General features: G+C 34.3%; 2 pseudogenes; one reads left to right on the forward strand and one right to left on the reverse strand.

The window, feature by feature from the left end:
- Nucleotides 1-38,050: 38,050 nt before the first annotated feature.
- LOC105749317 lies at nt 38,051-38,789 on the reverse strand (annotated as a pseudogene).
- A 52-nt stretch (nt 38,790-38,841) lies between these two features.
- Nucleotides 38,842-39,581, forward strand: LOC100915133 (annotated as a pseudogene).
- The last annotated feature ends 32,508 nt before the right edge of the window (nt 39,582-72,089 follow it).

Consider the following 72,089-nt stretch of genomic DNA (forward strand, 5'->3'; position numbering starts at 1 on the left):
TTGAACTTTACATTATTCCAGGGTAAGGATGAGTGTCACTATCCCAAGCTTCAATCTTTTTCTCATTACTCTTTTTAGAACAGTTCCTGGAGTTTGGAAGTTTTTTAGTGTGTACAAAGTAGTGTGATTTAGGGAGAGGTGTGGTCATTATCCTCCTGGTCTGCACTCTGGTCCTTACTCAGGAAGATCTCTTGATTACTCACAACCACAAGAGATATTGCATTTTTCTCCACCCTGGAAACATAACCTGGAAGTGGGAACAGTTATCAAACAGCGCCAGGTTCTATATCCAGTGTTACCAGGGCATCCCTGTAACCCTACACAGGATTTACACAATCCTACACAAATTTAACCAATTACCTGATCTCCTTACTGCCTCTGGCTTGAGAGTTCCCAAAGCTGCTACTGCTGCTGTTGCCATTTCCATGTGAACTCTGGTCTAGTTCCTACCTTAGCGTTACAAACTTCCCCTCCGAAGTTGCCTTGGACTGGGAAATTGTCTCCAACATTTTGTTGGCTCTGTCACACTGAAATTTGGTTTGAGATGCTACTTTAAAGTTGTTTGGAAGGAAATGTTGGGAAAGCAGAGATATAGTGCTTCTTCTACCTTGCCATCTCGGCTCCACCCATCATGTTGTGTTCTTAGGGAGAAAAGAAAAATTCTTTAAGGTCATGAATTCTGTTTTATTTTCCTTTGAAATTGCACAAATAAAAATATGAGCCACCAGACATCCTATGACAAAAGCCAGGCAAAATCAGGCATCCAAAGTTGCCAAAACAAACACATACTCCAAGGTGAAGTGTTCTTGACCCTCACCACAAAATCACAGAATCCTAGAAGTGGAAGAGATCTCAAGGGCTATTTAGACCAAACTACACATAAACTATTGCCTCTCTCTGCCAAGTGGTCAACCAGCTTTTGCCGAAAGACCCCTCATGAGGAAAACACCATTAATTCCTAAGGCCAGCCATTCCATTTTGAGTTACTAATAATAGTTATTAGGAAGTTGTTTGTTTCATGAAGTTTCTCTATCACTTCCATCTATTTCTCCTAAAAAATAATTTTCCTTCCAATACTTGAAAGCAGCTATGGGGCAGCCAGACAGAGCAGTAGATAGAGCACTAGTACTAAAGTCAGGAGAATCTGAGTTCAAATCAAGCCTCAGACACAACACTCAGTGTGAACTAGCTGTGTGACCCTGGGCAAGTCACTTAACCCTCTTTGTGGAGGAGAGAGAGTACATGCAAGAGAGTATACATGTCCTCAGAAGTAGAACTTTCTGTCTGTAACAAAAAGGTATGAAATAAATTGAGTCTAACTCCAGCTTTGCTGCTTACGTAACACAAAATAATAAGGGCAAAATAAAGAAGACTTGAGTTTGTTTGTTTTTTTAATCTTTTATCTTCACTTTTGCAATATATGGCCATTTAGTGGCTTTATATCTCTTCTCTCTTACAAAGAGCATTCACTGTTCTATTCTTCCAGAGAGATGTAGCATACTTATATCATTTATAGGCAATGGGTCAGAGAAGGATGTTTTTGGACAAAAATGATAAGGGTCTCTATCTTCAGGCTGATCCTAACCTGGGAGTTAAGACATTCATGCAGAAGGAAAAATTGGTCCCTATTCCCAGCCATCTTCAAATTGTCAAATTAAGCCTATCTCCCAAACAATAATATATATTAATGACAAATTTGGTTGGTTGGTTGTTGTTCTCTATTCTCGAAAAGGACCAAAATGACATCTTATGTTAAAGTCGAATTACAGTGTGTCTGACTGACTAATCAGACCAATATGAGCTCATAATGCTCTGCCATAGGTCAGATACCAATAGTCCATATGAACAATTGCAGGGGGTTTCTCTAATTTTACACATCTCACATTTTCTTTTGGGCTGTTTCAATTCTGCTCTGCTCTTATAACACAGCACCTTCTCTGATGAGAGCACGCCATGCTAGGTATTATGCTGTATGAAGAAAGAGTTAAAGACAGCTACAACCCAGATCTTGCCTTTATGGAAAATGTTTTACTCTGGATCTTCTCTTCAGTCATTCATAAAGCCATAAGTTTAGGGGGATCTCTGAGGAGGGGACCTCAGAGATCATCTAGTTCAATTCTTTAAAAAATGAAAGAATATCAGGAGGCCCTGAGTTCAAATCTGGTCTCAAACACTTAATACTTCCTAGCTGTGTGACCCTGGGCAAGCCACTTAACCCAAATTGCCAAATAATAATAATAATAATAATGAAGGGATGGAGGTAGAATGACTTGTCCATAGCCACTGGTAGTAAGAGGAAGCCCATTTTTACCCCCAGGTTCTGTGACAGAAAAATAGTTCTTTCCGTTATGCCAGGCTGTCTCTCAAAACCACTTTTACCAGGAGAATGATTTAGGAACTCCTCTGTTAACTTAGTGTTCCCTAGCTGCATATACTAGCAGTTCTGCTCTGCTTTGCCCAACACCCAAAGAGCAAAAATTCAACAGATGTTTAAGGAGCTTTGTGCAAAGCACCATGCTGATTGCTAGTGACTAAAATATATAAAAGGCATAAACACTGCTCTCAGGGAGTTTATATTACTTAAATATAAGTATAGATTGATTTTTTTAAGTTTTATTGTCTTAATTTTGTCTTCCTCGGAGGACAACTTCCATTTATAGCATTCTTGTTATGGGGGGGAAAAAATTTCCCTCTGCAATTATTTCACCTGAAGTCCAGCTTTTCTGGAATCAATTAATGGTATTAATATATTGGATATGTCCATATATTGTTTTTTATCTTTTATTTATTTTAAACATAAATACAGCCTAGGAAAAGAAGAAAGAACATTTCCATGTGCACAACAGAACATATAAGAGAAGATTCAAAATATAAAGCAATAAATTTCCATTTCAAGAAAGCCTATATAATAAATACCATATTTTGTATTCAAAACTGTCAATTTTTTTCCTTGTAGGTTTTCTTTTATTCTCTGCTGTGCACTTTTTATTTTTTTATTTTTTCCCCTTCTTTGTCCCTTTGCCCCCTCCTACAACTAAGAACAGACATATGTGTGTATATGTATTTATAAATACACATATGCATATATATACACATATATACATATACATAGATGTCTATCATCACACACATATGTACACATATACATTTATATATATCTTTGAAAGACTGTACTATGCTTATTTGTCCTCTGTTTCTCTGAAGGTGGATAACATCATCCTTCATATATCCAAGTCTTTCCATATTTTTCTAATTCCACCAATTCTTCATTTCCTACACCAGAGCAATCTTCCAACCTTATACTGTCTAGTTATTTTAAATCATTGAAAACAATATTGATTATGCCCATATATTGTTGCCAGAAAGAGTGCATTGAATTAAGTGAATAAATTTATGTATCCCATTAGTTGAGGACCTACAGAGATCTGGCCTGGCCCCCATTAGAAAAAGTATTGAAATAAAAACAGAAAATGTAACCTTTCTCCTTCAATTGTACTTAAGCATAAATAGCTCTGTAGAGTGAGATGCTTCTCAGGCAGAGCTCCAACATTTCCTAGTAGCCCCCCAAACCAGATTGTAATTGGGAAATACTGAACAAAATAAATACAAATACAATAGTAATGCTTTTCTAAGTCAATATGCAGCCCTCAGGTATCCTTATGCATGATTTAGTGATCCTTGTTTCTAGGTGAGTTTGACATCATTGTTCTAGGGGATGCTTAATTGTTCATTATTCTACAAATAAATGTGATGAAATTTGTGATACTCTTTCTCCTTTCTGGAGAAAAGATTCATAGAAAAGCTAATGATCAGTTGTATCTTAAAGAAAAAAAATGTTCTCCAGTATAGGGACAAACTGACCAGATTAAGCCTCTTCAGAGACTTCTTCTATAGAAAGAAAACAAAACTTCAAAGTCATGAAAGCTACAGGAAGATTAGTTATCTCATTTTCTGCCATGCTTTGATTATCAGCGCTTTTCAGGAAACTATCAGATCCATATCCTGCTCCCAAGAATTCTGCTTCCAGTGGACATCTCTCTTTGGCTATCCTCCCAATTCCTCAAACTCATGTGTCCAAAATTAAACTCATCATCTCTTACCTTAAACCTGTCCTTTCTCCAAATATCATTAGAAAGCACCACCATTCTGTTCACCTGGGTCCATACTCTCAAAGAGAGTCCTCTTTCTTCAATTCTCATATCTAATCAGTCACAAGTCTTATGATTCTACTTCCAAAACATATCTTTTTATCTGTCCCTTTCTTTCAAAACTTGATCTTCATTACCAGGACTATTATAGTCAACTCCTTGATTGGTCTACGTGCAACCTACCTTCTCCCTTCTGTCCACAGAATTAGCAAAATTAGGTCTTCCTACAACATGTTTGATGATATTATTCCCCTTCTAAATACCTTTGAAAGCTTTCTATTGAGTCTAGCACAAATTCCTCAGCCTGGTTATTAAAATCCTTCTCAATCAAAGTAAAATTTACCTTTCAAAACTATCTTTTCACATTAACTCACTTTATGCATTCTAATTCCAATTAAATTGAATGACTTACTATTTTTTAAATTCAATGTGTCATATACCATGTCTACACAGTCACACAAGTTGTCTTCCAAGTTTGGAAGTATTTCCTTCTCATCTCTACCTCTCAGAATCCTTATTTCTCTCATATGCCATCTCCTCTATGAAGACTTGACTTTTCTCCCCATAAATTAGCATTCTCTTTCTCTAAGTCAATTTTTATTATACTTATCTATGTAAAAATAATAATTTTAGGTAGTACTTTTGTACTTGAATCATAGTTTATATGGCATCTAATTTAAATCTCACAACTACCTCATATAGGTAAATAGTACAGGTATTGTTATTCTCATTTTACAGATTAGGAAAATGAAATTCAGAAACATTAAGTGATGTTCCCATTGTCATACGGCTACCAAGTGTCAGTGGAAAGTATTCAAATCCAAGTCTGTAACATGATACTAGCACTGTGTTTTTTATTGTATCAATGTAGTAGAATGTACCCTCTTGAGGTGGAGACCACTTTGTGTTTGTCTTTGTATTCTAAGTCTAGCATTGTGCCTTGTATCTAACAGATTATTTTAAAATGTTTGTTGAAATTTAATTGACATAAATCTAGGAAAATATATTATGAAAAAATAAATAAAAGTCTACAATTTAATAATAAAGTTGTTTTGTTTTGTTTTGTTTTGATCAATGATGTTTGAAGATGGTATATTTGTTAATTGACCCAAGTATGAGAGAATGGGGAAAATATATTTGACATGTTAGAATTAGAATCTAAAAATATTTCAATGGGATAGAATAAGACATATTTGTTAATATGATATTGAATAAAAAATAATGTAGTATGCTAAACTTCTCTTTAACAAATCAATAATATATAAGTATGAGATAAAGGAAAACTACCTAGGCAATAATTCATGTGAAAAAGATCTAAGAATCTAAGTAGAATGAAACTTCCATGAGTCAACAGGGCTAAGTAAGAAACAAAAAATATTAATACCATCTATTAAGAGAGATATAGGATTCAGAATAACAAATTTTAGACCACATTTGGAATTTTTCATTCTATTCTGTGTCACATTTTAGAAAGGACACTGGAGTATATCCAGAGGAAAGTGACCAAAATGATGACATAGCTTAAATAATCAAAATTGGCTGAAGGAAATAAGAATCTTTGGCCTGAGGAAGAGAAGCTTAGAGGGAGGGAGGACATTAGAGTTATCTGAATATCTGAAGGTCTATCACATGGATGACAATTAGATTTACTCTGCAATGATCAGAAGACAAACCAGGGCAATAAATGAAAACTACACAGAAACAATGTTGGACTTTATATAAAGAAGAATTTTCTATCAGATAAGGTTATAAAAAAGTGGAAATGTGGAGCTTTGGCAAGGAGCTCTTCAAGAAGAGCTCTTTTATTATTTATTCAGGATGTCAAAAGTGGGACTCTGCTCTGGCTAAGGACAAACTAAAAGCATTATCAGCCAACACAACTCCTAAGTGTGACCTGAATTAGATTAAGTTATAATTAAGCAATATTTAACAAAATTAAGAAAAATACAGTTCAAAATGGATGATGTTTATTTTTTATTTTCTAAGTCAATTTGCAGGGATGTATTTCTATTTGAGTTTGATACCATTGGGCTGAGCATATAGAAGGCACAGTAGATAGAACATTGGGTCTGGAGTCAGGAAGACTTATTTTCATGAGTTCAAATTGGGCCTTAGATACTTACTAAGTATATGACCCTGGGCAAGTCACAATTTTCTCATCTGTAAAATGAGCTGAAGAAGGAAATAGCAAAACATTCCAGTATTCCTGCCAAGAAAATCTCAAATGGAGTCATGAAGAATAAAACACAGCTCAGCAAAAGCATTTGATTAGTTGAATTTTGAGTTCCCTTGCGACTGAAATTCTTTAACACTATGTTTCCAAGTATAAAATTTTCAAAAGATAGCATGCAATGAAAAGATCCAATTTTGCATCCCCAATTTGACATATGACCTAAATTTTCTCATTTAGTAAATGGGACTATGTTAAATGAATCTAATACTTAACACTGCCTGTAACATTAGCTTATTGAGAGGTACAAATGAGATGCTATATGTCAAAAAAGCTTTGTATCTACAAAGCACTTGATATAATATTGATTTTGTGGCAAAGAAAGGGATTTCTTTGACCAGAAAATAAAAAATATAGGTAACTTTAACCTCCAGGAGATTGCATGAGCTAACAAATATAACCAGAAAAGTTTAAATACACTGATTAATGATAGTTTTAAGATTGTTAAAGGGAAGTTAGTTGTGTAAAAAAAAAAAATAAAGGAGGGTAACTAAGGCAACTCAGAAACTGTATATTAAGCTGGAAGAACCATTGGTTTGGCTTAATATAACATTTCTTCTGTTCTGAAAAAAATAAAAAGTAAAAAGCCAATGTCCCATACAGTCATCTTTCTTGAGTGATTAATTATCTCTCCATTCTGGCTCACCATAAGAATGTTACTGGTTCCAGTGACCTACTTTACATCAATAGACTCAATTATTCCAGCATTATATAAAGAAATATGAGGCATAGAATATGCATAGTTCAAATGTGAAGCTATTTTTCTGTTTACTTAGAGGGAAAGCACTATCTCACTTGACAATCCGTTATCTCTATATGATGATATCAAAGAAAAGTTACTATTGAGGCTGACAGATGGATGAGAAAGCAATCCAGAACAACCATAATTTTCCTTTTAGGACTAGAGCTAGGATGAGGAATGAATGAGGAAACATTCATTCCATGCTACCATAATGCCAAATCTATCTGCATCTTTCTATGAATAGCTGGCTATAAAAACAAGAAATAAACCACATAGAAATACATACCCTGTATATTTAAAAGAAATGTTGAGTTACAAAAGGATAAGCACACCAATGTCCCCCTCTACTGTACAAACACACACACACACAAACACACACACACACTTTATATTGCAGTCCTACTCTTATTTTCTACTCAGCTTATATCACATATCAATTTCTATCCTTTCCCTATACTTTTCTTTCTGGTAATTTTTGCCAAAATGTAATGTCTTATAATCCTTATAGCATTTTAACATCTGAAGTTATTTAGTGGGAATATATATATATTTTGAGTTGGAAAGAATTGTTTCCCTTCTTTATATTTTAATTTGCTCTATGTCATATAATAATGCCATGTACTAAGTTAGTAAAGTCAGGGTACAAGTTAATTCTGTCAGATTAAATATGACAGCCCTTGAGGGGAGACTGATCCCACATAGACTGAAGAGTCTGTCTCTGAAATAAAAACCAAAAGATTTCATGATCTTGAGAATTTTGGTTGTTTAGTCATTTCAGGCATGTTTAACTCTTCATACCTCTTTTGGGGTTTTCTTAGCAATGATACTAGAATGTTTTGTCATTTCCTTCTTCAGCTTATTTATAGATAAGGAAACTGAGGCAAACAGGATGAAGTGATGCCCTATGTAATACAGTTTATAATTGTCTGAGGCTGGATTTGAACTCAGGTCTTCTTGATTTCAGGCCTGGTACTCTAATCACTATGACCCCAAATACCCTTTGATAATTTTGTTCAACATAAAATAGTGATCAGATTCTTGAAAGCATAAAACTTAATCACATCGAAAAATTTGAGCCTGAGACGGAGGAAAATGGAAGGTTTCTATGTTCCTATTTCTTTTTAGTGTGCACAGAGATTTGTACAGAAGGGATATGTTGCACCAAACTCATTTGATCATCCCTGATTCCTGCCATAATAAGCTTTGTATACCATTGCTTGCCTGAGTCTGTCATGGTAAAAATCTTGCCTACTAAAAAGCAAAATGGGGAAAGAACAGAGGGTCAAACATTTGTCTATCACTGAGAGATGAAGCAATAGCCAGATTATCAAGTGCCCACTATGGAAAGAGTATTGTGCAAGGTGCTAGAAATGAAACAAAGTTTTGATAAGTATAGTCTCTAGAATTTACATTCATAATCATAATACGTGATAGCATATAATCACCTTAGTACCTTTGGGAGCTGAAAACCAAAGTGTTATGTAAGTCCGGGGAAAGTAAGATTTCTACTATTAATGAGAATAGGTGAGAGAGGCAGTTAAGGGCTTCCTAGAAAAGTTTTAGAATTTAGAATTTAAAGGCTGACTAGAAATTCCAAGAGTAAAGACAATAAGGGGAAGATTAATCAGATATAGGGAACAGTGGGAACAAGGAAGTACAGATGGGTTCATAGAGGGTTGGTTTATTAAAGGAGTGGAGCAAATTATTTTGCATGGATTATTGAGTTTATGTCAGGGAGTTGGATAGGTCAGGTGGTGCCAGATTACAGAGGACCATGAATGCCACAAAAGGACTTTTATTTTTCCTCAATAGACATGAAGCCACTGAAGATTTTTGAGTTGTAATATCATGACATGACAAAATCTCTACATTAGCTAAATTTGTCAACAATAGGAAGAATGTACTAGAAAGAATAGAAAATAGACATAAGGAAATATTAGAGGTTATTGCAGTGGTTCTGGTAAGTATTAATGATGCCCCATACTAAGGTTATAACAGTAAAAAAGGAGAAAGAGAATGAATGTAGTAGATATCTTATTGACAGACAGATAGGTAGATAGGCAACAAATGGATAGGAAGAAAGAAAGAGAGAGAGAGAGAGAGAGAGAGAGAGAGAGAGAGAGAGAGAGAGAAAACAAGAAAGAAAAAAGGGAGGAAGGGAGGGAAGAAGGAAGGAAAGAAGTTAAAAATACATGACCATTCAAAAATCTGAGGATACATTCATCCCTCTACTTCAGTTCCAAGGAAGAGTGAGTTCAAAGTTAATATTATGCTACGAACAGCCTTCCCACCATTAAATTCCCTTTGGGGTATAGCATGATAAAGATGACTTCATTTGATTTCAGTATAAGGTTTGTTTGCTGTCAGTTCAATCCACTGTTGAGTTGGGAAAAACAGGTCATTTCTCAGGGATTGCCCCTTCTTGGTTCATCCGCCAGTCCTTTAATGCTTATAGAAACTTTTGTAGCTCACAAGGTCACAACCTAATTTTTCTATCTACAATTTCCTTTCACCTAAGATGAGGAGAAAAATAAATACAATAGAAACTGAAGAAACAGCAAGGTCATAAAATTAAAGTAGGGAGTAAGAGCTGTGGTCTCTTTCTCTCCTTGAAGATTTACAGCTTTTCCTCAAAAAAAAGAAAGCAATCTACCCCACTCAAGCTTTCTATAGGGCACTCAATTCTAGTTCAGTGAAATATTTTTTTCCACCATGCAGTAATTGGTCAAGAGACAGTCAAAGAACATTTTCATCCTTCCAATCAAGCAAATATAGGAAGCAAGAACTGAGATTCCTTTTGGAGCCTATTGCAGTGACTTGCTTATAAGAGTGTTCAATGGCAGGACAGAGTCAAGATGGAGGAGTAAAGGCAGGAACTCACTTAATCTCTCCCCCAGACTGCTTCAAGTTCCTTTAAATAATGACTCTAAACAAATTTTAGAGCATCAAAACATCCAAAAAGATGGAGTAGAACATTTTCCAGCTGAATGAAACTAAGAAGATCAGCAAAAAAGGTCTGTGACATCAGGATAAGAATCCCTGGGGCAGGACACACCAGTGTAGCCCACCCCACCTCCCCTGGCCCCAGCCTGACCTCTGAATCGGCAGCAGTTTGGTGGCTTCCAGACTTCTCAGCCCAGAGACACTAGGGAGGACCTGGAAGGTCAGAAGAAAAGGTCTGTTGAATCAGAGTGGGATCCCAGCAGGCAATCTCAGCACAGGCTCAGTTCCAGCCTCAGCTCCTGCCGGATCACAGTGTGAGTTAGACAGGACCTCTGAATCAGCAGAACTGCTGGAGGCTTATGGACTTCTCAATCTGGGGACACTACAGAGGACTCAGAAGTCAGTAGAGAGGATCTGTGGCAACAGTATGGGAGTCTGGTGTGCAGTCCCAGCACAGCCACAGCCCAGTCCAGCACATTAGATCTTACATCCACAGTAGTGTGGGGACACACCTAAAAGCTCCAGGGCAGAAAAGAATGCTTGTGGTCAGATTCCTAGAAGGATTTCTGGAAACAACTGCACAAAATCCCTGTAGTTTGGGACAGTGCACCCTTTACCCTGAAAACAGAGTCCTACTTTAACAGTTAAAAGCCAAGTAATAGGCTAGAAAAATGAGCAGAAAACAAAAAAAAAGTTTCTGATCATTGAAAGTTATTATGGTGACAGGGAAGAACAGAACACACACTTAGAAGATAGCAAAGTCAAAGCTCCTGAATCCAAAGCCTCCAAGAAATATAAAAATTGGGTTTAGACCATAGAAGAGCCCAAAAGGGACTCTGAAAATTCAAGTGAGAGAGATAGAGGAAAAATTAGGGAAAGAATTGAGAAAGGTGCAAAAGGAAATAAAAAAAATAATAAAACTAATCAGAAGAATACCTTAAAAGGCAAAATTGGCCAATTGAGAAAGAAGGTACAAAAGCTCACTAAGGAAAATAATTTCTTAAAAAATAGAATTGAACAAATGGAAGCTAATAACCTTATGAGAAATCAAAATACAATAAAGTAAAACTCCCAAAAATGAAAAAATAGGAAAAAAATGTGTAATATCTCATTGGAAAAACAACTGACCTGGAAAATAGATTAAAAATTATTGGTCTACCAGAAAGTCATGATCAAAAAAAGAATCTGTACATCATCTTTCAAGAAATTATCAAGGAAAACTGTCCTGGTTTAGAACCAGAGGATAAAATAGAAATGGAAAAAAAAAATCTGTTGATTACTTCCTGAAAGAGATCCCAAAATAAAAACTCCCAGGAACATTCTAGAACTTCCAGATCAAGGAGAAACTATTTCAAGCATCCAGAAAGAATTCAAGTACAGTGGAGCCACAATTAGAATAACACAAGATTTAGCAGCTTCTACATTAAAGGACTAGAGGGCTTGGAATATGATATTCTGGAGGACAATAGAGCTAGGATTGCAATCAGGAATCACCTACTCAGCAAAATTGAATATAATCTTTCAGAGGAAAAGTATTTGTGAAACTAAGACCAGAGCTGAATGAAAAATTTGATTTTCAAATACAGGCCTCTGAAGAAGCATTAGGAAGTAATTAGGAAAGTGATATCATAAAGGACTTAATAAGGTTTATCTATTTATATTCCTAAGGAGGGTGATACTTGTAACTCATTAGAATATTCTCATCATTATGGCAGTTGGAGTATATATATATATAGACAGAGGGCCCAGGTGTGACTTGAATATGAAGGGATAATATCTTATTTTTTTTTAAATATGATGAAATTAAGAGGTGAGCGAGAAATGATCTGAGAGAAAGGAAAAGGGAGAAGTGAAATGATGCAAATTATCTGCCATGAAAAAAAAGAGGAAAGAGAAAGCTTTTACAGTGGAGGAGAAGAGGGGGAGAAGAAGGTGAGTGAGTGAATCTTACTCTTATCAGAATTGGCTCAAATAAGAAATAACATATGGGTATAACATATGGAAATAACAATAAAGGTATAGAAATCTATCTTAGTTGCAGGAAAATAGGAGGGGAAGGGATATGGGAAAGGGGGAGGGCAATAAAAGAGAGGGAATGGTTAGCAGCAAAAGAGGGAAGAACAGGATGAAAGAAGAGAGAGAATAAATGGGTGAAAATACTAATAGCAATGCCAATTGTAAAAAAAATTTTTTTTTTCTTGAAGTAAGTTTCTCTAATGGAATATTATTGTTCTCTGGGAAATGATGAGGAGGATGTTATCAGGGAAAAAAAAAGAAAAACATTGTAAGTCTTCCATAAACAAAGTGAAATGTAATATATACAAAGGGAGGACCAGCTGTAAATGACTTTGATATTCTCAGTAGTATAGTCATCCACAACTACTCTGAAGGACTTATGATGAAAAATCCTATCCATAACCAGAGAAGGAATTGATCAAGTCTGAATATAAATCAAAGCATTCTCTATTTTTCTTTCTATCTCACTCTTTTTTTTTTAACTTAATTTTTCATGAGGATTTTTATTTTCATTAGAGTGGGAGATCTATGTGTTCTTTTACAACTTGATTTTTATGGAAATTTTTTGCATAACTTCACATGTAGTTTCTTAATTGTGGGTGGGAATAAGGGAGAGAAACTAGAATTCAAAAATCTAAAAAAACAAATGTAAAAAAAATTTTTTTGAATGTAACTGGGAGAAAAATATTAAATTTTTTTAACAAAATAAGTATCCCCCCCAAAAAAATAAGAAAAAAAAAGTGTTGAACAGGAATAAATTCACATAATCAATCACTTTCTATTCTTATCTTTAAAGTAGTTTGTGTTTTCTGGGCTGGGCAGACAAATAAGGAAATCTTCCTTAATGACATTGACAAAGCACTGGGGTGATACTAGTTACTTCAGAAAAAAAAATCGTGTAAAAGCCACAATCTGGTCAAATTGCCTCTTCATTATATTCATTACACATTTCCAAAAACAGATTCACCAAGCCTTCCAAATGAGCAGAAGGCCCTGCATTTTCTCTAAGGTCTGGATCACCATTGGTCATCATCTATCCATAAAATAGATGATTTAGAAGGCATTAAGAGGTTATGGCACCAAATTGTGACATATATAATAAGATAACTAAAAATTTAATTTTATTTATGACACACTTAACAATCAAACATAAGTTAATTTGTCTGAGAGGTTGCACTATGTATGCTAGATACTGGGGATAGGAAGAGAACAATGAAAATAATCTCTTCTATCAAAAAGTTTATATTTTATCAGGGAAGACAATTATTTTCTTTTTTGTAGGAATTGTCTCTGTTTTCATCTAGTGAAATGTCTGATGCATGATAGGTGCTTTAAAGGGTTATCAATGCATTGATTGGCTAAAATCCAATGATGCAAGAAAAGATAAAAAGAATATCAACAAAGAATATTAAAAGGTCAAATCAGCATATGCAAAGTTTTGTAAACATTAGTTATAAAGCTAGCTTAATATTAAATATTGACTAAATTTATTGCCTTAATTATATCAGTGATAATATATTTGCATTTCACAGACAAATTAGCACCTGTCCCTTCTTACATTCCACAAGGAGAACTAATTCTTAGCCAAATATTTCCATATTAATTTTAAGGTTATTTTTTCATGAGATTAAATTCAATGGCATACTTATATAATTATTTCTTTATTTTGACCTAGAATTAGTATGGCTTAGTAGAGTCTAAGGTTTAAACTTGAAAGATGCATATTCAGATCCTGCCTCTGATTTATAGTGATTGACCCTGGTCAAATAATTTACCTTATATATGTTGAAGGCAACTCTATAAGACTTTATCTACTAAATTATCAGCAATTTGGAAAGCACAGACACTCTGCTTGTTCTCAGAAGGGATATTAGATATTAGTTAAATGTTCTCATATTATAGATAACTAGAGCTCAGAGATGTCAAATGGCTTGTAGAAAAGACACACAGCAAGATAGTAATATGGGAAGGACATGTGTTTAATATATAGCAAGGTATAGCACCAACACCTTACATGAGCTTTGCATGGAGTTACTTTCCTGTGTATATAAGGCAGGCAAATGAAACAGAAAATATAAGTAATTTTCTAAAGGTTATCTGACAAACTAATGAGGTAAGTGATTTACTCACAGTCTCACAGACAAATGGCCTCAAATCTGCAGGGTATAATTTCAGTAGCTTGGATTACACATGTGTAACCTTCCCTACAAAGCCCCGACATGTCATCTCATTTGTCTTTTTAATATCCTGGTGAAGTATTTAGGAGCAGGAATTAAACTCCCCCATTAGACACATTAAAAAAAAAAAAAAAAACTAAGACCACAGGGGTCAAGCAACAAGCCCAAGGTGACACAGTACAATGGGGCCAGATTACAAACTAGGTTATCTGGCTCCAGGGCCACACCTCTTTTCCCTGAACTGAATAAACACATATTTAAAGATTCTCCTTTGGGCAAGAGACTGTCTTCTTTTCTGGTCAAGGGATATATCTAGTAATTTTGTTTTATATTTCTCATCAGACTAGTTTCTACTCTGAAACACACCTAGATAAATAGGTAGGGAGCAGGAGACAAGACAATTGGAATGAAGATCTGAGTTCATTTGCTGATTCCTATATTTACTGGCTATGGAACCATGGACAAGACATTTAGCCTCTTAGGATCTTGGGCAATTTTTTTAAGATAATGTGTTGCATACTGCAGATCTGCAAAAAAGGACAGACTTTCCACACTGGAAGCATTCCAAATAATGGCATTGCAGACCAGTTTAAAAATATATATATCCTTGGGAAGGGAGTCTACTCTGAATATCTTCCAACTGATTTGTTATATTAAAATGCATAGTAATTAACCAGTTAAAGAATTTAGAAGGCCATTTGTACTATATATGTCCTTCCCAGATACAATGAAGCAAGGTGCCACCTTTTTTTTTCTTGTCTATGTAAATATATGATCATTTTAATGAGTAGTGATTAAAAAAAGAAAGAAATTCAAGTGACTAGAAAGCAGGATTTTGAGAGAAGGAAATTAATGAAAAGAGATGAAGATGGAATTCACCTTCTGGAAGAATTAATGAGGAAAAGAGAAGGGCCAGCAGAAAAGAACAGCTATATGGAAGGAGTTCTAGAGAAGTTACCGCTCAAAGTTTCTTGGGGAGTTGGAGATTTAGCTGCCTTATGAGCAATTTGACCAGAGCTAAAGAGACAATCTACAGAATCAAGAAAACAAGCTTTTACTCAGTAGAGAGAAGAGTTTCAGGAGAGATCTAGTTTTTCTTAACAAAATTAGAATTAGGTAGAATTAAAAGAGAAAGTAGATTATTTACCTTGGACCAAGGAGTTCATGGTCTAAGTTACCTTAGACCAGGGACAGAGAAATATAGATTTCAGGGGGTCTGTAAAAGATTTAATAAGGGAAGGTTCTCTTTTGCATAAGGATAACAGAGAAAACCAGTAATACCTAAACTAAGTCTTGAAGGAAGAAAAAAATTTCATTAGGCAGAAGTAGAGAGGAACTATTATTGATGACAGGGATGCTCAGTAAATGTTAGGAGACATGAAGGTAGGACAGGACAGAATGAAATTGTGGCACATTTTGATTAGAATGTGGTGCATAAAGTAGAAAAACTGATCAATAAGCATTGATTAATCTTTTACAATATCTAGTACTAGAAATACAAATACAAAGAATGAAACAATTTCTTTTTTGCAAGAAGCTCATGGCTGGAGGTAGAGTACAAAGGATATAGAATGATAAGCTAAGGAGTTCATATTTTTTCAAGTATGTAACAGGAACCATTTGGCAATTCTTTATCAGGAGAAAGAAGCTGTACAATCGACTCTGGAAAGATAATTTTGACAGGGAGAGAAGAGGGATCAGAAGATCAATTAAGAGTATATTATAATAGGAACAGCTAGATGGCACAATAAATAGAGCACTAGCACTGAAGTCAGGAGAATCTGAGTTCAAATCAAGTCTCACAAACTTAACATTTACTAGCTGGATGACCCTGAGTAAGTCACTTAACCCGAATTGACTTGCCAAAAAAAAAGTAGATTATGATAATCCAGGCCAGAGATAAGGACATGTTACAGGATCATGGCTAAGTACTTGCTCTAGAGATTAGATCTGAAGTACTAAAGAAATTTAAGACCGTTTTCTTTGGGAAGCTTTCCTTGACTACCTCAGCCTATGATAACCTCTGTTTTCTCTGAAATCCTTGTTTGTAGCAGTATAAATGTACAGAAAGCATGTACAAGATATGCCAGTACATTCTAAAATACATTAACTTCAAGGCACGAGCCAGCACATATGATCCACACCCTATCCACTCCAATGTGTACCAGTCATTTAAAAATGCCTTGTCTGTACCAGTCATAACAGCTTAATCTCTCTAGAATTGTCGTATTAATTATGTTTAATTATCTTATCTTTTAATTTCTCAGGGACAGAGAATGTGCCAGATCTCTTTATAATTTCCAGAGAATTTTAGTTAATATTCAAAGTTCTTAAGAATTCCCAAAGGATTGAGGAGTCCCCCCACCAATCATGAGAACAAAGAAAGATTTTCATTGTTAAACAATAGATGTATAGACAAATTTTTGTTTTTGTTTTTGGCAAGGCAATTAGGGTTAAGTCACTTACTCAGGGTCACACAGCTAGTAAGTATTAAGTGTCTGAGGCTGTATTTGAACACAGGTCCTCTTGACTCCAGGATTAGTGCTCTATCTATTGCATGATCTAGCTGCCCCCAAAGTTCAATTTATTTTTTCAAACAGGCAAAGTGTAATATTGAGGAAAACAATTCTGAATGATTTCAACTCTTAAAATTTATCCTTAAAATCTATCTTCCTAGAGTTATTCTATTTAATGTAAAACATAAATATATATGCTATATATTTATATAATATACATATATATGTGTTAGAACTGTCATCTGTATTATATGATATATATATTTTATAAATTGTAAAGTACCATATAAATGTTATTTCTACCTTAACATGAAATGAAGTCACTCACTCAGTAAACATACATTTATTTACACTTGCAAAATACCAGTGATGAGAGAGATCACTCTTATTTGCTATCACTGGCTAATATTCCAGGTCATAGGAATCCTATGTGTTAGCAAGGAATGAAATTATCCTCAAAGTACAGGGCTCTTAAAAAAAATAATAACAATTGATCTGTTAATATAAAAAAATAATAATAATTAGAAAGCTTAGTTTTAAAATTATAATTTAGAACTCCAGGTAGAACATTTTGGAAATCAGCAGAATTAAAGTGAAAAGGACTACACAGAAATATTCTCTGTGAATTGTGCTCCCAGCTTGAGTCTGAAGGATAATACCAATTAGACATATATACTCACCCCATCTAAAAATCTGGGCACAGAGCCAGTAGCAGCCATATGTTACACTTTGTATTATAGAGGGAAACATATATACTCCCAGTATCTTCCACTATTTACTTTTCTGAAAATTATTTGAACTAGTGAGCAGCTAAACCTGCAATTTTCTATCCTTCTTTGTCCTCTCATGAGGATTCTGATGGGTAACTAAATCCAAGGCAATTAAGTGGCATCCCGGTGATGTAGGGAAGAGACAGATGAAATCCTATTGTTTCTGTTGTGATTAATTTCCCCTGACACCAGTGGAAGACTTAGAGTGCCTTCTTGGGAGATATGATCTTGGGAGCAAAATTCTGCCCCTTTATTTTCTAAGGCAATGAAGACAAGGCTGCAGAATGCAACTACTAATTTATAAATAAAATGATTGCTCAGAATTCAAACCTCATGGGCAGCTAGGTGGCACAGTGGATAGAGTGAGCAGTTCTGAAATCAGGAAGACCTGAGTTCAAATTTAGGCTTGGAGATTTATTAGCTATGTTTAACCCTGTTTGCCTCAGTTTTCCTATCTGTAAAATGAGCTAGAGAAAGAAATGGCAACTGATTGGATAAGGGGAATGAGATTGAGTAGTCAAGGAAGACACCTAGATTTTAAACATGGGGGGCCTGAAAAAATACCCCTAATATCATTAACATCATCATAATATTGGAACATCATTATAATTGTTGTTGGTACTCTCAGGCCTCAGCACAAGTTCTGCTTTCATTGAAATTTCTTTCCATATTTCCCTAGTTCTTTGTATCCTCCAGCTAGCTAGCTAGCATCTATATCCTAGGCTCTTAAACTGTTCTTTACTACCCCTATGGAACTTCATAACTGAATGTGGGGGTTGTGAAATTATGATTTTTATCAGTAAATGTTTGATTTGTAGACATATTTTTATATACCTATATGCCTAGGGTCTCAGGCAACAAGGGGTTGTGAGTGGGAAAAGTTTAAAAACTCTGGATCTATATGTTAGATATTAAATAACTTGTATATTTATATATTTGTTTATTTGTATATACATGTATGATAAAAATAGAAGAGACATAGGTAAAAGTAGAAAACATAGATAAATGACAGATACATGAGTAGTATTAGAAGCAAGCTGACACCAAAAGTCAGATAACAAAAAAATTTTATTGAGAAAGTCCAGAGGAATTGGACATTTGTGACCAGAAGTGGACTCCACCCTTCTAATGGGAAGAGGGAGCACTAAATAAAGAGGCAGACAAGCTTTTGCTACTGGTTTGTCACAGTTTCCTCTCCTACAAAAATAAATAAATAAATAAATAAAGATTGGTTAGTTCCTCTTAGTGTTACATTATTTCTTATATGTTACTCCTAAACTTGTTCCCCCTCCCTCACCATACATCCCATGTTCTGTTAATGAGGTTCCAATTCTATGCAGGGGTGCATCAGTTTATATGTATGAAGCCTATTAAGCAAAAGCAATAAAGAAAAGCCTTTTCCAGGTCCTTGAACCTGGTCAGTTTAAACAGTTTCTAGCTTAGATATCTTTATCAAAAGTTTGGACCCAAGTGTGTCTTTCTGAAAGTTCATTGGTCAGAGATATTTATAATCTTATATTACCTTGAGGTTTACAACATTCTGTGTAAACTTACCTTTTTAATATTTCTCATTGTCTGCTCAAGGTTTCTGAAAAACTGAATTTTAATTTTTCTGTGGAAACTTAACTTTGTTTGTCTTTCACAGTAGGTAGGTAGATAGGTGATAGATAGATAGATGATAGGTAGATAATTTCTTCTAATTATTTATCTATAAATATGTTGTAGCTTCTTAGTAGAATGTAAGTATCTGGAAGGTAAGCAAGTCTGCCTCATCTTTGTATTTGTATCCATTCCCTTTCTTTTGCTCATTGGCTGGCAAATAGTAAGTACTGAATAAAGGCATATTGATTAGTTGACCTGGTTTGATCTAATCAACTCATTTTAACTATGATTAAATTGAGTACTAGAACGGTTGTGACTTATAGAGTTATATATTTAATTTGTACCAGAAATAGAACTAGAACTTAGGACTCCTAATTCCCAATTCAGTGACCTAACCATTAGAGAATACCTCTTCCTATGGAGTAAAACTTATATTTAAAAAGTAAATGAATAAAACTTTAGATGTGGAGGAAAAAAATATAGTTTTGATTTGTCAGGTATACTGTAGGTATTAAATAAATGGGGATTGAATTTAATTAAACTAACGACATTTCAGAAGAAAGTACAATACAATTTGCCCTTTAGTGAAATCTCATCACAAAACTGATCTTTTTATCCTTGGAGAATTCATTGACAACTTAATAGAAACAATTTTTCTAAGTTCACAACCAGTGGGGTTGTGAAAATATACTTCTTGTTGTCTATTGATTTTAGTTTTTCAAAATGTTTTCTTTGCTTTTTTTGAGAGTCATGTTGTGGTAAGTAACTTGCCCAGGTTTACACAGCTAGTAGTAAATAGTAAGACTAAGCAGTAAGAGATTACATTTGAACTCAGGTCTTCCTGATTCCAGAGCTGGTACCCTATCCACTGTGCCATCTAGCTACCCTACTTTTCAATCTTTTGATTGATTTTTTTTCCAGTTCCTATTCATGGATTACTTTTGACATGTAACAGATCTCTTTTAGTTTTCCTTTTCGCCATCAGTAAAGTTTCTCTATTTATAAAAACCTTTATCATGCAAACACATTCAGCATGTATATAAAATATTAGTTGCCTAATGGCAGGCAAGTACTTAGATTTTATATGAAAATTATGAAAAAAAAAAACATAAAGTGTTACACTCTGCCTGGTTTCAATTCCATAGAACAAGATGCTCCTGACAGGTTGGGTACATCACTTCTAAACTCGCTGTTATGCTGCTCTTTCAAGTCATGACTGACACCATCTCCCTCAGATTTTCCCTCCGAATTGAGGACTGGAGGGTGGAGTACCAAACTCCTTCCAGTGTACACCAGAAACTGCACTTTTTAGCTCACTCCATTCTGCATCTGCTACTCTGCCTGGTTTCAACTCCAGAGAACTGGATGCCTGGATAAGCACCTTTGGTATCTCCTAGACCCATCTCTTTCCTGATTCCACCTGTTTTCCTGTTTTCTCCACCTCCCAGATCTCACCAAAAGATTGTAAATTCCTTAAGAGTGCTCTCATTTTAATACAATGCCTGGCACAAGATAGGCTCTAAATAAATGTTTATTGGATTGGATGGTAATAATAATAACAATGAAAGGCAATATAGCCTCGAGGTAGAGAGCTAGCCTCCAAGGCAGAAAGAATTGGCCCACTTCAAATGTGGGCTGTATGATTTCTCAGAACCCCCAAACAACTTTCTGTGATAATAAGTTGCCAAGATGTTGATCTGCTTTAGTAAAGGAAGTGCCTCACCAATGAAATCACAAGCCCAGTGAAAAATAAATAAATATATAAATAACATTACTAATAATATTATTGCCTCAATTGAGTTAAGCAAAATAAAGCACCACTCCTATTTTTAAATGGATTTTCTACCTTTATTTCCTTTATTCTTGTTTTTTTTGCTTTTCTAAGTCATTAAAGCAGAGTTTTCTAAGTTCCCTTTATAAATGCATATAGTTTCAATTAGAGAGGATTACATTCAATGATCTTCATATTTAGAAAATATGATATATTAATAAATCCATTTTTTCTTCCATATACCGCATCTCTTCTTCATTTCTACAAACTTGAAAATGAACATAATGTTTTTAAAAAATAGAAGGGAGAAAAAAAATAAGAGATGCCTGAGGCTACTGAAAGATTAAATCATCCTTCCTAATGAATATAACAACATAATAATGTCACCAAGAAATCACAATATATTTCTCCTAAAACTGTGACTTTCAAGGTTTTCTAATGTTTTAGGACTGTCCCCTGCTGTTATTACACATGCTGAGTTCTTTCAGATGACTGTGGGAGCTTTGAACAAAATTGATGACAGGATGTGGCCCCTTGCTGTATTTATGACCCCAGAGCTTCACAAACACACACACACACACACACACACACACACACACACTTCTTAGAGAGGTCACTGAAATGCAAAATGTGTTCTTAATGAATGGATTGACTTTTCACTGGAGTGTGGCTTTGTTTAATCATTATGGGTTAAGATGAAAATGAACCCATTTTAAAAGGCTTCAAATCATCTTGTGGCTGGAATTATACTTTCTGTTTGGTCTCTCAAATTCTGACTCTATTGACGTTCCAAGACATCCAGTACTACTTCCTCATTTTAGAGATAAGGTAACTGATGCCAGGAGAAATTAATGATATACTCAAAATCACACATTATCAAGTAGGAAGTGGAAGAAATCAGAATAAAATCAAGTTCTATGTCTCTTTACCTAGGATCCCTATCACTTAATCTTTCCTATACCTTACTGTAGATACACACACACACACACACACACACACACAAACACACACGAAAAATATCATTGACAAGTCATTGATAATATGGAGAAAATGATCCTTGATCTTTTAATTTGAACTCAGTGAAGTGAAAGCAAAATGATTTTGGGGGGAAAAATAAGTCTGTGAAGTGTGCTGGTGACAACAGGATCGGAGGAGAAAGGGAAGAGGAAATGTACAAAGGACACACTTTTAAGTTTAAACTGCATTATTAACATTTTCTCCACCACTTTCTTAAGTCTAGAAAATCAACAAAACAATAATTCAAGTCTTTATTAGTAGCACTTGCAATTTCCAAAGAGTAAATGCTCTTACAGAAAATTTAACAATTGGCTCTCTTGCGCTGATTTGAGCTATAACTCTGTAGCAAACATCTTGCATCTTCATATTGAAGAGGGGACCCAGAACTCTTAAAATTTTCGGAGAAAATCTCCCTCAACTCTGCCTCAATAAGGTGACCCTGCCCCAAGTCCTTTTTCCCTTAAATGAATTTAAGTTTTGATTACTTGAGAGGGGAATGAAGAGGGGACCCCAAAATCCTGAAAATCCTTAAAGAAGAAAATCTTCTTCAATTCTGCCTCAGTAAGGGACCCTGACCCTAAGGACGGTTTCATCTTTGTGATCTGGGTGGGGTTGGCTCTGTTCCAAAACTCATTAAATTCAATTCAAATTCTAGCTTGAAGCTGAAACCCAGCTAGGAGCCAACTTGGGACTCCAACCTTGAGCCCCCTTCATCTTGTAGTCAAAGCCCCCTATTATAAAAGAACCAAACTAAAATTCTCTCTCTTTTGGAGCCTCTTTAGATGTTCCAAACATGCCAGCTATACCATACTTGGCATCCCAAGGAGCCTCTGTCCCCTGGAATAGTCTTTCCAGTGCCATCCTCTCTTTACCCTCACCTATTTCCCTAACTAGACTTTTACCTTACTTCCAATACCTATAATGAACCTCTTTTATCAATCTAGATTTTTGGGTCTGTAAATTCCTTTACAGAGAACCTCTGTGCTGCCAGAAGGGAGTTCTGCAAAACTCCCTATCCTTGCACCAAATCCCAAGAGGGTGCAGGGGAGCCAAACCTCTCCATTTGGCTCCCTGAACCCCGAATCTGCAACTAGACCTTATCATTTAACTCCCTGACCACCAGAAACCCTAATTTCATTTGGGTTCCATAAATCTAAACCTCATCAATATTACTCCTGCTCAAGCCTTTCTAATGTGGCACCCCACTGGAGTCTGTTCCCCTCTTTACCCTTTAACATCCTCCACTTTGCATCAGAACTTGACTGTCCCTTATCTTATCTGTTCATCATTCTATGCTTTCCTGTATGCAAATATTTGACTCTATTCTAAGGTATAAAATTCAGCTCATAATGGACTAGCCTTCCCAGATGTAGTTGTGTTTTATTAGAGACTCCTAGAAATAAAATGGAGCAACTAAGTAGCATAGAAGGTAGGGTGCTGAAACTAGAATCAGGAAAATTCATCTTGGTGAATTCAAATCTGTCCTCAGACAATTACTCTATGACCCTTAACATGTCACTTAACTCTGTTTACCTTATTGTCCTTGTCTGTAAGGTGACCTGGAGAAGGAAATAGCAAACCACTTCAATATATTTGCCAAGAAAATCCCAAATGAGGTCACGAAGAGTTGGACACATCTGAAATGACTGAACAACAACAATAAAGTTATCGATGTCTTAGATGAGTTTCTATAGGCAATATCATAATTCATCTTATAAATTCACAAAGCAATTTCACATCCATTATTTCAGGCAATATTTTCAATAACCCTATGAAGTACAGAAGGCAAATTTCCTTTTTTTAGGATGATCATAAAATAAAAGGTTGTAGAGACAAGATCTTAGAAATTGAATCATTTGATGCCTTATTTTACATAAAAAGAAACTGAGGCTTTTTACTGAGAAAGTAACTTACCCAAGATTATACAGATAGGAAGTCACTCTGCTAGGATTTTAGATCCTGTTCTTATTCCATAATGTCACATCTTAACCCTCCTTTCTAAAAAAAAAAAAAAAAAAAGGATTAGAGAGATTTCTTTCTTTCTTTCTTTCTTTCTTTTTTCTTTTTTGATAATTTAAAAATATGGTTCAACCTAATATTAGCCTTCTATTGAATGTTATCTTTGGCAAATATATTTCTGGAACCAAAATCTTATCTTAGGAATTTGAAAGGTAGTAAAGTATATGGAAAAGGTCATTAGATTGATAGGCAAAGAACCTGGATTCAAGCCCTTGACGGTGCCATTTAGTAGTTATATGTCTTTAGTGAAGTCATTTAATTCTTCATATCCCCAGTTCCTTCATCTGAAAAGTGAGGGCAATAATATTTGTTTTCCCTACCTTCTTATTAAGCGAAATAAATGAGAATGGTAATAGCACATTCCCCTCAGGATTGATGTGAGGATCAGATGAGATATTTATAAAGCACAGTGCCTGGCACATAGTAGGTGCTTTATAAATTTTCATTCCCTTCCCTCTTAGGGTAGCTATGTGGAGTGACAGACAGAGTGCTGGCCCTGTAGTCAGGAAGATCCATCTTTGTGGGTTCAAATCTGGCCTCAGACCCTAATGATCTGTGTGACCCTGGACAAGTTACTTAACCCTGTTCACCTCAGTTTCCTCATTTGTAAAATGAGCTAAAGAAGGAAATGGCAAATCACACCAATGTCTTTGCCAAGAAAACTCCAAATGGGGTGATAGAGTCAGCATGACTGAAAAACGACACAACATCAACTACCCCCTTTATTGTTGCCAAACAATGAATATACTCACCCAGTCTTAGCCCAATTCACTTCCAAATTCAAGGGATCTAGAAGAAACAGCTTAAAAATGATTCAATCGCTCTGTCACTTCAATTCTTTTACAATAAACATAGTTTTGATTATGAATTAACTATCACATACCCATCTCTAACAGTAAAAAAGTATGTATTTATCTTTTCAAAATTTTGCTTTCAGGAGAGAAGATTGCTAAAAACCCTTACTTAATGTTTTGCACTGAGTTTCTGTTATTTTTCTTTTCCTTGTATTTCTTAATAGCAATTTTTTTTCTTTACCTGTGGCTTAATAGCTAGGATATTTTGCTTGGATTTGAATTTTGTTTTAAATCCATTTAACTTTCACAACCATCTGAGTCCAACCAAATGAAAAAGTTAACTACATCCATTTACCAAACTATTTAGTTGAATGTTTCTTAGGGATTCTGGAATCTCTGTGGCTTACTTTATGTGAGGCCCGAGTTATAGGAATAGATGAGGAGATGCTTCCCAACTAAAACATTGTTAATTATTTCCACTAAGAGGAAAGACTTATTTCATTGGAATTCTTGCTCCAAAGTAGAAAAACAAAAAACAAAAAATTCTTTCTGCTTGCTCATCTCAAAAGCAGTTTGATTCTAATTGAAAAAAAAAAAAAAACTATTATCTTTAACACATTTTTAATCAAATGGCCACTTTTTGGGCTGCTAAAAAGAACATCATGTAGGATAAAATGTGAAGGTTCAACATGGTCCTTGTTCATAGAAAAGCTTATAAATTAATTTGGTTAAACACCAAAGAAAATTTTATATATATATATATATATATATATATATATATGTCTTTAAGGTAAGTCAGTCAGTCAATAGGTGATTTTTAAGTGACAGTAATGGCACTTAAATGCTGTGGCATTCAAAGGAAGGCAAAAGATATTCTGCAATTATGACTACAGGGTGGTAAAATTCTGCATGCCCTTTGATCCAGTAATACCATTACTAGATCTGTATCCCAAAGAGATTTTTTTTTCAAAAGTAAAAGAACCGATTTATACAAAGGAATTTGTAGCAGCTCTTTTTTGATTGCTAGTTGGAAATTGAGGGGATATCCAACAATTGGGGAATGACTGAACAAGTTGTGACATATAATTTAATGGAATGATGATCAATATGATTTCAGAAAAACCTGGAAAGACTTATATGAACTGATACAAAATAAAGTGGAGTAAAATAAGGAGAACATTGTAAATAATGATAGCAATATGAAAAACTATAATTAACTTAGCTTTTCTCAATAATATAATGATCTAAAACCTCCAGAAAGACTCATGATGAAAAATGCTATCTACCTCCAGAGAAAGAATTGATAGTATCTGAATACAAATGAAAGCATTTCTTTTTCTCTTCCTTCCTTCCTTCCTTCCTTCCTTCCTTCCTTCCTTCCTTCCTTCCTTTCTTTTCTTTCTTTCTTTTCTTTCTTTCTTTCACTGAGAGATGTTTGATATAGAAAAAGGAGGTTGATTCTCTGTTGCAAGGAACAAGTACTGAAGTAAATTAAAGCAGTTAAATCAGTGGGGCTCATATTACTATGTCCAAACCCAGTAAATGTCCAGTAAATGTTAGTGACTTACTGATATGGACTGATAAAACATTTTAAAGTTTCTGATGACTGAATTTGTATCCCAAGGAAATCATAAAAGAGGGAAAAGGATCTACGTGTGCAAAAATGTTTGCAGCAGCTCTTTTTGTGGTAGTAAAGAATTGGAAAAGGAGTGGATGCCCATCAATTGCAGAATGGCTAAACAAGTAGTGGTACATGAAGGTAATGGAATATTAGTTCTATTAAAAAATGATGAACAATCTAATTACCGAAAGGCTTGGAAAGATTTACATGAATTGATGCTGAGTAAAACAAGCAGAACCAGCAATACATTGTATACAATAACAGCAAGAATGTGTGATGATCAACTATGAAAGGTTTGGTTCTTCTTGGTGGTTCAATGATCCAAAGCCATTCCTTTCTTTTTTTACTTCTTTCTTCTTTCCTTCCTTCCTTTGGACAGAAAATGGCATCTACATGCAGAAAAAGATCCAAGGAGACTGAATGCAAATCAATATATGCTATGTTCACTTCTTTTTTCTGTTTTTGTTTAATCTTTCCCATGGTTTTTCCCTTTTGCTCTGATTTTTCTCACATAAAGCAATGTGTACTAAAATAAATAAACTTACTACAATAAAACAAAATAAAGTTTTTGATGAGGAATTTGAAGCAGGATATAATAAAGCATCTGACATTCAAGGGAAATCCTAAAACAGTGCCTCTCAAACTTTTGAGTCTTAGGATCCTTTATCCTCTTAAAATTATTAAGACTCATGTTGAAAAAAGCTTTTGTTTATTAGAAAGTTAAGTATTGTTATTTTTACTTAATACTATTATAGAAAATTTTGGCTTCATAGATACTCCAAAAGAATCTAAGCAATTACAACAAGTCCTTGAACCACACTTTGAGATTCATTACCCTAAAAGAAGAATGTGCACTTATTTCAGAGTCTGCAGCCTCTAATATTACCACTCTCTTGTTAATTTCCTCCTCACCAAAATTATATTTAATAACTATTCACAATTAATGATTAACATCTCAGAATCTTAAAAAATTAACAAATGTTTTCTGACTAATCTTTAAAGTGTACCACTGGGGGGAAGACAATAGTTGACCAATATTGTTAGTTTTATCACAGAATTATGAAGCAAAAACATTCATTAAAGACATTCCCACAAATATTATCTTCTATGTCACCTCTGGTCCTACTCATTTTAAACAAGGAATTTTGGAATCAGCAATACTCTGTGCAGTGCTCTGATCTGACTTCTCAATGAATCAATTATTTGTATTTAGCTCTTGCTTCTACCCCAGAGTTTTACCTTAGGGAATTCTCCCTAATACAATACTTTCTGTCTAAATTTCCCTATATTTTGGTAGCAGGGTTTATAACTTGCAGTCATTTAATCTAAAATAAAGGTATTGGGTAGACTTTATTTTCCTTTTTAAGTTCTGAATTCTCTCCATCCTTCCCATCACTCTTATTCTCATGGAGGAGGTAGGAAATGTAAAATGGGCAAAATATATTTCCATGCTAGCTATTGCAAAATGAAAAGAAATTGAGATAAATAAAGGGGAAAACTAAAGAAAGTGAAAAAAAAGTTTTGCTTTTTCAATCTCTATCCATTCTTTCTCTGGAGGTAAAAAACATTTTTCATCATGAGTTCCTCAGAATTGTCTTGGATCACTGTTTTAATAAAAATAGCTAGATCATTCAGAGTTATTAAATTGTAGGGGATCAAACTTGTAATATTCCCATTACTATATACAATATTGTCCTGGTTCTGCTTGCTTAATTTTGCATCAATTCATATTTCTTCCCAGATTTTTCTGAAATCATTTTGCTTTTCATTTCTTTTAGTATTCTATCACAATTATGGACCACCATTTCTTCAGCCATTCCCAGTTGATAGATATCCCCTCAATTTCTAATTTTTGTCACCATAAAATTAATTAATACAAATATTTTTATACCTTAGGTTCTTTAATATTTTTGTCAAGAAAATCCCAAATGGTGTCACAAAGAGTCAGATACAACTGGAAAAAAATGACAAAAATAGAACGCTTTGACTTCTTCCTTTGAAAACACTCAGTTCAAATCATTTGATTATTTATCAATTAAGAAATGGCTCTTTTTTTTATAAGTTTGGTTCAGTTCCTTATATATATGAGAAATCAACTCTTTATTAGAGAAATTGACTGTAAAACTTCTCCTCAGTTTTTTTTTTTTCCTTATAATTTGGCTGCATTAATTTTGTTTGTGAAAAAGCTTTTTAATAAAAAGTAATTATCTATTTTACTTTCTGTGATCCTTTCTATCCCTTGTTTAGTCATAAATTCTTCCTTTATCCATAGACCTGAAAGGCAAAGGTTTTCATGTTCTCCTAATTTGCTTATGATATCAACTTTGATGTCTAAATTATGTATCTCAGTATGTGGTATGAGATGCTGGTCTATAATTACTTTCTGCCAAATTGTTTTTGCAGTTTTCCAAGGAATTTTTGTCAGATAGTGAGTTCTTGTCCCCAAAATTTGGATGTCTGGGTTTATGAAACACTAGATTACTATAGTCACTTATTACTGTTTTGTGCACCTAATCTATTCCTATATATATTTCTTTTTATATATATCTGCCACTATATTTCTTAGCTAGCATCAAATTTTTTTTTTAAATTAACACTTTCATATCCAATTCAGTTCCAATTGATCAATGATGGACAGAATCAGCTACACCCAGAGAAAGAACACTGGGAAATGAATGTAGACTACTTGCATTTTTATTTTTTTTTCCCAGGTTATTTTTACCTTCTGAATCCAATTTTTCTTTTGCAACAAGAGAACTGTATAGATTTGTCCACATAGCTTGTATTTAAGATATATTTTAACATGTTTCACATGTATGAGACTGCCCACCATCTAGGGGAGGCGAATGGAGAGAGGGAAGGTAAAAGTTGGAACAGAAGTGCATGCAAGGGATAATGTTGAAAAATTACCCATGCATATGTTTTGTCAGTTTAAAATAATTACTTAATTAATACTTCATAATGTAATGTAATTTGAAGTCAAGTATTATTAGGTCATTTTCTTTTACATTTTTTTCATATGGATTCCCTTTATATTTGCAATATTTTATTCTTCTAAGTGAATTCTATTATTATTTTTTCTAGCTCTACAGTACAATTTTTGGCAATTTGATTGGTATAATACTGAATAAGTTAATTTATATAGAATTATTATTTTTATTATACTATCTTAGCCGACCTGTGAGCAATTAATATTTCTACAATTTTTTTAGATCTGTCTGTATTTGTGTGAAAAATATTTTGGGATTGTTTTCATATAGTCATTGGATTTGTTTTGACAGGAATGGTCTAAATATTTTATAGAGTCTGCAGTCATTCTGAATGAAATTTCTCTTTCTATCTCTTCCTGTTAGACTTAGAAGTATATAGAAATAGTGATGATGTCTGTGGATTTATTTCATATTCTACCATTTACTAAAGTTGTTAATTGTTTCAACTAGTTTTTTTATTTAATTCTCTAGGGTTCTCTAAATTTACCATCATATCATCTGCAAAGAGTGATAGTTTTATTTCTTTATTGCCTATTTTTATTTCTTCAACTCCTTTTTTCTTGCCTTATTGCTGCAGAAAGCTTATCTGATTGAATAACAGTGGTAATAATGAACATTCTTGCTTCACTCCTGAACTTGTTGGGAAGTCTTGTAATTAATCCTCAATATAGGTAACACCTCCTAATGGTTTTAGATAGTCACTATTTATAAATTTCAAGGAAAGTTCAATTTATTCCTATGCTTTCTAATTTGTTTGTTTGTTTTCCATAGGAATGAATATTGTATTTTTTCAAAACCTTTTCTTGCATCTACTGATATAATCATATGATTTTTGCTGTTTTGAACATCAGATGATCAACTAAACTGATAGTTTTCCTAAAATTGAATGAGACTTGCATTCCTGGTACAAATCCTGCCTGGTCATAGTTATGATCTCTGTGATATATTGCTGTAATTTTCTTGCTAGTATTTCATTTAAACTTTTGCATTGGTATTCTAAAGGGAAATTGGACTATAGCTTTCTCTTCTGTTTTTGTTCTTCCTGATACAGCTATCAGAATTATTTTTTTGTCCAAGAAATTTGATTGGATTTCTTTACCAATTCTTTAAATAATGTGTATAGTACTAGAATTTATTGTTTTTTCAATGTTTCACAGAATTCACTCATGAATCCATCTGGTCCTCAGAATTTTTTCTTAGGGAATTAGTTCATTTATAGATTGTTCAGTTTCTTTTTCTTAAGATGGTTAAGTATTCTAGTTCCTCTTTGTTAATCTGGGAAACTTATGTTTTTACAAATTCATTGATTTCAGTTAGAATGTCAGATTTCTTGGCATATAACTGATCAAAATAGATCCTAATGATTGCTTCAATTTTATCTTTATTGGTGGTGCATTCATCCTTTTTGTCTTTGATATTGGCTTTCTTCTTTCCTTTTTTTCAAATTGACTCCTTTCATAGTGACTCCTGGCCACTATTCCCCTGTCTACTCTGTAGACTTTTATGAGAATATATTATAAAGCAATTCGTCTCGATTATCTATCCCACTTGCCATTTAATATTAACAGGCCAAATCTCCACAAAATGGTCATCTTCATTCAATGTGCTCTTTGAGGCCAACTCTACAATTATAGTTCTCAAGCCCTCACCAGCATACTTACTTCTTCCAAGCATGACATTCAAATGGGTTCTCTGGACTTGAACCCAGATGGAAACAGTGTCTTCTACTGGCTCAGTAGACTCTATTGAAAGACATCTAAACTATGTTTAAAAAAGTTATCAAACTTTAACATATTTAACATGTATTGGTCAACCTGCCATAGGGGGTAGGGAATAGGGGGAACGAGGGGAAAAAGTGGAACAAAAGGTTTGGCAATTGTCAATGCTGTAAAATTACCCTCGCATTTACTTGTAAATAAAAAGCTATTAAAAAAAAGTTATCAAACTGTGCATACCCTTTGACCCAGCAGTGTTTCTACTGGGCTTATATCCCAAAGAGATCATAAAGGGAAAAAAGGGATCCACATGTGCAAGAATGTTTGTGGCAGCTCTTTTTATAGTGGCTTGAAACTGGAAACTGAGTGGATGCCCGTCAGTTGGAGAATGGTATAAGAATGTTATAGAATATTATTGTTCTGTAAGAAATGATCAGGAGGGTGATTTTAGAAAGGGATGGAGAGACTTAAATGAAGTGATGCTGAGTGAAATGAGCAGAATCAGATCATTGTACAAAACAACATCATTATTATATGACAATCAGTTCAAATGGACGTGACTCTTTCCAACAATGAGATGATTGATGCCAGTTCCAATGATCTTGTGATGAAGAGAGCTATCTACACTTAGAAAGAGGACTGTGGGAACTGAATGTAGATCACAATATAATATTCTGCCTCTTTTTGTTGTTGCTTGCTTGCATTTTGTTTTCTTACTCATTTTCTTTCTTTTTTGATATGATTCCTCTTGTACAGCAAGAGAATTGTATAAATATGTTTATACATATTATATTTAACATATATTTTAACATTTTTAACATATATTGAATTGCTTGCCATCTAAAGGAGGGAGTGGGAGGGAAGGAGGAGAAAAATCTGAAACACAAGGCTATGTAAGGGTCAATGTCATTAAATTATCAGTGCATATGTTTTGAAAATAAAAAGCTTTAAAAAAAAAAGAAAGAAAAACATCTAAGATATCATTGTTGATGGTGGGAAGAAAAGGAAATACTTTCTTAAGGGTTAGGTTATTAATCCATAGTTGACTCCTTTCTCTTTGCCAAAGATGGCACTCTTCAAGACTATCTTTTTCATAGCTGATTACTTTTTGTTTATTTGTGTGTGTGTGTGTGTGTGTGTGTGTGTGTGTGTGTATGTGTGTGTGTGAGAGAGAGAGAGAGAGAGAGAGAGAGAGAGAGAGAGAGAGAGAGAGAATTAGGGTTAAGTGATTTTCCTAGCTAGTAAGTGTTAAGTGACTAAAGTTAGATTTAAACTCAGATCCTCTTGACTTCAGGGTCAATGCTCTGTTATACTATCTAGCTGCCTGATTCTTTAGAGAAGGTTCTTTGCTTTTTGAAGGGCTATCAGGGTTTTAATGTCCTTAACCAATCAATGGCAGACTGTCCTCTACTTCTTTTTTGATCAGAAAATTTCTTCATGCCTCATAAATAGCTAACTTGTGGAGATTTTTTTTAAAAAGTTCTTAACAACTCCTGGTCTCTATTATCTTTCCCATTACCATTCATGATCTCATAAGTCTTGGGGAAATCATTTGGTCAGGGAGCATCCTGATCAATTGGTAGGTACTAATTATTATGCCCATTTTACAAATAAGAAAATTGAGTTTGAGATGTTAAGTGATTTGTCCATAAATAAAATTATTATTTATTCTTCCTATTCACCTGATATAACTCACTCTTTATATCTGAAATACCCAAACAAAAGTCACTATATTCTGGTTGAATTTAATAGTCTAAGATGTTCACCAAAGCTTTCAGAGTAGATACCTTGAATTATCACAATAACTATGGTTGGAGGGAGGTGCTAAGTGAGGTTCTATAAAAGCACATCTGAGTAAGCAATCACAAAGAACCCAGTGAAGGAAGTATATGATAGTATTGATAAAGCTCATGTAGTCTATAATGTCATCTACAATAGGGACTAAGGCAAATTGATTCCTTCTCCTCAATTTTTTCAAAGTTTATAAGAAAATGGACTTGATGTGAAGATTTAGACTTAGGACCCTTCCAAAAGTCAGTACAGTGGAAAATTGTTATTATATAATATGATAAATATCAGCTTGTTAATTATTTTACAAATTTGATACCAAATGGGTGATGTAAAGACCAATCTACTCTAAATCAACAATGCGTTTCTCCTAAGAAGCTTTATAGTGACTCCAAGATAAATGCTGCCTTGAATAGATAAATCTGTCTAATCATATGTATAGTAGAAAGAACAAAGGGTCAGAAGGATTGGAGACTCTCCCTTGTTGTACTCCCTGCAAAGTAGCACTGAAGAGAAACCAGACAAGATATGGAAAAAGGAATCAGAAGAGGAAACTAAAGAAATCACCATACTACGCTCAAAAAGTTATCAAACTGTGCATACCCTTTGATCCAGCAGTGTTACTACTGGGCTTATATCCCAAAGAGATCATAAAAAAGGGAAAGGGATCTGTATGTGCACGAATGTTTGTGGAAGCCCTCTTTGTGGTGGCCAAAAACTGGAAACTGGTTAGATGCCCATCAATTGGAGAATGGCTGAATAAATTGTGATATATGAATATTATGGAATATTATTGTTCAGTAAGAAATGACCAACAGGATGATTTCAGAAAGGCCTAGAGAGACTTACACAAATTGATGATGAGTGAAACGAGTAGGGCCAGGAGATCATTATGTACTTCAACAACAATATTATATGATGATCAATTCTGATGGACGTGGCTGTCTTTAGCAATGAGATGAACCAAATCAGTTCCAATGGAGCAGTAATGAATTGAAACAGCTATACCCAGCAAAAGAACTCTGGGAGATGACTAAGAACCATTACATTTAATTCCCAATCCCTGTATTTTTGCCTGCATGCATTTTGGATTTTCTTTACAGGCAAATTGTACAATATTTCAGAGTCCGATTCTTTTTGTACAGCAAAATAACAGTTTGGTCGTGTATACTTATAGTGTATCTAATTTATACTTTAATATATTTAACATCTACTAGTCATCCTGCCATCTAGAGGAGGGGGTGGGGGGAAGGAGGGGAAAAATTGGAACAAAAGGTTTGGCAGTTGTCAATGCTGTAAAATTACCCATGCATATAACTTGTAAATAAAAAGCTATTTAAAAAAAAAAAGAAAAGAAAAGAAAAAGAAATCACCATAGGAATCAATGTCTTTTATAAGAAATCCAGAAGCTAAGCTTAAAAGAAAAAAAAAAAAAAACCTTCTGTTCAGTTCAGTTACTCTTCATCCAACCATCCTTATATTCTTTTTTTTGGCGGGGGGGACAAAAGGGGATTTATTTACATTAAGAAGACAGCTTTCTTAGTGGACAAGGTCCTGTCAGGACTATTGTAAAGATGGGTTACACTGAGAAGAAAATATCTGCACCAGTGGGCAAAATCCTGTTAGGACTTCTGCAAAGATTTGGGGTTCAGCGTTAGTTGTCTTTTATTAGCCTTCTGAGGCTTGGGGCTTCACTTCAATTCAAAATTGAATGAGATTACTTAACTGGGAGTTTGAGCCACTCAAAAGGTTGTTGACTATGCCCCAGGCCAAGATTTCCAATTAAATGAGATTACTTATCTTGGGAAGGGTATTGTCTGGGAAAAGATGTGCCCCTCCCAGGGTTTGAGACTCAGGAATTCCCCCCCTCCCCAACAGAAAGATTCAATTTCAGAGAGCCCCCAAAGGTTAAAGGGGGAACACAATTTACATCATTTCTCCCCCTCAAGCAGTTCCCCTAAATTCATTTGGGGCAACAGGATGAAGGTCTCATCTTCTGTAGCTGTTCAAGCTGATAAGGGGCATATAGCTGGCCCTACTCAATAGGGTCAGGACTGAAGAGGAGACATAAAGGAGTTGTAGGTGGCAGCAGCATACGGTGCTAAATGTCAGAATCAGGTCTCAGGTGATTTTAAATTGCCCAAGTGATTGGAATTTTATGACAGAGTCTAGAAGAAACAACTCTCACAAGTATATTAAAAATGTAAGGACTGAATATGAGTAAAAGAGAAAGAATAAACAAAAGTGTAGTTAATTTGGAGGTTACTAGGGACAGTAATCAGAAACCAGAAACCCACCCAGAGGAAGACTGGGAATGGGGGTGGGGGGAGAGATGAGGCTATCATAAATGCCTCTCAACCAAACAGCTTTCCTAACTATCCTTACATTCTTTGAAGAAATGGTGTTATTAAGTTTCCATATCCTTGGAGACAGAATTTTGGTGCAAACAAACACCAGAAAAAAAAAGAAGTAAATAGGATCTGGTAGCCCTTAGGGTCATGACTCCTCCCCAAACTAATTGTTTTCAACATTCAAAGAAACTTGTAAAGTAAGAAATGCTTCCTGTAAATCTCACCAACCCACCCATTTTCACAGTCAATCAGTAAGCATTACCAGCTACTTGCCAGTATGTGGAACTGTTATTGTAAGACTTCAGTTAAGGGGATCAGGGAAACATTCAGAATCTGAGTTGGTCCTTTAATAGTCTAGTAAAGCATGGTATATTGGGTATACAGCTAACAGGAAGATATGAATTCAAATAGTATCTCTGACACATACTAGCCAGACTTGTCATTTAACCTCCTGATACCTCATGAAACCCCCTAAAATTATTAATTTTAGAAAAGTTGCAAATTTCCATTAATCAGAGAAAGCCCATTATACCAATGAAATCACAGGCTCAGATTTTTTTAGAAAGCTATTTTTATTGTAATACTGCAATTTACCAAGTGTATTTTTTAAAGGTGACTTTTTTTTCAAACTAGAAAATACCCAGACCATGAAGAAAAATATATTTTTTAAATTTAATGTCTTTTGCATTCCTATCTTTTTTATTAGGATACAAATAAGAGTTTGAAAGTTATATTTGTGTGTCCTTGATTTATTAGCAAAAAGTAAACACAAAGTTCAGAAAGAATTCTTGAGACATCTCCTTGTTTTTTTTCCCCATCCATTTTCCACCCACAATTCCTCTTTGCCTGTTTTTTCAGTAGGAGGATCAAAAACGTTGTCTAGAGATATAGTCAATAGCCTTTTTCCACTCTCCAAATATTGTTCCAAAACCTCATCCATTAAACAACACATGGTTACCCTTTATTCTTAAGAGAGACATTTTTTTCAGAGATATTTTTGTCAAAACAGGGGTGGGGTGGGTTGAGGAAAGGAATGGGAAGTGGTTATGCGGTGCAGGTGGGAAATTTTGAAACTCTTTGTCTAGTAACTCAAAGAGCTCATAGCTTTTGCCTCTCTTTTCACAGTGGAATAACGTCTAAATGAGAACAAAAGCAGAGTAGATTCAACTGATTTGGCATTTAGCCACAACTTTATTAAGCAACCTAATGAAACATATTATTCTTTCACTCAGCACCCCAGAAGGTAATCTATGCCAACTAGGCTATTGGCTCACTTTTCTGAAAACTATTATATGCATTACCCTCAGGCCAAAACTCTTTCCTGTGTCAGGGATCACACAAATAGTCTAGTCTAATCAAATAGTCTAGTCTAATTATTGCTGTTAGAAATTTCTGAAAAGGGAATTTCATTCACAGTAGTACATGATAACCGGATTCCATTCTGAGAGGTTAGAAATAATCAATCAATCAGCAAGCGTTTATTAAAACCTCATACTATGTGCCAGGCACAAATAGTATTTAATCATCTCCATTTATTGCATTATATGATTATATTACATTCTTCTATATACAAGTATATAGTATAAACATAATATATATTTTGTGTACACACACACATATACACACACACAGATAAATTTTTATCTACTCTGAACATCATGGTTTCTGCTCTGTACTATTTTTCTGAAATAAGAGTGGCAATCACCTCCACTATGGTTCATTCACCATCCCTGAAATTCCTTCCCTGATGTTAAAGGAAAGGCACGACTCAGGGTCAGTCCCTTGAGAGATTACATTTGAAAAGAGAATGAAATGAAACCCTTTTAGAAGATATAACAATTTAAAAAGAAGGTCTAGTTAGCCACAGAGGAAGAAGGAAAAGATTTTTAATAAGTATAATAAATTATTTTTTACATTATCCAGAGCAGACAAGCTTCAGTTATATTCAGACCACAAGGAAACTATATCAGAGTCTTTAGTCCTCTTAATAATTACGTCTTACAGATGGTTTCAAAATCTTTTATGGAAAAAATCTACCCCTGCTTACAGGGAAAGGATTCTGGTAAATATGCCTCTTAGAACATTTAGCCACCTTTATTTTCCCTATATGCATTATTTCCTCTGTTAAAATGTAAGTTCTTTAAATAAAATTTTCTTAACTTTGGATTGTGACTCCATATGTGGTCACATAACTGAATGTAGGGGTCACAAAAAACTTGGCAACAGTAAAAGGTTTCTGAACACAATGATCAAAAATGAATTCAAAATTAAACACATAATGAATCTGAGGTGTTGTTTCTGGAAGCATTTGACCATATTTTATCATGCAAGTTCATTGCAGTCTTGGTTCTGAACATGCAATATGTGTACTTTGCACTGTGCCTACGCTGCCAGAAACACCTTGGCTCAGATCTGAGACAGGGTTGTGTAAAAATTTCTTGGGTGAAAAAGAGTTGCAAGTGGAAAAAGTTTAAGAAGCCCTGGATTAAATTATAGGACCCTCACTTTTTAAAATTATAATATTAATACTGCAAGTGGCACAAAGTATATACTTAATAAATGATTTTATTCAATGACTTAATTTTGCATATTTCTATTTCATTATGCTATTGTAATATCATGTGTATTACTCAAGAAAGCTTCATGGACATGAACTCTGGTTCTAAATCAATGGTTTCAAATTCAATAGATAGGAGCCACTATAGCACATATAAGGATCTTGTGAAGTGCTTAAATGACTTAGAAAACCACACATTAACATTATCTTTTGTGTTGTTATTTGTTTTGTTAAATGTTTCCTAATTACACTCTTTTTTTTTTTTGCAGAACATTATCACTCATTAAAAATACATCCCCTGATATACAAATATCATTTTTCGGCAATGTGAGTCATTGTTGGCCTTTAGCAATAAATGAGTGTAAACTTTAATGAGATTCTTTTTCCCAAAAAATGCTTTGTAGTACCTCACACATTGCTCATAAACAGTCTAAAAATCAGAGTGATCTTCATAATATGTATCTTTAATGATAAGTTGTTTATGTGGCTCATAGTTTCCAAGAAGTTCAATTTAGGTTTTCAGTTTTTAACTTGATTAACTTCTCTATTCAGATCTCTAATATTGCTTTCATCTATACACAGTGTATAATCAAAGATAAAGAAATCTACTTTGGCAATCTGCCTAGTAATATGATTCATGCTGTTGCCATGTTTCTTCATATGTCTATAATCAAGAGGGTTTCCTAGTTCATATATAGATGTTGCTGTACTATCTATTCCCCATTTATCTGAAATATTTCAATTAGTCTCAAGTTTCCTAAAAACTGCTTCTGCTAAAGGTAAGTGTCACGTATTACCCAGACTCATAAACAGCACAGACTTGGTCCATTCTGAGGTTATTCTTCATTCCTATTACTCCTAATTACATTTTAATATTGGTCATTCACAAGGAGAGCCTGTTTTTGACACCTCTGGTCCAAATAGTTACATTAGATAATTGAATAGGTAGAGTCCTCCCCCTCCTCAATTCCCTTCCTCACTTTCTGCTGTCTCCACCTACACCTATACCAGCCAAGTATCATAAGTTTTCTGCCAGTAACTTTTAGCAGTGAGTGGAAAAACAGTAGCAACCAAATAGCAAAGAAAGTGTACTTTGAGGGGATTCAGAAAATGTATGAGCATGACAGTGTAGAACTAAAATAAAAAATGAAATTTGGAATCTACTTTACACCCAAAGCAGAAACTGGAAGATGTCCTATACTATACTGTTTCACTGATTTAACTTGCACATAACATAATTTTATTATGAAAATCGATTATCAACAAACTGCAGCTGATCATGATCTCATCATCACTGTACCAAACACCATGGTTGCATTATTAAAGAAGAAATTGACATCTGGGACTTTGTTACTGATGTTGATTTTTATGTAAATGCCACTGAAGAATCTTGGAAAACCAAAATATGAGATATATTCTTATATAATAGATGAACTATCCAAGCTGATAGATTCCAATTTTCCCACAGACCCAGAAAGGATGTCTTTTTTTTTGGACTATGGGAAGCCATGGAGCTATTATTTGTTCTTTGAAATATTCCAACAAACATAAATCTATGTCATCATTCTGCTCAATACACAATTCTGTGCTCTTATCATGGTAAGAAAAGACCTTGTATGACTATTTGATATCAGATGTTAAGTAATGGGATGCATATGATGCCATTCATCTTGTGAATTCCTATCCAGATTCTCAGGTAGACATAATAATGGATCAAGGCAAAAAATGACCAGTATCTTGAAGAAGGGCAATTACTTCCTGACTGTAGAAAAGAAAATTTCAGTCTTCCAGACTGGAAGAAGACTATGTCATAAGTATTGCTTCATTGAAATATTTATTAATTGTCACATCAGACATCATGCAAAATTTCTAAACATAGAAAGCTTTGTATATGAGAACCCTCATAATTATAAAAATTAACAAATAAGCAAAACATTTTAAAACATAGGATTATATATTTCAGACTATTTATGAACATTCACTCCTAGTTTTTATCAAATAACGACCACCTTCTGAATAAATTTATAAATTCAAGTAATTTTTCCATAAGCAACCTAATAGAAGACATGTCATTGCTTAATATCAATTTGAAATCTTTGTTACATTAAATTTAAAGATCACAGAATGTGCAAACAGTTGAATGCAATGAACGTAGTAATTCAAATGTACTTATTGAAGTAAACTCAGTTGTTGGTCATTGAATGTATCAATTCCATAAAGAACTAAATGATGGAATTGTTTCTCAATAACTGAAAAAAGAGATAATAAATTGGGAGGGGGGAATAAAGTAATATATAGAAGAATATAGAAACAAAGTGCTAATTTCCACATGAGACAGATGATGAATGCCTTGATGAGAATTTATGATACCATCAATATCTTCCAAGGTACAAATTGTAATCCATTTACACCTTCTTATATTATGCAATTTCCATATTATGCATTTCCATAGCTATCAAGATTGCATGGTTTTCAATGAAACAAGTTAGAAATTTACCCATTATTGTTCATTGATTCTATTTGGACAGTATCTTTTCAAGTTGTTGTTGTTGTTTTTTTAATCTCTTCTTGCAATCCTTTTATTGTTTCTCTTATGCAATTCTTCCTTGATTATATCTTGCAACCTGCTTCCACCCACAATGTGTATTTCCATTTGGGAAAGGTGACCCTCAGCTTTCATTCTTTAAAGGATAAGGTATTCCATTAGTTAATTATTAACTTAGACACTTACATATTAACATTTATCTTTTGTGTTTTTGTAACTTAAGAAGTATTATTTAATAGGTTAAAAAAAAAGATGAATTTCTGTTTTAGGAAGAGGCTTGTGGTTATTACAAACCCTGAACAATTTCCCAAACATTAATCCTTTCTGTTTAGTTCTGGACCCAGTTACAGTATCTGTCCAAATCAGACATGTATATATCAAAATCTGGACAACAATTTATCATCCACTTAATTTTTCCTGCATAAATAATAAGGTCAAATTATTTTAAGTCATTCTAGATGTCATCTAGCAGTTCCAATGCAATGTCTTCTTGAAACAGGAACAACTGAAGAAATATTAACATCACCCTTGATTTCTCAATGACTTTAGAACGCTAGCAAAAATCTTTGGTTACCAAGGATATCATCAACATTATCTGTGCTCTAAATTCTAATTGACCTAAGCTTTGTCCTAATATTCTTACATGAAAGGCCTACTCTTATGCCTCCTAGCAGATGGATGTAATCCTGAGTTACTGAAGGCTCTGCTAGCAAAGCACAATCTTCAGAAGGTTCTACAGAATAAGAAAGATTTAAAATCGAGAAATGGATTGTAAAGTTTGAAAATCCTGGCTACCAGATGACATTTTTTTTTAAAACCAGAGCAACTCATACAAAAAAAAGTATTTACTAAAACATAATGAGGTTGCAATCTGCCTGCAAGAAAGAAATCACCATTAAATCATATATTGCTGGGATTTTCTTTAAATCATAGATTATTGAAGAGGATATTTCAACTTCATTAATTTAACATAAAAATATATGCTCATTTATGTTGCTTACAGCCATCCATACTTAATCAAACATCTCATGTTAATTTGATTTTCCAATTAAATTATTATTATTTTTCCCTAGGCAGAGTGTTTTCTCATGACTATACTACACAGTATCACTTAATTGATTCAGTTCATTGGTGTCTAAGTTTGAGTATGTGAAAAAGAAAATACCATTGTCATAAGTATACCTATTTATGTAAGTCCTTCATTGAAGAAGTAAATGAAAGCATAACCATATTCATGTCACTTCTCTGATGAAGAATGCACCACAGATACTTACCTATCTAGTATATTAATGTCCAAATTCTTCTTCTTCCCCTTTGTGATCTTTTATAATCTGATCCCACTCTATCCATCTCTATTCCATCAATCTTTATTTTTCTAATATGCAACCTTTGCTTCAGTCAGAACCTTTATCACCTCTCACATATAACATGATCATCTCTGCTTCCATTGGTTTTTTTGTTTTGTTTTTTTTTTTTCATGGTATTCCTCCTGTTGAAGTATCTTTCCTGTTCCTGGCTACAAATGTTCCTCATCTCTTAAGGCCTATACTAATCTTCATTTTCATCAAACTTACAATCTTTATTAAATTGTTCAGCAACTAATGACTTTCACTATTTCATTTTTTAGTTTTGTCTTCCCAAACAAATTGTCAACTCTTTTAAAGAAAAGATATGCCATATGTTTTTCTATCCTCTTTACAATATTTAATACAATGGTAATAACACAATTAACACTCAATAAATATCTGATTTGGTTTTTTTTAATTAGATGTTATTTTATTTTCAAACACAGATCAGCTTTTTCTTATTCTATTTCCTCTGTCCCAAATTGAAAATGTAATTTTATTCATGTTTACTTTTTTTGTTTCTTTTAACTTCTAGGTTTGTACTTCAAAGTTTCTCTGTCATTCTGGTCTTTTCATAGGGAATGCTTGCAAGTACTCTATTTCATTAAAAATCCATGTTTTCTCCTACAGCATTATACTCAGTTTTGCTGAGAAACTTACTCTTAACTATAAGCCCATATCTCTTGCCTTCTGGAATATCATATTCCAAGTTCTTTAAGTATAGTAGTGATTGCTAAATTGTGTGTAATCCTGACTGAGGTTCCTCGTTACATGCATTCTTTCTTTCTGGTTGCTTGTGATATTTTTTCTTTGATATGGAAGTTCTGGATTTTGGCTATCACATTAGCTTCCTGGCTATTTCATGAACAAAGCATTCCAACTCTCAGCTCCCCACATTTGCTGCCCATTCCTGAAAGGATCTCCCTGTTTAACTACACCTACTGACTTTCCTGACTCCTTTCAAGTCTTGACTAAAATCCCATCTTTAACTGGAAGCCTCTCCCAATCTCTCTTAATTCTAGTGGCAATTCTTTGCTAATTATTCCCTATTTATCTTGTATTACATTCTCGTTTGCAACTTCTCCAATAGAATGTAAGATCCTTGAAAGCAGGGACTATCAGTTACCTCTTTTTGTATCCATAGCACTTAGCACAGTGCCTAGTTTATCTCTGACACTTAGTATTTCCAGTACTTAGTACAGTGTACTTCTGAGCCCTTTTCAGTTCTGCTTTCCACCTTTGGTGTCCACCTGCCATATAACTGTCACCTAGGACTCCAAAAAACTGTAGCATAGTCAGTAATCACATATTGATAAACTATTTCAGCAGAGGGAGTAATACAAGTTGAGGTAATTAATGAGTCTCAAACCTGTTGGTGAGTTCAAGAAGGGGGTTATCTGTTCCAAATATGTTTAGATTACCCTCACAGATTAGGTTAATGTAAAAATGTATTCCAACTGACCATGAAAATGGTAGAAGATGTCTCTGTGAAGTACTTACAGCTGGGTTAGACAGCAAAGACATGACTATTCACTGCATCCAAAGCTATTTTCTTTTTTTTATAGAAGCTTTTTATTTTCAAAACATAGGCAAGTATAATTTTTCAATTGTGACCCTTGCAAAACTTTATGTTCCAATTTTCCCTCATTCTCCCCACCCCTTCCCGTAGATGGGAAGTAATTCAATATATATTAAATATGGTAAAAAATATATGTAAATCCAAAATAAATATACAGATTTATACAATTATCTTGCTGCACAAGAAAAATCAGATCAAAAAAGAAAAAAATGAGAAAGAAAATAAAATTCAAGCAAACAACAACAAAAGAAGTGAAAATGCTATGTTATGATCCACACTCAGTTCCTACAGTCCTCTCTCTGAATGTAGATGGTTCTCATCATCCCAAGATCATTAGAACTGGCCTGAATCATCTCATTGTTGAGAAGAGCCACATCCAATAGAATTGATCATCTTATAATCTTGCTGTTGCCATGTACAATGATTTCCTGGTTTTGTTCATTTTACTTAGCATCAGTTTATGCAAGTCTCTCCAGGCTTCTTTGAAATCATTCTGCTGCTCATTTCTTATAAAACAATAATATTCCATAACATTCATATATTATAAATTATTCAGCCATTCTCCAACTGATGGGCATCCACTCAGCTTCCAGTTTCTAGCCACTACAAAAAGGGCTGCTACAAACATTTTTGCACATGTGGGTCCTTATCCCTCCTTTAAGATCTCTTTGGGATATAAGCCCAGTAGAAACACCGCTAGGTCAAAGGGTATATACAATCTGATAACACTTTGAGCATAGTTCCAAATTGCTTTCCAAAATGGTTGGATCAGTTCTCAATTCCACCAACAATGGATTAGTGTCCCAGTTTTCTCACATCTCCTCCAACATTCATCATTATCTTTTACTGTCATCTTAGCCAATTTGAGAGGTGTGTGGTAGTACCTCAGAGTTGTCTTAATTTGCATTTTGCTGATCAACAGTGACTTAGAACACCTTTTCATGTGAGTAGAAATGGTTTCAATTTCTTTATCTGAAAATTGTTTATATCCTTTGACCACTATCAATTGGAAAATGTCTTGAATTTTTATGAACTTGAGTCAATTCTCTATTTATTTTAGAAATGAGGCCTTTATCAGAAATCTTGAATGTAAAAATATTTTCCCATTTTATTGCTTCCCTTTTAATTTTGTCTGCATTAATTTTGTTTGAACAAAAACTTTTTAACTTAATATAATCAAAATTATCTATTTTGTGTTCAATAATGAGCTTCAGTTCTTCTTTGGTCACAAATTCCTTCCTTTTTCACAGATCTGAGAAGTAAACTATCTTATGTTCTTCTAATTTATTTATAATATCACTCTGTATGTCTAAATCATGAACCCATTTTGACCTTATTTTAGTATATGATGTTAGATGTGGATCAATGCCTAGTTTCTGCCATATTAGTTTCCAATTTTCCCAATAGTTTTTCTCAAATAGTGAGTTCTTATCCCCAAAGCTGGGATCTTGGAGTTTATCAACACTAGATTACTATAGTCATTGCCTATTTTGTCCTGTGAACCTAACCTGTTCCACTGATTGACTATTCTATTTCTTAGCCAGTACCAAATGGTTTTGATGACCACCACTTTATGATATAGTTTTAGGTCTGACACAGCTAGGTCACCTTCATTGGCTATTTTTTTCATTAATTCCCTTGAAATGCCTGACCTTTTCTTCTTCCAGATGAACTTTGTTATTATGTTTCTACATCCATAAAATAATTTTTTGGGAGTTTGATTGGTATGGCACTAAATAAGAAAATTAATTTAGGTAGCATTGTCATTTTTATTATATTCCCGTGAACTACCCATGAACACTTGATATTTTCTAGTTGATTAGATCTGACTTTATTTGTGTGGAAAATGTTTTGTAGTTTTGCTCATATAGTTCTGACTTTGCCTTGGCAGATAGACTCCCAAATATATTATCGACAGTTATTTTAAACGAAATTTCTCTTTGTATCTCTTGTTGCTGTACTTTGTTGGTAATATATAAAAATGCTGCTGATTTATGTGGATTTATTTTGTATCCTGCAACTTTGCTAAAATTGTGAGTTGTTTCTAATAGTTTTTTAGTTGACTTTCTAGAGTTCTCTAAGTATATCATCATATCATCTGCAAAGAGTAATAATTTGGTTTCCTCATTACCTACTCCAATTGCTTTAATTTCTTTTTCTTTTCTTATTGCCAAAGCTAACATTTCTAATACAATATAAAATAGTAATGGTGATAGTGGGCAACCTTTTTTTACTCCTGATCTTACTGGGAGTGGTTTTAGTTTGTCCTCATTACATATGATGCTTGCTGATGATTTTAATAGATACTACTGATCATTTTAAGGAAAATTTCATGTATTCCTATACTCTCTAGTATTTTTAATAGGAATGGGTATTGGATTTTATCAAATGATTTTTCTGCCTCTATTGAAATAATCATATGATTTTTGTTTGGTTATTGATATAGTCAATTATGATAATAGTTTTCCTAATATTGAATCAGCCCTGTGTTCCTGGTATAAATCCTACTTGGTAGTGATGTATTATCTTGGAGACGACTTTCTGAAATCTCTTTGCTAATATTTTATTTAAGATTTTTACATCAATATTCATTAGGAAATTGGGCTACAATTTTCTTTCTCTCTTTTCACCCAACCTGGTTTAGGTATCAGTACCATAATCTGTGTCATAAAAGAAATTTGGTAGGAATCCTTCTTTCCCTATTTTTTCAAGTAGTTTACTTAGTATTGGAATTAATTGTTCTTTAAATGTTTGGTAGAATTCCCATGTAAAGCCATCTATCCCTGGGCATTTTTTCTTAAGGAGCTGATTAATAGCTTGTTCTATTTCTTTTTCTAAAATGGGATTATTTAAATACTTTATTTCCTCTTCTATATTTTTGTAGGTATTCCTCCATTTCACTTAGATTATCAAATTGAATGACATATAGTTGGGCAAAATAATTCCTAATTATTGCTGTAATTTGCTTTTAATTGGTGAAAAGTTCTCCCATTTCATTTTTGAGACTAACAATTTGATTTTCTTCTTTCCTTTTTCTAATCAAATTAACTAAAGTTTATCTATTTTGTTGTTTTTATTCCATACAACCAACTCTTAGTTTTATTTATTAATTCAATAATTTTCTTACTTTCAATTTTATTAATCTCCCCTTTTATTTTCAGAATTTCAAATTTTGTTTTAATTGGAGGGTTTAAAATAGATTTTTTTTCTAGCTTTTTAAGTTACAAGCTCAATTCATTGATGTTCTCTTTATTTTATGCAAGTAAGCATTTAGAGATATAAAATTTCCCCTAATTATCACTTTGGCTCCATCCCACAAATTTTGGTATGTTGTCTCATTATTGTCATTTTCTTGGATGAAATTATTGATTATGTCTATGATTTGTTGTTTTATCCATTTATTCTTTAGGATTAGATTATTTAGCTTTCCATTAATTTTTGGTCTATTTCCCCTGGGCTTTTGTTGCATGTAATTTTTATTGCATCATGATCTAAAAAAAAATGCATTTACTATTTCTGCCTTTCTGCATTTGATTTTGAAGTCTTTATGCTCTAATATATGGTCAAATTTTGTGTAGGTTCCATGAATCACCAAGAAAAAAATGCACTCCTTTCTGTCTCCATTCAATTTTCTCCAAAGATCTATCATACCTAACTTTTATAAAATTCTATTTACTTCTTTAACTTCTTTCTTATTTATTTTGTTTTGATTTATCTAGTTCTGAGAGAGCAAGGTTGAGATTCTCCCATTAGTATAGTTTTACTATTTCTTCATGCAGCTCTCTTAACTTCTCTTCTAGGAATTTGGATTCCATAACACTTGGTGCATGTATGTTTGTATTGATATTACTTCATTATCTATGATACCCTTTAGCAAGATATAGTTTCCTTCCTTATCTCTTTTTTAATTAGATCTTTTTGTTTTTGCTTCATCTGAGATCAGGATCACTACCCTTGCTTTTTTTTTTTTTTTTTAACTTCACTTGAAGCATAATAGATTCTGCTCCACCCTTTTACCTTTATTCTAAATGTATCACTGCTTTAAATGTGTTTCTTGTTAACATCATATTGTAGGATTTTGACTCTGATTCCACTCTGCAATCTGCTTCCATTTTATGGGAGAGTTCAGCCCATTTACATTCACGGTTAAAATGACTAATTCTGTATTTCCTGCCACTTTATTTACCCCAAGTTTTGCTTTTCTCTTTCCTTTCCCCCTTTTCCTTCTCCCCATTATTTTGCTTCTGACCACCAGCTTCCTCAAAAAGCCCTCCCCTTTACAATCCCTCCCCCTTTCTTATACCTTGCTTTCTTTTTTCCCTTCTATTAGCCTCCTTTCCCTTTTCCTTTTCTGCCTATAAGGGGAGACAAGCTTCTCTGTGAAACCAAATATGTCTAACAGTTTCTCTTTGAGCCAAATCTGATGTAAGATTCACAAAATATTCATTCCCCTCCCTTCTTTCCCTCAAATATAATAGGTCTTCTTTGGCTATTCATGAGGCATTTTACGTCCATTGTCCTCTTTTTCCAGTACAACCCCTTTCCACCTCTAGTTTTTTTTTGTTTTTGTTTTTTTTGTATTACCACACTAAAATCAAATTATACCTGCACTCACTAAGTTTATCCATAATAGATATAGTTCTCAAGAGTTCCTCCTTTTTATGTTTCTTTTGAGTTCTGTATTTGGAGATCAAATATTTTGTTCAGCTCTGGTCTTTTCATTAGAAATAAATGAAATTCATCTGTGTCATTGAATGTCCATCTTCTTCTCTGAAAGATAATGCTCAATTTAGCTGGATAGTTGATCCTTGACTGCAATCCAACTTCCTTTGCCTTTCAGAATGTCAGATTCCAGGCCCATAGATTCTTTAAGGTGGAAGCTGCTAAATTCTCATTAATTCTAATTGTGGCTCTTTGATATTTGAATTGTTTCTTTCTGGCTGCTTGCAAAAAGTTTTTTCCTTGGTCCAATAGTTCTGACATTTAGCTACAATATTCCTTGGATTTTTTATTTTGGGGTCTCTTTCAGGAGGTTATTGGTGAATTCTTTCAATGACTATTTTACCTTCTGATTCTAGGACATCAGTGCAGCTTTTATTAATTAATTCCTAAAGATAATGTCTAGGCTCTTTTTTTTTTATCATAGATTTCAGGAAATCCAATAATCCTTAGATTGTCTCTCCTACATCTATTTTCCAGGTCAGTTGTTTTTCCAATGAGTTATTTCACATTTTCTTCTATTTTTTTTTTCATTTTTTTGTTTGATTGATTCTTGATGTCTCAATGAGTTATTAATTTTTATTTGTTCAGTTCTACTTTTTATGAATTATTTTCTTCAGTTACCTTTTTTAGCTCCTTTTGTTTTTGACCAATTGAATTTTTAAATGAGTTGTTTTGTTGTATGGATTTTTTTTCCCCATTTCATAAATTCTGTTTTTTCAAGGAGTTTTCTTTTTCCATTTCACAAATTCTGTTTTTCTAGGAGTTGTTTTCTTCTTCCATTTTGTCAAATCTATTTTGCAAGTAGTTTTCTCCAGATAATTTCTTTGTTTTCTTTTCCATACCCTCTTGCAAAGTTCTCATTTCCTTTCTCCATTTTTCTTCTAACTGTTTTTTAAGATCCCTTTGAATTCTCACAAGAGAGCCCTGTGAGATGGGGACTAATTCGTATCACCCTTTACAGCTTCATCTGGAGACAATTAGCTTTTAGTGTCCTCAGGGGTTGAAATCTGTTCTTCTTTTTCTCAATTAAAAACTATCAGAGGTTTTGTTTTTGTTTTTGTTTGCTTGTTTGTTTGCTTTTTTGCTCATTTTTTTTAAAGGTTGAGGTCTGCTTTTAGGGCAAAGGAGAGATTGTTCAAGCTTCCTCTACAGGTAATAACAGCTGTGCTGGGACAGTGCTGACTAACTTCTGGGGCTAGGTGGCCATGGCTACGTCCTGTGATATTCTGGGGCTCAGGGTCTCATTATTGACTTTTGTATTTGTGTTGGATGTCTTACAGCTAATTAGTTGATCTACTGGTTTGCAACCAGGACAGAGGAGCTGACACTGTTATAGATTCCTCCTGGTAGATTTCCCCAGAATGTGGAATGACATATTGCCCTGGGTATATGTACTGTCTGTGCTTAGCAGCCTGTGCTCAGCCTGTCTCCCTCCATGACTGATTGAAACAGACCTTTTCTGAAGATCTTCCAAATTATCTTCTACTGAAAATTTGTTGCATTCCAAATATTTGTGGGTTCTGTCACTCCAAAACCAATTCAGAAGCTTGATTTGCTGTCAATTTGAGGGACATTGGGGAGAGCTCAGAAAACCACATTTCTCCTCTCTGTCATCTTGGCTCCCACTATCACCATTACCACCATCTATTTTCAATCACCCTAACTTTTGTCTTGTTACTCAACTTCGATGACTCTGGAAGAGAGAATGAGGCCCACAATTTCTTATAATTCTGCTTCACCTAATTTGATACTCTAGCCAAAAGACATCATCCATACCATTTTATCATTATTATTTACTTCAAAGTCCTATGAAGCAGCAGATACAGATACAATGGAAGCTGTAATCACAACCCTACACATAGGCATTTTCAGCCATAAGATCATCTTCTCACTGGACTAAAGCAGGAGTGGAATTGGGCAGCTGTGAAGACTGCGTATTTTTAAATCAGCCATAGTCAGGAATTCAGGTTAGGGGAAAATCGTCAGTCTTTATTCTCAGTGAAGAAAGATCGGAGGTGGAAGATAATCGGCAATAGCAATGTGTGCAGCTGAGTCAAGAAGCTAGCTAGACCAGCAGCCACACAACCAGGAGCTAGGAGTATGGAACCCAGGCCAATCTCTCCCAGCTTCTCTTCCTCTCTCCCTCTCTGCCTCCACCCACCAAAATAGTCATTTCCTATACAACACATCAGGACTTGCACAGAGAGTGGGCAGGGACCATTCTTTATCCAATCATGTATATTAATAGAGTATAGTCCAATTACTATTTAGCCTCACGTACTTGGGACCTCAGTGCATCAACTCAAACCTCAGCCCATTACAGGCAGCCCCTTTTGTCTTCTTAAAGACCGCACTTCTCACCAACTGATGTGAGGAAGGGACTATAAAAAATACTCCTAAAAATTGTCTGCTTCATTTAACCTAATATTGTCTTACTAACTGTGACAGGTGAGGATCCTATCTCATGCTCAAAACACAAGAACTTCTGTGAAGATGATTTCACTCACCACATGCATATGGGCAGATGTTTATGGACAATGCAAAATGCAATGGATCTAAAAGACAAAAAGCTCTGATTGTGACAAGACTCAGCAAATATCACATACAAATAGCCGCCCATAATTAAACAAGCCTGGTAAATGAAAGCCAACTTATCAAAGTCAGAACTGGATATGTATTTTTCTGTAGTGGCTGCAATGATGTGGAGTACCATGAATCTGGCAAAACTTTTGCAATTAAAACTAATCTAGTTTATTAGATTTAGCATATATTTTAATATGTATAATAAAACATTTTAACATGTATAATAAAAAAAACAAAGGACAAGCTTATAATTCTGGATGTTTTTTATTTGTTTGTTTTTGTTTTTGTATTTTCCAGAGGCAATTGGGGTTAAGTGACTTGTCCAGGATCACACAACTAGAATTTTTTTGTGTCTAAGTACAGATTTGAACTCAGGTCGTTCTAACTTCAGAGTACTTTTCTGGTGCTCTATCCACTGCACCACCTAGCTGCCCTTTCTGGGTGACTTTTAGTGAAGAGTAGACACAGACTATCATACATGGGTGGGAGTAATCCTTGGGAGAAATAGAATTGGAAAACAGCAAAAGCAATGATCATTTATTACTGAAGATTCATATATCTCATGGCCTTCCCATTACCAACACTGTATTCCATTCATCTAAATGCAATAACATTTCATATATGTATTCTCAGGGCAGACAGTGCCATTTAATACACTATGTTATTGTAAGGAAAAGAGACAGACAGGATGTGGAAATGATGCAGATGATATGTGACACAAAGTATTGGACCAATCATGGAGATTCTCTCCAAGCTACACATTCACATTCAACAAAACTAGTGGTCCCCAAGGCAGACCAACTACCAGAACACTTAATGCCAACAGATCACAGTACTTCTTCAAGTATGAACAATATGTTGTTAACTTGAAGGGAAACTGAGCCATCACATGGTTGTTAATAGTGGAGTAAAAAAGGAATGGGCAGCATTTAGAGATTTGATATACCATATTTACTCATCTGGACCAGAACACTTGCCAACATCAAGATTGTTTTCATGAAAATAATGGGAAATTCAAAAACTGCTAAATAAAATATGAGACCTCCCTAGGATTTACCAGCAAGATAATTCATTCTTCTCCAAGGAGGAAGTGATTAACTCCATCAAAAGTAAAATGCAAGCAAAACTTAGAGATTCAGGATTCCCAGGATTCCTAGAGATTCAGTAGGACAGCAGATAAAATTCAGTTTTACAATAATACTAACAATCCAAAGTACTTTTATAATGCTCTCAAGGCTATTTATAGGCCAAAGGCCTGTGGTACATCTAAACTGTTCAGTGCTGATGAAGTCACATTGATTAGTAATAAGAAAATGATCCTAGAGAGATAGGCTAAAAACTTCCTTAGCTTCTCAACAGACCATTATCAATCAATGCTAAAGCCACTGACCATATACTCCAGATTGAAGTCACCTTTGTAGGTGAACTTCCAACTGAAGAAGAAATTTGTCTCTCTCTTAATCTTTGTTAACAAGTTTTTTTTGTTTGTTTGTTTGTTTGTTTTTTTTAACCAAAGTTCTATTTATTAGGTTAATCCTTTACCTGAAGAAGGCCATCTTCTTAAAAGCCAGCATGGCTTCAGAAAAGGCTAAACTGAGGAAGTTAATGTGTTACTTTTGGTTCACAGATGATTGTGCACACCTAAGCAAAATGGATGACTACCTCCAAAAATATAGGCATCCCAGATTATCAGAGGAGGAAGTAAATTGCTTAAATGCTCCTATTTCAGAAAAAGAAATAGAACAAGCTATTAATCAACTCCCTAAAAAAAATCCCCAGGACCAGATGGATTTACATGTGAATTCTACCAAACATTCAAAGAACAATTAGTCCCAATGCTTTATAAACTATTTGAAAAAAATAGGGAATGAAGGAGTCCCACCAAATTCCTTTTATGATACAGACATGGTATTGATACCTAAATCAGGTAGGTTGAAAACAGAGAAAGAAAATTATAGACCAATCTCCCTAATGAATATTGATGCTAAAATCTTAAATAAAATATTAGCAAAAAGACTACAGAAAATCATCCCCAGGATAATTCACCATGATTAAGTAGGATTTATACCAGGAATGCAGGGCTGGTTCAATATTAGGAAAACTATCGGTATAATTGGCCATATTAATAACCAAATTAACAAAAACTATATGATCATCCCAATAGATGTAGAAAAAGCATTCGGTAAAATCCAACATCCATTCCTATTAAAAACACTTGAGAGTATAGGAATAAATGGACTTTTCCTTAAAATAATCAGTAGCATCTATTTAAAACCAGCAGTAAGCATCATATGTAATGGGGACAAACTGCAACCATTCCCAGTAAGATCAGGAGTGAAACAAGGTTGCCCACTATCTCCGTTACTATTTAATATTGTATTAGAAATGCTATCTTTGGCAATAAGAGCTGAGAAAGAGATTAAAGGAATAAGAATAGGCAATGAGGAAACCAAATTATCACTCTTTGCCGATGATATGATGGTATACTTAGAGAACCCCAGAGATTCTACTAAAAAGTTATTAGAAATAATCCACAACTTTAGCAAAGTTGCTGGTTATAAAATAAACCCACATAAGTCATCAGCATTCTTATATATCACTAACAAAATCCAACAGTCAGAGTTACAAAGAGAAATTCCATTTAAAGTAACTACTGATAGTATAAAATATTTAGGAATCTATCTGCCAAGGGAAAATCAGAAACTTTATGAGCAAAACTACAAAACACTTTCCACACAAATTAAGTCTGATCTAACCAACTGGAAAAATATTAAATGCTCTTGGATTGGGTGAGCAAATATAATAAAGATGACAATACTACCTAAACTAATCTATTTATTTAGCACTATACCAATCAGACTTCCCAAAAACTATTTTGATGACCTAGAAAAAAAAATAACAAAGTTCATATGGAAAAACAAAAGGTCAAGAATTTCAAGAGAATTAATGAAAAAAAAATCAAATGAAGGTGGCCTAACTATACCAGAGCTAAAATTATATTATAAAGCAGCAGTTACTAAAACCATCTGGCATTGGCTAAGAAATAGACTAGTTGATCAATGGAATAGGTTAGGTTCAAAGGACAAAACCGCCAATAACTTTAATTATCTGGTGTTTGACAAACCCAAAGAGCCCAGATTTTGGGATAAGAATGCATTATTTGACAAAAATTGCTGGAAAAATTGGAAATTAGTATGGCAGAAACTAGGCATTGACCCGTAACACCATACACAAAGATAAGGTCAAAATGGGTTCATGATCTAGGCATAAAGAATGAAATTATAAATAAATTGGAAGAGTATAGGATAGTTTGCCTCTCAGACCTGTGGAAGAGGAAGGAATTTATGACCAAAGAAGAACTAGAGATCACTATTGACTACAAAATAGAAAATTTTGATTATATCAAATTAAAAAGTTTTTGTACAAACAAAACTAATGCAGGCAAGATTAGAAGGGAAACAATTAACTGGGAAAACATTTTTACAGTCAAAGGTTCTGATAAAGGCCTCATTTCCAAAATATATAGAGAATTGACTTTAATTTATAAGAAATCAAGCCATTCTCCAATTGATAAATGGTCAGAGGATATGAACAGACAATTTTCAGATGATGAAATTGAAACTATTACCACTCATATGAAAGAGTGTTTCAAATAACTATTGATCAGAGAAATGCAAATTAAGACAACTCTGAGATACCACTACACAGCTGTCAGATTGGCCAGAATGACAGGGAAAGATAACATGGAATGTTGGAGAGGATGTGGGAAAACAGGGACACTGATACATTGTTGGTGGAATTGTGAACACATCCAGCCATTATGGAGAGCAATTTGGAACTATGCCCAAAAAGTTATCAACTGTGCATACCCTTTGATCCAGCAGTGTTTCTACTGGGCTTATACCCCAAAGAGATACTAAAGAAGAGAAAAGGACCTGTATGTGCCAAAATGTTTGTGGCAGCCTTGTTTGTAGTAGCTAGAAGCTGGAAAATGAATGGATGCTCATCAATTGGAGAATGGTTGAGTAAATTGTGGTATATGAATGTTATGGAATATTATTGTTCTGTAAGAAATGACCAGCAGGATGAATACAGAGAGGATTGGAGAGACTTAGATGAACTGATGCTGAGTGAAATGAGCAGAACCAGGAGATCATTATATACCTCAACAATGATACTGTATGAGGATGTATTCTGATGGAAGTGGATTTCCTCAACAAAGAGAAGATCTAACTTAGTTTCACTTGATCAAGGATGGACAGAAGCAGCTACACCCAAAGAAAGAACACTAGGAAATGAATGTAAACTACTTGCATTTTTGTTCTTCTTCCCGGGTTATTTATACCTTCTAAATCCAATTCTCCCTGAGCAACAAGAGAACTGTTCGGTTCTGCACACAAATATTGCATCCAAGATCTACTGTAACCTATTTAACATGTATAGGACTGCTTGCCATCTGGGGGAAGGGGTGGACAGAGGGGAAAAATCGGAACAGAAGTGAGTGCAAGAGATAATGTTGTAAAAAATTACCCTGGCATGGGTTCTGTCAATAAAAAGTTATAAAAAAAAAAAAAAAAACAGATGATGGTGCACTCAATGCAGCCTCTGAAACTGAGATGCAACAAAATATGGATCAAATCCCCACTACTTGTGCTAATTTGGGCCTGACAATTAATATCAAGAAAATAAAACAATTCAATATATGTCATAGAAGGCAAAAAAAAAAAAAAAAGGAGAAAAGAAATTATTAGGAATTTTTTTTTCTGCTAGAGCTGCTCTTTTCCCCCATTGGTTCCTCAATTCTATTATTTTTCTATAAAGACCTATTTGAATACTGAATTGAGTTGAAGCACTTGTCAGTATTATAATTCTGAACTTAAGGTGATTCAATTTCCTAGGTAGGTGGAAGATTTCCTTGAGCTCATTTCATATAAGAAAACCTGTGAAAACATAAGCATTCTGATTAGTGAAGAAAAACTTTATAGAATGTCAACATTATTACCAGATTAGAAGTAGTACTCTGTTGCAAGATGTATCATTTTCCTTCTTCCCCTAATATACTATGTGTCAAATTGGAGAGAGCTAGAATTTAAGTTATCCAAATGGGCTAACCATCTTGTTCACTTAAAAGTCACTCATAACCACTGATGAGGTTGAAAATTTGGATCCTTCTCCAAGTTAATATTGTTTATCAACAGTGACTATTCTAACAAGTAGTCCAGCCACTTGACAGAATGGGAATGTTTATCACAACCTGTGGAAACTTCTCAGGAATGTATAAATCCTGTCACAGAAACATGTAGCATGAATAGGTTTCTTTTTAAAAAACAAAAGCATTCTGTGTCGTCTCTTGGAATCAAATACTTTTTAGTCTTAAAATACTAAGTTTTTCTGCTGAAATTCCTGACAATATTTTTCAAGATTTTAAGGTGACATTTACACACACACACACACACACACACATACACACACACACACACAAAACACACACACATATATATACACACTATGTATATACATATGCATATCCATACCCTATGTATGCATACATATACACATACTTTTTTTGAATAAAGACATCCTTGTCATACCTCTTCTTTCTTCTCTTCCTCCATGGGTGCCCTATTAACTCCAAGATCAAATATAAAACCTTCTGGCATTGGATCACTTTGTTACTTTTAAATTTTATTATACTTTATTACATTCTAGCAATCTATCTATATTGCTGTACTTGCTGTTCATTGGATGCCTGATCCTCCCTCTTCCATCTGCTCCATGAGTGAGCACTGATTGTCCCTCCTTCTTCATCTATGTATGCCTCTTAAAATCCCTGGTTTGCTTCAAGCTTAGTTCAAACACCACCTTTTACAAGAGTCCTTTCCTAACTGCTCTCCAGCTGCTAGTTCTTTCCTCTCTAAGGTTACCTCCCTTCTGCACTGTATGTATGTATATGTGTGTGTGTTTGGGTGTGTGTGTGTGTGTGTGTGTGTGTGTATCTTATATGTACCCAGCTATTTACATATTAACTTTCCTATCCGAATGTAAGCTTAACAGTGTCTGCAATAAAATAAGTGCTTGGTAAATCATCATTGATTGATTGGTTGGTTGTTTTCAAATCTAAACTATGGTTCTCCTCACTATAGGGCTGGTGCTCTCTCTATTCTAAAAAAAAAATAATGATAATAATTAATTTAAAAAACTAGCCTTGTGGCAATGTGAAGGTATTTTTGTCTAAAAGTAAGGGAGAGGAAAGAAGACAATGAACTATAGGGATTCCTTCTGGTCCTATATCTCTGCTGTGCATATATAAAACTATATGCATTAATTGGAATCATAGAGAATCAATCTTAAAAGACAGTAAGACCTAAATTAAAGACCCTAACACAGACTAGCTGTGTGATTCTAAGTAAGTCACATAACCTTTTATGGCTCAGGCTACTCTTTAAAACTAAAAGTAGCACACACATCAGGATTACTGGTGCTTCTTTGTTGCTTTCAAAGTACAGTTAAGCAAAAAAAAAAAAAAAAAAAAAAAAAAAAAAAAAAGTACCTTGTCTGATCTAATACCTCTCAATCTGAAACCTTATACCACATTTCTATTAAGGTAAATTCTCTTAAGAGTTCTCTGGAATCCAGGTTGGTCATTTATTCTCATCTGAGTTTTGATATTTCTAGTGAAAAGACCATATCTTAAATGGTAGTGAAAATGAACTCAAACTCACATTTACATAGATGTACAAAGCATTTCAAGGCATTGACATTCACAGGAAATCAGTGACTTGTCCCATTGTTGAAGAAAAGATTAGTTGAAATAGAATTTAAACTTACTTTTCAGCATCAAAGAAATTGAAAAAGATATGCAATAGCTTAAAATTTATTTTGGAGAAGTAAATATTTTTGGCTTATATTTAGTTAGTGCTTCCCCCTTGTCAGCTATAACCTCTTGAGTCATTTTCCAACTATGTGAAAGCTTGGAAAGGAAATCCTACCCAAGAGCACTGATGCTTCCTAAGATTTCTTTAGAGAAAGCCAAGAACTACTGCCTACATATACCTTGTTTCCTAACCCTCATTGTTCAAATTACACCTTACCTTTCTCACCAGATTTTAAATAAAAATGGATTTAATGATATTGTTGTATATATTCTATTTAATGATATTATTGTATATATTCTATCTGTATAGAAAAGAACTTCCTTGGATATTTCAGGTAGTGGTATCCCCATTGACCTTCCTCCTCTATTACATGCTAGTGAGGGAAAAAAAATCTAAAATATTAGCTTACAACTACATAATGGTTTTTTATCTGAGAAACCTTACAAAAAGAAGGGATAGGAGTCAGTAGTGCAGGGTGTGCAAGGGGGAGGAGCCTTGAAAACAACATCTGGTACTGAGTTAGGAAATTAGTCCCAGCTATGCTTCCTTATCCTATGTTTCAGTTCACATGATCATATTGCCAAAAATGGTGAAAAGGGAAAGTTTGCTAATTAAATTTTTTTCTTAAAGAAATGATGGACAATTTTTAAAATATTTTTCTGGGCTTTGTTTGAAGGATCCAGATCACCCTTATTATAGTTAAAGAGATTTACTAAATTCTGCATGGTAAATAAAAAAGAGAACACATCCTATAATGATAAATATTTTTTTGGTGAGGATTTACTTGGCATGATGCCTATTCATATAAAAAAAAATATTCCACTATAGTCTATATGGTCCTCTTTGTGTTAAAAGTCAAACACAATGAAAGGGAAACACATAGAATGCTTTACAAGCTAATTTTTTTTTTTTTAGAATTTACAAATAAAGTTTCCATATCTACATCATATCATATAAGGCTGGAAAACCAACAAGCATTTAAGATGACATAACTATAAGTATGATCTGACATCTTTTTTAGAATGTCTATCTTCCAACAGCATTTGAAGTTCCTTGAATGAGTGTTTACTGATCCATAGATGTTGATATGTTTTGGAGTGGAAAGGTCAAATATTCAATTGGGAGTGCTACCAGCAAGGTTAAAATATGAATAGGAAATATTTAACAGAACAAATAAAAAAAATCAGTAAAAATAGATAATGTCAATGTGTGTTTTCTAAGTTAATATGTAATTGTTAGGGTTTTTTATGTTCAAGTTAGTGGCCTCCAAGACTGACTTAGCTGTTTGACCCTGAGCAAGTCATTGCCCCCCCCCCCCCTTAATTTCCTCATCTGTATGATGGGGATAATAATATTACCTACCTCTCAGAGTTGTTATGAGAAATAAATGAAATCATAATTGTAAAGCACTTAACAGTGTCTGGCACAAAATAAACGCTAAATAAATATGAGCTATTATTATTATTAGCTATTATATCTTATGTCTCCTATTCATATAATACATTCCACTGAATAGTTATCAAGTAGTCATGATATTCCATAGTTCTTTGCTAAATCTCAAGCTACAAAGACAAAATAAAACAGTCCTTGTCCTTAAGGAGCTTCCATTCTAAGAGAGAGAGAGAGATGTACATAGATTCAGATTGTAAACTGGCTTTATTTTACACTGGTCATTTGCTTTGATTGGGAATTTTCCCACAATTCCTTTTTGCTTCAAGTCATTCCAGATAATAAAACACAATTGTCTAATTGCTAATATTGTGTCTTTAACAAAATAAATTCTCTCTCTCTCTCTCTTTCTCTCTCTCTTCTCTCTCTCTCCTCTCTCTCTCCTCTCTCTCTCTCTTTCTTTCTCTCTCTCTCTCTCTCTTTTTTCTCTCTCTCTGTCTCTCTCTCTCTGTGTGTGTGTGTGTGTGTGTGTCTCTCTCAATATCTCTCTCTCTCTCTCTCTCTCTCTCCTCTCTCTCTGTCTGTTTCTGTGTGTCTGTCTGTCTGTCTCTCTCTTTCTCTCTCATTCTTCATTAATGTGATAAATAATTGGTTCTGATTCTTGTAATCAGTTAATTTCTAAGTAGAGGGAATGATTACTAAGAGGAATCCCTTGTTATTTCTAAGAGGATAGTTGGTACAGCTCCGAACCATTCAATCAGCCCAGTTCACACCAGCTCTTCTATAGCTCTGTGACACATTTGGGAATGTGTAAGTGGAGAGACAGACCTTGAATTCCTACAATCCATCTATATGGACCTAGGCTGCTAAAAGCAACTCATATTTGTGAGGACCGCATTAGCACCCAGGATACCTTAGAATCAGTCCGAGTCAGGATAAGCAAAAGTCCTTAGTCTTTATTCTTGGTCTTTAGGGGTAGAAGTATAGGGGATGGAAGCAGGATCTCCACAACCTCCTTCTTCCTCGTCCACCGCCAAAGTGATCCTGGCTAGTCTTACTCCACCCACTAGTCCCTCCTACAATTCTCTGTATACACAAATTATCGAGCCGGCACAGGATAGTGGGAAGGGCTATTCCCCAAGCACATGTCCATAGAGTATTATCCAGTCGGTAGTTAGTCTCAAGTGCTTGAACCGACCACAGTGCAACAACTCAAGAGTTTCAGCCTTCTACACATATTTACATTGAGGTTTGATTACTTGTCCTCTCTGACTTAACCACCCTTCATAGTTCTGGACTCATTCACATGGGCCAAGTTCAGTTCTAAGGGAGCTTGGTCCCTAAGGTCAGATTCTTTTTCTCACTTCTGGTTCTTTATCCTACTACCACAGATCCAGAGGAAAGTCACTCAAAACTTTGGCTTATATTTGGGATCTCCCTCCCAAAGAAGTAAGAAGTTGGCTCAGTGTACAATGTAAATCAGGCATAGGATAGCAATTTGTTTCTTTTTTTTTCACACAGTAATACTAAAAACAAATAAATAACCTCAGAAGTGCTCATCAATATAAACTTAATTAAGAAGTAACAATTCATAATTACTGTTACACTCTGCCAAAAAGTTGATACCTAAACAACAAAAAGTGAAAGTTTTTTTTAAGACTGCAGGATAAGCTTATCTGACCTTTTCCTTCTTCACTATCTGAATATCTCAAGTCAAATGTATCTGGCAAACCAAACTCAGCATTGGGCTACTCCTTGAGTCATCTTCAGCAAATACTGTATTAGCAAAAAAAAAAAAAAAATACTAAAAAATAGCCAGTGCCTCATGAGGAAGCCCTGACCTCTCAAACTTCCAAGACAAACATAATCTAAAAATCATCTCTCAAGATTATTGTTGGCACCTATATGGGAGGAAGGGGGACAATGGAGGAGTGGCAACCAGAAGTATAAGATTACCCTTCAGTTTCACCTAGGCAGTACATGTGAAGATATCCAAAGTGCTTGACATAAGAGATTGTTGTCTTTCCCATCTCTCATGAGAAGATTGAGATAACAGACAGAAAAAGAGACAAACATAAAAACAAATTTAGACAGAAAGAAATAGAAAGGCAGAGGCAGAGAGTAAAAAAAAAAAGGCAGAGGCAGAGAGACAGAGACCCACAGAGATAGAAACACTGAGACAGAGAAAGAGAAAGACACACAAAGAAACTTGCTCCCTTCCCCAAAGTCATCAGGGGGATAAACATTAAGGGACAACCAGACATTGTAATATTATCCAAAAGTATTAATTTCTTCACTGAGCACATATACAGAAATGACCAGGGCAGAAGCCAGTACTCCATGTAGTGGGATTCCTATTGTTAACTTTTATAACATATCCAATTCTCTGCAGAATATTGTTTTAGGCAATAAGAAATTTGTAGCTTTGGCTCTGGTTAAGTTTAGACATAGTCTGGAATTCATAGCATCTATAGCTTAGTAAGGGGATATAACATATACCCAAATAATTGCTATTGCAATGCTTTAATGAGCATATGGCCTAGGTGGTAAGCATATTATATCTTCCAACGGTACAGATCACAGTTCATCCATATATCATCCTGTAAGATTGTCCTCCATGTGATGCCATAAATCTTCTATAGAAGCTTTAACTATTGAACTGTTATTCTTCACCATAATTCTGACCAATAGGTAGTGAAAATTGCTGTTTGTCCTTCATTCTCAAAGAGGATCATAATATCAGAGATGTGATGTCATGACATTCAAATGAATTGGATTTAAGTGAGGGAGAGCTGTACACATAAGTCTCTATTCCCCTATTTGGTTAGTGAAACGCAGTAGATAAGGTGATGGTATAGCTTCTTTGGCCACATGTACTTTTTTAATCCCTTCTTTGGACAATGGAATGTAGTCCAGGCCTTATCTAAAATCACGTGACTCCAGAGAAGCCAAAACTGAGGCCTTAAGGCTTCAACTAATTTAGCTAACAATCACTGATCAATATGTGCTTGATCTGTAAGTTCTTCACCTTTTCCACACACCCCTAAAGTCTCCTTTTACAGAGGGCTCAAAAGATCAGCCGACTCTTCATTTCCCACAAGCTGTTGTGTAGTTTCAATTCATGATCCCTAACAGGGTACCCTTTGTACTCCCTTCCCCTTGCTTTTCAGCTTCCTTTTGTGTGTGTTGTCTTCTTCCATTAGAATTTAAGTTTCTTTAGGGCAAAATTTGTCTTTCTTTTTTCTTTTTTTGCATCCCTGACACTTAGCACATAACACTTCAGCATTTAACTTGGCACTAGAGGATACATAAAAAATATTTATTGTATTACAGTACATTATTCTTAATGGTAACCCTAAAGTTACACAAATATTACTGAAAGAAGGATGGAAAAGAGAGAAATGGAAGAGAAACTGAAACAACAGTCCTTAATGCAACAGAAAGGGGGAAAGTAAAGTAATATGATAATCCAACCCCTGTGTTCAAAAGTCCAGCCTACTATTTCTGTTCTATTCAAACATGAAGTTATCAGTTATCAGTTAGGTCCCTGGAGGACCTAAGTTTAAAGGATGGATTTGCCACTTGTTATCTGTGTGACCTAGGACAAGTCATTTAACTAACTAAATTCCTTTAACCTATAATATAAAGGGAGTAAGGAGATGGACCAATTGATCACTAAGGTCCCTCCCAGCTCTGTCTATGATTTTTCAATCCTATATTCCTTCTTGCTAGATTCTACACCATTCAACCTTGTCCTTTTAAAGACAGGTGGCAAAATTATGTATCTTTTATATTTGAAACTGTCAGCTATTAAAGTGAATATTATCTTCACCTCTATGCCTTTCCAAGATATGTCAGTTTTGAATCAAGAGGGTCCTGTCTTGGAATTAAATAGACATTGCCTTTTTAATCTAGTCATCATATTTTGTTTTGTCTGAAGCTGAATAGTGAAGTGAAATAGTGTGTCCCTTTATTTTGTAAGAATCTAGAAAATAACTAGATATTAATTGATAATTCACAATATTTCCAAAAAGTGTTGCATGTTCATGATCCTAAGGTTCAAGTGGCATCAAGTAGCATCTACTTGATAATCAATCAATAAGCATCTACTATGTGTCAGGCATTGTGCTAAATACTTAGGATACAAAGAAATATAAGACACGGAACTAAAGGGTACTAAAGGAACTTTCAATCTAATGGGGGAAATAACATGAAAAAAGCTATGTACAAACAAGCTATATACAGAATAAAAAAGGAAATATTCAACAGAGGGAAGGTACTAGAATGAAAAGGGATTGGGAAAGGCTTCCTACAGATGTGTGGAATTTTAGCTGGAACTTGAAGGAGAAATGGAGGTAGAGATGGTGGCTGATCAGGAGAGGGGTGGGGAGAGATGAAATGTTGAGCATTTCAGACAAGAGAGACAGTCTATGAAAATGCCCAGAGTGAAAAGGTGGAGTGTCTTATTGTAAGAACAGCAAGAAGATCTGTGTCTCTGAATCAAGGTATATATATCAGAGTTAAGATTTAAGAATATTGGAAGGGTGTGTGTAGGGTATAGAGCTGGGTTTAAAAGGGCTTTAAAAGACAGATGAATTTATATTTGATTTTGGAGGTGAAAAGGTATCACTGAAATTTAGTTAAAAGAGGAAGAGTGACATGGTTATATTTCCACTTGAGAAATATCACTTTGGCAACTAAGGAGTGGAATAATCAAAGTCTGAAGAGATTTGTGGTGGGCATACCAACTAGCAAGCCATTATAATAGTATAGATCTGAGAAGATGAGATCTTTACTAGGGTGATAGTAATGTCAGAGGCAAAACGGAATTATATATTCAAAGGATATTACAAAGGTGAAGTAGGAGAAGAAGTCCTGTAGCTATCAGGATCTGAGTAGCTGTTCTATAGGGATTTATTGGTATGTAAAGGATGCACATGAGTCTTGTAAATGCACATCAGCCTAAAGGCTATGTTGGTATTAACCTAAAATTTCAGCACAAACATATTTTTTTAAAAATCCATTTTCTTTGAGAAGTCAGAGCATATTCTACCAACTAAACAAGAATCTAGCTTCCTGAGAAACACATAAAGAAATAAGAGCAGCTGCTTGTTCAACAGTGGAGATGAATAACATCTGAACATTTTATGCTCTCTGTGTTTCCCTTTGGAGTTACTCTTGTTCCAAAAATTTAAGAGTGAAATATAGGAGCAAACTCAAACACATGGAACATTCACTCATAATTCTAGGAGGCATATAAAAAGATAGACCCCTCCCCTCCCAAAAAAAGCCCTTTTATGCTAATATAAAACTCAACAAATTGAATGTATAGTGAGCTAGTACAGACACAAAATAGGGGACCTTTACATCTATCTAAGCACATTTTGGGAAAAAAAGGCATTAGTGGAGTTAATTAGGATTTTTAAATATTTCCTCTTGCTACATCCCTGGAAGGAAATTACAAATGCTTCAAGAAGTAAACGAATTGATTTAAGCCATGAAATTCTTTCTTCTTCAAGTAGCCAGCAGCCACATTATAAGCCCCGAGAAGATTAATCTTGAAATTTAATGAGTAAAAGAGGGGCCAAGCCCAAGATCTCAGGGTTCTGCAAATGTTCCATATATATATAATGAGTTTGTATGTATATGGCTACAAATACACTCACATTAGAAGTAGCCCTCTCAAAACATATGATCTCAGTAGACTCAAATGAATCTAACATAAAACAATAATAAAAAAAAAAAAAAACAGCTTCTCTTGATTTGTCCAGATAAGAAACAAAATTATAACATTTGAATAAAAAGGAAGGATGGTGGCATTTATAATATTCCTAAAACATCAAATACTGCTACAATTTCCACAGGCAATATTATCTAGGTGTCTAGACTTGAATATAATAATAATAATATGTTTAAGGAAAAGAGATTGGATTTGTCAGAAAATGTACACCGATCTTGCAATGCTTAGCATATTTTAACAGGAGAGATTTAGTAAAGCCAAGAAGAAATTGTGTTCCACCAATACTTATTACATGCCTATTATGTATCAGTTACTATACAAGGTACACAAAGGCAAAAAATGAAATGGTCCTAATATTAGGAAACTTATAATGTACTAAGAAAAAGCAATCTGTGAATAGATAATTAAATACAATTCAATTGTATTTAGAAATTCAAAATAGTTTGGGGGAGATTGAACACTAACAATTGGAGGGAATGCTACTTCAAATACTTGTATAATGATTCAGAGTAAAAAAAAAAAAATCCTGCATATGTTGTTTTGGGGCCTATATACTGGAATCATTGTCTCATCAGTGAATCAAAAATGCTTTTTAGTTTCAGCTTGAGGGACTTGCCATATTGAAAAGAGTAATAGACCTGGCCTAAAATCCTCCCTTTGACCTCTATTTTCTCTGTAACCAGAGGCAAATCACTCATACTTTTTGATTTCATTTCATTTTCTTCTTCTGTAAATTGAGTAGAATATATTGCTAGAACCTAGCCAAGCAGTTGTTTTGAATGAATGTTTAAAACAGAATTTTAAAACAATGTGTTATAAGCATATTTCAATTATTACTATTTTAGTCATATTTTTCTAAAACTAGTTTTCAGATTCAGAATAATTAATCAAGTAACACATAGTAATAATGTAGTATTTTACGTAAGTATTCTACATACATGGGGCAGGTAAGTGGTACAGTGGATAGAATGCCAGACCTGGAATCAGGAAGTCTTATCTTCATAAATTCAAATACATCCTCAGACACTTAATAGATGTGTGAACTTGGGCAAATTACTTCACCCTGTTTGCCTCAGTATCCTCGTCTGTAAAATGAGCTAGAAAAGAAAATGGAAAGCCATTCCAATATCTCTGCCAAAAACATTAAATGTGTTCATAAAGAGTTGGACATGACTGAACAACTACAAAATTCATACATTATTTCACTGGATCTTCACAGCAATTCTATGACATATATGTTCTAGTAAAATGGAGCCCTTAGTGCCACATGCCCAGCATCACATGGATTATAAGTGAATTATAAGGCATGGTCCCTGCCCTGAAGAAATTTATAGTTTAGGGGAAGAGATAACTCTAACATATATGATAGAATAAAAAAAAAATAAACAAGAAAGCTAAAATAATTTTTAAATTCTATAGTACAGATTCTATATGTTATTAGGACTTTCATTAGTATATTGGAACTCTCAAGCAAGAAAATTTCCAAAGTAGGTCAGCACCATCTTTTCTGTTTCTTTATTCTTAGCAAATTAACTAAAACAATGGTGTGAAACTCAAATAAAAATGGGATCACTAATTCATAATATAAGCATCCTTGTGGGTTGCATATTGATAGTTTTAAGATGTACTTCCTATTAATGTATTTTTATTTGTCTTGTTAAATATTTTTCATTTACATTTTTATCTAGTTCCCTTGTACTTGGGAGTTATTTGGGTCCATAGCTAGTCCACACCTGATTGACACCTCTGGCCTAGAGAACAGAGTGATATGTCTAAGGTCATACAGTTAGTATTTATTAAAGGTGAGACTTGAAACAAGGTCTTCTTGACTTCAAGGCTTAATCACTAGCTACTATACTAAGTAAACCACCCTCCTCCTTGACAAATCCCCAACAAATTCTCTGTATTTAAAGCCCACAGACATTCAGCAATCCAGAGACTCTGGACTCCTGGATATTCCTTGAACAAGACAGTACATTTTAGAACTCTGGGCATTTTCACTGGCTGTGCCCCATGCATAAGATGCTCTCCTTCCTCATCTCTATCTTTTGACCTCCCTGGCTTCCTTCAAGTCTCAGCTAAAATTTCATCTTCAAGAAATCTTTCCTAAATGCTAAAAGACTCATAATGAAGCATGCTATCCACTGCCAGAAAAAGAACTTACACTGAAACATTCTATTTTTCACTTTTTCCCTTTATTTTATTCTTCTTTTAATTTGCATCTTCTTGTACAAAAAAACTAATATGAAATGTTTTACATGACTGCACATATATAAACTGCATTGGATTTCTTACTATATCAGGGAAGGGGTAAAGTTGGAGAAATAGGATTTGGAAGTCAAAACTTTTTGTTAGTATTTTAAAATCATTTTAACAGTAACTGTAGAAAAAATGAAATATTATATAATAATAGGAAAAAAAGAAATCTTTCCTAATCTCTATTAATTCTAGTGCCTTTTCCCTGCTGAATATTTCTAATTTATCCTTTATATAGCCTGTTTGTACATAGTTTATGACAAGTTGATTCCCTCATTAAACTATGATCTCCTTTCTATGTATTCTCAGTGCTTACACAATGCTTAGCATGTAATAGTATTTATAACCTAATACGTGTTTATTAACTGACATGATGCTACTTTTTTATAGATGTTATTATGAGTTAAGAAAGGAAAGGAATTGTGAGTTAAAGTAATTGGGGCTAGACATTGTGGAAGAAGGAGAATAAAGGTCTTGAAGGAATTCAAGTGGATAGGAAATAGAACAGCAGGAATATGGGCAAGAAAGTAAGAAGGACCATGATATATTTTCTGAGGGATTGTCAGAGAACCCATTCAACTAGATCCGAAGAGTTTTTGTCTAGGAGTGGGAGGACATGATGTCATACTAATAGGTTAGTTAGGAAACTTGTAGAGAACCAGGAGGCCAAATAGAAGAGTTTAGTGATCAGCACTCCAAAAGAATTAACAGCTCCTTCTTTCCCTCTTGAAAACTAGTCTTCAAAGTATCATTCTCTCATTCCAATCATCAAGTATAACTTCACATTTCAAGGAAAGAAACTGACATGAACCAGAGGACCACTCAACATCCTTGAGGCATTTAAATATAACCAAGAATAACAGAAGTGACTTAAGTTACCAAAAAATTGATAATTTTTAAATCTTGAGTTAGAATATCCGAGGGAAAGTTTTTTGTTTTTTTTTTAAATCCTGGTAACCAGAAAACAACAACAATATCCAACAATCTCCTTAGACTTCCTCTCTCAAAGTCCATAATTTAAAGTCTGCCTAATACTGTGAAATCTTTGTACCCTGGAATATATGGAACATTTATTGATTTAAAAATACTAAGGGGAGAGATGGAGGTACCACAAAGGTTGTTGTTCTTTGAGCACAAATGAGATTGGAAGAGAATCCAGACTTTTATTTTACCATGGGATCTGTTCTGAATTTTGAAAGAAATTCAAAAAACCAAGTTACAAACTCTGCTTCTACCAGTGCTCCATGTCCCATTTCTACACATCCCCATCTGTATCCAATGGTCTGTCATTAAAAAAAAAAATTCTATCTTTGAACAGGGAATTTTTCCCTGTTGATATAAGCATAACTAAGACTGAAGTCGATTGCCTAGAAACTCACATCTAAGTTTATTAATAACATTGCTCCCAGGAAGGAAATTTCATAAAAAATAAAGAAATGCTGTTTAAACCGAAGAGCTGTGTACCATGTACCACAAAAGCTACAGTGAAGAATGAGATGAAGATCGCTCTTTAGGGAACTATAATACCACTTCACAAGACCCACCTGTTTCCAGTTTATGTTGTCAAGAGCACCAAACCAGCTTCTAACCTTTGGATGGCCAGATAGGGCAGGCTAGAAACAGAGAGTGAGGAATCAAACAGAAGTTGAATTTCAAAGTGAGGGAAATGGCTTACAACCTAGGAGGCAAAATAGATATGTGTGCTGGGGCCCTGTCCCTAGTGACAAAGTGTGTGTGTGTATGTGTGTGTGTGTGTGTGTGTGTGTGTGTGTCTTTCTCTCTGTCTCTCTCTCTCTCTCTCTCTCTCTCTCTCTCACACCCACACACCCACACCCACACACACCCCTCTGCCCTCTCTCCCCTTCTCTATCTCCCTCTCTTCCCTCATCTGTTTCTCTCTTGTCTCTATCTGTCTGTTTCTCTGTCTCTTCTTCTCTTACTTTTTTCTTTTTATCTCTTTCTTCCTCTCTCACTTCTTTTATTCCTCTCTTTTTTTATTGAAAGAAAGTATGGTATAGAAAACAGCATACTAGAGCTGGTTTCTTTTTTTTCTTTTTATGCTGAAATGAATTTTATTTTTTTTTTATTTTTTTATTTAATAGCCTTTTATTTACAGGTTATATGCATGGGTAACTTTACAGCATTAACAATTGCCAAACCTCTTGTTCCAATTTTTCACCTCTTACCTCCCACCCCCTCCCCCAGATGGCAGGATGACCAGTAGATGTTAAATATATTAAAATATAAATTAGATACACAATAAGTATACATGACCAAACCGTTATTTTGCTGTACAAAAAGAGTCAGACTCTGAAATATTGTACAATTAGCTTGTGAAGGAAATCAAAAATGCAGGTGGGCATAAATATAGGGATTGGGAATTCAATGTAATGGTTTTTAGTCATCACCCAGAGTTCTTTCTCTGGGCGTAGCTGGTTCAGTTCATTACTGCTCCATTGGAAATTATTTGGTTGATCCTAGAGCTGGTTTCAAATCTCATTGACATTTATTAGTAACAGGAAATTGAACAAGTCACTCAATCTTTCAGCCTCAATTGCCTATCTGAAAAATAGGGATAATAAAATCAGTAGTAACTACTTCACAGGGTTGTGGTGAGAATCTAATGAGAAACTATGGATTAAGAGGTTTGTAAATTTTAAAATGATATAAAATACCACTTTTTTTAAAAATTATATAGATACCTCATTTGAGAATGCCAATTGAAAGAGTTATACTTTTGGGATACCCTGTATAAAATGTGATGAAACATGTAACTGAAGTTTTAAGATTTCTTATAAAACTTCTGTGCAAAGCTTTATAAGAAAGCTTAAACTTGCATTGAGACTTTTATTATTACTGGGATCCTGTCATTTTAGGGCACTGTGAGATCAGCTAGTAGTAGCGGAAAGGGAATTACTCTGGAAAAGAGAAAACTCACTAGGCTATTGGTAGCTGTCTCCAAATGTCTGAAAAAATGTCATTCACTGGATGCTTTGTTTATCTATATCCTCAGACCTGTGCATAGCACCTTGTATGTGGTAGGATTTTCTTTGATGCTTTTTGAATGTTGAGTGAGTGTTGGTTATAGCTAAACTTAGAATCTCTGTAACCAAAACTCTCCTGTTTAACCACTGCTTGCTCACTCATATATACTATATGCCTCCAATTAGAATTTAAGTTCTTTGAGGGCCAAGATTATCTCACTTTTGTATTTATATTCCCAATGCTCAACACAGTCCTTGGGCATGTGAAAGGCTCTTAATAAATGCATCTTGATTGATTGATGTTAGGAATAGATATTTAATAAATGTGAAGGGCCATTACAGTATTATAATTTTAGAAACCAAAGTGAAACTTAAAATTAAACTTATAGATTTTGAAATGAAAAAGACCCTAGAGATCATTTTGTTTAACACTCTCATTTTACACATAAGGAAACTAAAGCCCAGGGAGATTGGGATATCTCAAGATTATGCTAAGAATGACAGGAAGGATTTAAATCCAGGCCCTTTGATTTCAAGGAAAGTGAAATACACGCTACATTTATATGACTATAATGATCAGTCACAAGCAAATAATCTAAGAGCTGGGTATAGAGAAGCAAAACCATAATCTCTGTCCTCAAAAAGGTCCTGCTATAATAAGGGAAGACAATATGTTAATATTGCAATACACATACAAGAAATATAAAGAGCAAATGGAAACAATTATAGAGGGAAGGCACTAACGATGTCAGGGCTAGAAAAGGCTTCCCATAGAAGATTGGGTTGGATCTGACACTTGAAGGAAGCCATAGGTGCTTTCCAGGGATGAGGGATTGCTACCCAAAGACACCAAGTAGAGAGTTGGAATTTCTTGTACCAAGATCAGAACTAAAACAAGAGTCAGTCTTTATGTACTACTTTTGACCTCTTTGTCTCTCTATTCTCATTCTTTACTATCTGTCAAGTGTGGCAGAAATATTGTCTCTGTCCTCCAACAATAAACTTCAACATGCACCTATCTATCAATTAGTCACTAGACTATCTTGCAGATATAATGCTCACCAGAGGCATCTTTTTTTTTTTTTTTTTTTTTTTTTGGAAGAAATGGATTTTTCAGCTGAGAACTATAATTTAAAAAAAAAGTCATTTATAAAAATACAAATCTTTGTTTCATTTGGATATCAACATTTCCCAGACATTGAGTGTTCAATCCTAATATATATCCTTGGGAAACTTTATTTCCTTCCTTTTCCTTCTTTTCTATTAAGAGAGAGTTCAAGTGTATCTGATTTGGTTGCTATCTATGCCTTCTCTTGAGAGGAAATTAGTTCACTTGTGCTGTCCCTGTGCAAATGGACATTAAAAGCTTCTTGCAACTTTATGGGATCTGTAGACCACTCCAAGCAGGTTCCTTTCCCTGCATCTCTTTCAACCTTCTTACTTAAAGTCATCAAAACATGTCACCCACATCTATATATGTTTTTTCAAGCTGCAAAAGAAGTACCTTTTCAATTACCAGTCAAGTAACTTTTTTATGATATGCCAAAGGAAAATGAAGTCCTAGCGCTCCAAAATGCTAGACAACAGTGGAGGTCTGATGGCCAAATGCTTGCATGGTATTAGAAGTCAAGTTTTCCCTATTTATTTTTGTAGAACAGAGCCAATAATCATACTGCAAGGGTAGTCCATCAGAAACTTTCTCAACACAAATTTGTACTTTGTATTTTGAGTCTTTGATTTTTTTTGAGGAGCAAAATAAGAAAAAAAAATTTAAAAGGCAAATTGCCAAAAATTGTAAAAAGAAGAAAATTATACTATAACTTGAAATGATCAGAATTTATTATTTGACTAGATAAACTGCACACACAAAGTGAGGCAAGATTTAAGATACATGTTTTAAGTGTAAATTGGAAACCTGAAATAATTGAAAACCTATAACAAAAGTATCACATTAAAAAGATGTGGAATTTCTTTCAAAACTCCATCTAGAAATAGAATTAAGCACATATTGAAAAGTATATAACTGATAGCCCTAATTCTAGCAGGCTTACTTTGATGTTCTGTTTTACATGGAAATGTAGTAGGATAAATCTGCCATATAATCTTCATAAGAGATAGGTCTTACAGTAATATTAATTCAAAATCTGAAAGCACTTCTTTCTACCAACTTTCTTTTTATTTGTCTGAATGTAGGTTTGGTACTCTTGAGGTATCCTCAAGGTCAAGTTAAAATAAAATGCCTGAGAAAAACTCATTTGAAATTACTAAGCTTGTTCTGCTTTCTTGTTAAAGGTACAAAACTA

This window comes from Sarcophilus harrisii, chromosome 1, assembly GCF_902635505.1.
Source record: "Sarcophilus harrisii chromosome 1, mSarHar1.11, whole genome shotgun sequence".
In the NCBI taxonomy this organism is placed as follows: domain Eukaryota; kingdom Metazoa; phylum Chordata; class Mammalia; order Dasyuromorphia; family Dasyuridae; genus Sarcophilus; species Sarcophilus harrisii.